Source organism: Macrobrachium nipponense, chromosome 5, assembly GCF_015104395.2.
Source record: "Macrobrachium nipponense isolate FS-2020 chromosome 5, ASM1510439v2, whole genome shotgun sequence".
Classification (NCBI taxonomy): Eukaryota; Metazoa; Arthropoda; class Malacostraca; order Decapoda; family Palaemonidae; genus Macrobrachium; species Macrobrachium nipponense.
Genome location: NC_061107.1, coordinates 85,134,959 through 85,207,047, shown reverse-complemented (window position 1 = coordinate 85,207,047; position 72,089 = coordinate 85,134,959). Strand labels below are relative to the sequence as shown.

At 37.5% G+C, this 72,089-nt stretch overlaps 2 protein-coding genes across 17 annotated transcripts in view; both read left to right on the top strand.

Moving 5' to 3' along the window:
* Positions 1–29,367, top strand: part of LOC135215479 (glutamate-gated chloride channel-like) — a 104,228-nt gene extending 74,861 nt beyond the window's left edge. For 6 of the 10 annotated variants that reach the window (XM_064250227.1, XM_064250231.1, XM_064250228.1 and 3 more), the window contains 7 exons: positions 966–1,035; positions 1,959–2,112; positions 6,546–6,628; positions 17,399–17,533; positions 18,059–18,288; positions 21,978–22,175; positions 27,036–29,367. In XM_064250227.1, coding sequence (XP_064106297.1) covers positions 966–1,035; positions 1,959–2,112; positions 6,546–6,628; positions 17,399–17,533; positions 18,059–18,288; positions 21,978–22,175; positions 27,036–27,275 — 1,110 coding nt within the window. In that variant the 3' untranslated portion in view covers positions 27,276–29,367. Of the gene's footprint in view, positions 1–965; positions 1,036–1,958; positions 2,113–6,545; positions 6,629–7,040; positions 7,124–17,398; positions 17,534–18,058; positions 18,289–21,977; positions 22,176–27,035 lie in introns of all 10 variants that reach the window. The other 4 variants (XM_064250230.1, XM_064250229.1, XM_064250233.1 and 1 more) reach the window with 2 other exon arrangements.
* A 13,685-nt stretch (positions 29,368–43,052) lies between these two features.
* On the top strand, positions 43,053–69,499 carry LOC135215477 (probable ATP-dependent RNA helicase DHX35). 7 transcript variants are annotated; one of them, XM_064250222.1, is made up of 15 exons: positions 43,053–43,151; positions 44,883–45,015; positions 45,995–46,127; positions 47,132–47,346; positions 47,543–47,779; positions 48,020–48,266; positions 48,452–48,613; positions 52,355–52,507; positions 61,646–61,787; positions 63,412–63,518; positions 63,852–64,031; positions 64,363–64,481; positions 65,351–65,534; positions 66,567–66,720; positions 69,342–69,499. In XM_064250222.1, the coding sequence occupies exons 3-15, from the start codon at positions 46,097–46,099 to the stop codon at positions 69,466–69,468; spliced, it is 2,058 nt and encodes a 685-aa protein (XP_064106292.1). In that variant the 5' UTR covers positions 43,053–43,151; positions 44,883–45,015; positions 45,995–46,096; the 3' UTR covers positions 69,469–69,499. The 7 variants fall into 7 exon arrangements, with proteins under 7 accessions (XP_064106292.1, XP_064106294.1, XP_064106290.1 ...); XM_064250220.1 differs by having other exon boundaries at positions 43,137–43,346; XM_064250225.1 differs by lacking the exon at positions 43,053–43,151 and adding an exon at positions 43,160–43,358 and having other exon boundaries at positions 52,361–52,507.
* Positions 69,500–72,089: the final 2,590 nt, after the last annotated feature.

Sequence of the window (72,089 nt, the reverse complement as noted above, 5' to 3'; positions counted from 1 at the left end):
AAGTGCAGGCTGATGTTTCTAGACCCTAGAGCTAGACCTTGCCTAGGCCTAGTTTTCAATTCCGTTTGAAAGCATTTTTCAGCTCATTGGTCATTCATTTTTACCCTTCTAGTAATGTCTGATCAGAGAAAAACAATACCCATCAGCTTAACTAATCTACTAAGGAGACGTACGTTCCTGTTTTAGGGCAGGATTTTGCCTTTCCCAGAGTTAAGAATGAAAATGGTCTTTCATGTAAGAGTGGCCAGCCCTCTATGACTTAGTCCGACCACAGGAACACCGCCCATCTCTCTACTCATGGTGTTATCTATTTGCTAATGCAATCTGTGACCACTCAGACTCGAATTTCTACTACTGGACATGCAAGAACCGCCATCTTTCTACCAAATTTGGCTCCTTTGTCAGCTCCCAAGAATCTGAGCCTTCTGTATTCTTGAGGGATCTTATCTGGTATACAGTTGTGTTCGTACCGGACGCTCTCAAAGCAGTTGGAGAGCTCACTTCTACCTCTCGTTCAGTGAAATGGTGTTGTATTCACTTACATACAATTTACTTACGAATACTCATTGTCGGTCTGCATTCCGAATACCGAAATACTATAATAGGCTTTAGTAAGGTAAGGGTTTGTATCTAGGAAACATAAAAGTTATTCCTCGGGGATCTTGACAGCTAGAATTTGAGTTGAATGTCAGTTAGTCACTTAGCTTAAACAACTTTGCAGTTAGCAGCTTCACTTGTATATTATATGAAGACTTATTTAGCTCTTCGTTATGTATACATACTACTCAGTCAGATTGCTACTTGTGCACCAGTTACCTGTTTCCATTTGAGACAGAAATTTCCTTTTAATGATTTGTCAACTTTTGAAGATACAGGGTCATGGAAAAGTGATCTTTAGAATGAAAGACAGAATTACACATTTTCATTTGGACTTGGTCTAACCTTTCACCCATCTCGTGTAACAGGAATACAGCGTCCAGCTAACTTTTCGCGAGGAGTGGGAAGATGAACGACTGGCCTTCGATGATCTTGGAGGTAAACATTCCTTCTTCTTCTTCTTCTTCCCATAATTCTCAGTCTTAACTCTAAACCAGACTTCCTGAATCTTGTGAACTTTCTTGTGATTTCCATAGATTCTGAAGTGACTACGTCTTATCTGTTTTAATATGTACCCTTTTTATTTTGTCAGTATAGAATTTATATTGATTCGTGGAATATTTAGAATGAGGAAGGTAAACAACTTATACCCGTTAGACCCATGACCATTTCGATGCCCGAAAAGCGCTTACTGATAATGCACCTTCCTCCAAGTCTGTCTTTGTTTACTTCCCGTTATTTGAAATTGTTTTCTAGTACAGTAAAATCTCTTATTGCAATTGAAAACAATGGGCTGTGCGATAAAAAAGCAAAGAAATATTAGTTCTTGGGCTTGAAATCAGCCCGATCGATGAACAACGTATTGGAAAATCGGTGCAAGCCATCAGTGAATGCCGACAGCCAATCGCGAATTGCAGTGATGAAATCATCACGAACCAGTCAAGGAAATAATCAGAGTTGATTCATTGTTTAATGAAGAGTAAAGCTACATTTTCACCCTCTTGATTATTGTCCAATCGTTGTAAGCAGTTCATGTGATTGTGATTTTATTCCTTTTTTCTTAGAAAGTAGACCTTGTTGTCACTGAAGTTTTCCTTGCATTTTGATAGTTTTCATATCACGTGACAGTTTGTTTTAGTCTCAGATGGCTGGGCTCTTTGTGTTATGGTTAAAAGAATAATAGAAGAAGGGATAAACATATCGTGGAAATATGATATCGCCTGTGTAATGCAGTTCTATCAGCCCATGTGCATTTTCACAACTACGCGCTACCTGTATGACTTAGACCTAAGCTAATCGATTTCTCCTCTGAAAGGAGAGAATTCGTTCATTCTCACTCCTCCCCCTCCTTCCTTTTTCAGGTCGGATAAAATATTTAACGTTGACGGAGACCAACAAAGTGTGGATGCCTGACCTGTTCTTCAAGAACGAGAAGTTGGGTCACTTCCACGACATCATCTTGCCAAACGTCTACCTCAGAATCTTCCCCAACGGAGACGTTCTCTATAGCATCAGGTAGTATACTCTCCTCGCAATGATACACCCACCTATATAGGAAGATGTGCAGAAAAAATGACTTAGTTTGAATAGATCTTTAAATGTCTGTGGAGGAATCACTTATACATATATATATATACTATATATATATATATATATATTATAATATATATATATATATATATATATATACATATATATACAATATATATATATATCATATATATATATATATATATATATATAACATATACATATATATATATATAATATGTATATAGAATATATGTATATATATATACAGATATATATATATATATATATATTTATATATATATATATATATATATATATATATAAAGGCTGCTGTTTTCACATTTTGTGTATTGAGTGACCAAATTCGTCTGAGAAAGTACAAGGGTTGTATAATTGCACATTTTTGGAGTCCTGGAAGAGTCTGGAATAGATGGTTTTAGTGAAAAGAAGCGACAAAGGCTGGCGAAAGAGTTTGGAAGTGTTGGTAAAAGAAGAAAATTGAAGAGTGGATGTGAGCCAGAGCAAGAATATGCGGGAAAGAGAGATAAGCAAGAGAGAGAGAGAGAGAGAGAGAGAGAGAGAGAGAGAGAGAGAGAGAGAGAGGAGAGAGAGGGCAGTAAGTGTTAGTATTAAATAGTTGATTCATGCAATCATTTGGGGAGGGATGATAAGTTCCAGAATTAGTAGAAGAATAAGTTTTAGGAAACCTGCAGTAAGTCTAGAAAAGAAGAGGTTATTGAATACAAATTCTTGGTTGCTTAGATGAATTGTTGAGCTATCTCTCCTGTATGGTAGTGTAGTGAGGATATTGAATGGGTGTGAGGGATGGAAGGTAGAAGCTGATAGAATGTCATTTTGTGTGCAGTAAGAATGGTTGATAGGAAGGTCTGATTGAAGGTTAGTGCAGTTCAAGAGATTTGTCAATGCTTTGGGGGGTGGTCTGGATACGGTGGGAGAATTGGGGACTATAAGAAATAAACAAGGAAAACAGTCATTCTGGAACGTTTTTTAATAAAACATAAAAATAACAATAGGTCCCGAAGATTAACAAAGTTCGAAGTTATAATTAATTGCTCAAAAGCGGCTCTCACTTCTATTCGACTGTATTGTTTAGATATGATATTGAATAAAAGAAGTGAGTGAGAAAATTTTTTTAATGATATCCCCCCGCCCCCCAATTTTTTTTATTATGTTTTCCGTTTTCTTTGCAGTATACAATGCAATGTTTGCCGTGTTCTTTGAAATGTACTTTGCAATGGTTTCCGTTTTCTTTGCGGTATACATTTCGGTGGCTTCCATATTCTTTGCAGTATACATTTCAGTGGTTTCCGTTTTCTTTGCAGTATACATTTCAATGTTTACCCCGTATTATTTGCGGTATACATGGCAATGTTTCCCGTTTTCTTTGCAATATACAAGACAATTTGCGATTTCTTTGCTATACAAATTACAGAATTTTTCATTATCTTTGCAAAAGTCCCGTTTTCTTTGCGATTCACCTTACAACGTTTTCCATTATCCTTGCAAAAGGTCCGTTTTCTTTGCAATTTACATTACAAAGTTTTCCGTTTATTGCAACGCATATTACGAAGTGTTCCGTTTCCTTTGCGATGCACATTGCAATTTTTGCGTGTGAAAATGACTGATGTGCTCTTAGAATCAGTTGGGCCATCCTAATTTTAGCTTCCAGCGGATATTGCCTCATTTACGTGTACAGGAAACCTTTCCACCACCACCACCAGTAATTCCTGCTTGCAGTTGCAATTGCTTCACCATTGATTCAAGGATTTTTTATACTTTGAAAAACAAAACCAAAAAATAAAAGTAAAGAAATTTGCATATGTTTTCCGAGCGAAAAATTTCCGATATCGAATTCTCTTTGATAATATAAAAGATTCTGTTTTCAGTAGAAATAACTTCACCCTTTGAAGTATTTTTTCTTTGCCAATCTTATTCTCAGTATTTTTTTTTTTTTTTTTTTTTTTTTTTTTTTTTTACGTTGGCCTTGATCAGGACTGTACAGATATTCAATGGACTAATTTAGGACATGCGATTCTTCACCCATTTAATTGTTCCAACCTTTGAACACATGAAAACAGACGGAATAGTAAAATTTACTTCTAATTATGCTATTACAGTTGTCATGTAGAAGTGTCAGATTATTTTATAATTTTGCTCTTTTCAGTTCCTATGAATACCATAAAGTTCTTAGGTTTTACAAGAAACTAAGAATTCTAAGATTAATTACTGTATATTTTTCAACATTATTTTTGAATATTTTGTGCTGAAGGTTGGATTTTTTATATTTAGCAAAAATATACGCCTATTTTTCAATATAAATGATTGCTTTCATGAAGCACCGCAATATATTAGGTATGGGGCAAAAAGCTCCCATTCTGAGATTCTTACTCCATCGATGGGGTAAAAGGCCCTTTTGTTCTTTTGTTTCAGGCCGTGTTATTACTATCCTAAATTGCTTACAGCTTCTCGTGATATGATCGTTGATACACTAATAACAATGCTTTCTAGAAATATCTCTATTAGGTCAATGGCTGCAATACTGTAGACACTACATATAGGCATTTCTCCTTAAGGGGGGCGTCTTACCCCATTCTCTCCCTATTAACTGTCACGCATTATTGAAAACGTAAATAGGCGTAAACAGACCCGATAAATGTCTTGGGTAGTTTGACTGTAAGGTGAAAATGTTAGGCAGACGCCGCCGGGAAAACATCACATTTCAAAGTAAGATGGAACCGAGAATTCGCAAGGGTACGTCCCGCTCGCTTTCTTGGGTCAGGTTTGAATGGTTAGTTGGCGAAGTCGAAAACGAAGTGTATCTGAGCGTCGGATGAATGATGAATGTTGCAAAGGACATGTTCGTCGCTGTGGGGGAAGGGGTGGCCCCAAGGAAATGGAAGACAGACGCAACAGAACTGCTTGATGAAACTTACTCGAGAGTAAAGGCGAAAGATCTTGCACTCCCAAGGTCCACCTTTTCTTGGCCTTATATATTCTGTTCATACTTTGTATCACGTTGTTTTATTCCCGTGATGTCTTTTTTATCTTATATAGATAAAATATACTGTTATTGTTTATTCTGGTCTGTGAATGGCAGCAGCGTGTTATGTAGGCTCTCATTAAAGAATTAAATTCAGTTTTGAAACCATTGTAGTTTCTATGAACACAGAAAGATTGTATGAGCGTTGTATTTAGCGCTCTCTTATTTATACTAGTTGCATTAACCTACGTGTGTTTTTTTTTTACTTACACTTGCAAATAATATGTGTGGAAATAAGGTATATTTAGATCATTCTGAAATTGAGTATATTTTGCTTACTTGTCCTTTGGTAAATATTTACAAAACAAATTTTGTTTAGGTAATGTATTATATTTATGTCCTAATCAAATTGTGATGATATATTTCTTTTACGCAGATTTGATGAACTACTCCCTGAAGCTTTTTATTCTTGACTAATAATAGCTTGTTTATTCTGTATGTGGGCAGTTGATCCTGTATAAAATATTCCACCCAAAGTACTTAATATAATTCTAACTCTAGTAATTCGTATGTCCTGAACATTTCTTTTACTCGTAGGAACAAGCGAACTTGTTTTTGTTGAATGTTCTCTCCCTGCAAATATTTGATTTTTATCTTATTTCTTTTTTATTTTTATTGTAGAAATGTCCCATCCAATGCATGACTTTCATGTTGAAAGTCCCTCCCCCCCACCCCCCTTCTATGATTGTCTTGTAGAAGTCTCGCATTCCATACGTGCCATGCATTCCCGTTTAGAGGATGCCCATTCCCATTTGTACCTTTTTTTTTTAAGTCCTTCCTTCCCTTCCGTGCCTTTTGAAGTCTTCCCTCGCCCATGTGTGTCTTCTAGAAGTCCTCCCTTATTATTTGCCTTTTTAAAGTCCCTCTTCCCCATTGATGAATTTTAAGGTCTTTCTCTTGAGGGGCCTTTTGTAGTGTCTGTATTTGAAAAGTTTCCTTCCCATGTGTGCTCTTTGTAGGTCTCCTTTAAATCCATTTATTTTTTAACCCCCCGCCACAACCAACTTCCCCACCTCAAGGAATGCTCGTTTTTTTAAATGGCCTCCTCCTCCTCCTAATGAGATTTTGAAATCCCCTTTTCCCCTCTGTATCTTTTTCAGCTCCATTTTTACCGTGCGTGCCCTCTTTAGAATTCCAAGTCTCGCCCGTGTTATTTGGAAGTCCCTCCGGGTAAATAAAAGTCCCCCTTCCCCCCCCCGCAAGCTGTGTGCCTTTTGAAAGAATCCCTCTCTCCCTCCATGTCTTTTTGAAGTCCCCCCCTCTCCCCCCCCCCCCCCCCCCCCCCCCCCACAACACGACCATCCCTTTCATGTCTTTATATGCTTTCAACTTGACTTTCAACTTTGCCTTCCAGAATTTCATTGACCCTATCCTGCCCAATGAACCTTCAACTCTATCCATTGGACCGACAAACATGCGAACTGCTTTTAGCTAGCTGTAAGTATCTCCTGGTTAGGCTAATCCAGAAGACCACCCTTCCTCAAGGTGGCCATTTCACGAAGGTTCATATTCCAAGGTTCTTCTGGTGGAAAATGAACCTTCCGTGGAAGAGATCAGTATAGACTGCCGGATCCTTTGGTTAGGTGCGGGTCGGGGTATTCTGTGGTACCCTCGGCCCTTTCAGAGGTTCCTGCTTGCAACTTTTTTTTTTTTGCGATGATGGTCAATATATCATGACGAAGACGAGCAGGAAATCACTCGTATTGTAAATTGCAGATCCGAAAAATCCTCAGAATACCCTGACAGCATCGTCCGCCCGAGGAAGTTCGTAGTGTCACGGCGTCTTCCTCCAATCGGACTCCTGTCTTTCTTAGAGTATTATTAATACCTTAACATCTTCTTTTTCCAGAATTTCATTAACGCTATCATGTCCCATGAACCTGCAACTCTATCCTCTAGACACACAGACTTGTGAGCTGCTGTTGGCAAGTTGTAAGTACCATCAATCGGCCTTCACGAAACCCAAAACTTAAAAACAAATATGTCGTGCCCGAGTATATGGCTGCCGCTGCTGTCTATCCTCCACCTGGCGGTGCGTTTCGGAAGCTTCTAACTCCCCTGACGTAAAACTGCCCCTCTTCGTGTTGCTTCGAAATGTTGAAGAGGTGTTTGAATGCAAGTGCAAGAGTAGGCTATGATTGCCTTGAGAGTTTCTTCGTCAGTGTGCAGATGTAGTTTACAGTTCGAAGGAGCCCATACCGTCACAACTTCATAGGTCTATGTGAAAAAAAGCAAAGCTTTGCAGATGTTGATGGAAACAATCATTAACGTAGCCCTTTGCACTCATTCAAACATTTGTGCCGTTTCGACGCAACATTTGGTACGTTTTCCGTTCGGCCTTGGAAACTGACTGAACGTAACCATGCTAAAATGAATGTTGGCACCCCCTGCTGTTGTCACCATATCACCAATTTTATGTTCTGCACCGTTTGTTACCCATAGTTAACCCACCCCCTCATTTCAACCGGTTCTCTATCCCCCAAACACCCCTCCCCCTCCCCTCACCACAACAACCAAACTCTTTCTATGAACAGATGAAATAACGTCCGAGTACAATGGAAGATTAAACTAAAATAAATAAATAAGTAAATAAATAAATAAATAAATAGCGCCTTGGTACTACACACAGTCTTTCTCTCACTTTCCTCATCCAGAATAGTCTCACCCTTCCTATTTGCCGTCTTCCCCCACTGACCTTACACCTCCAAAACAAACAAAAAGTTGGATTCTTTTCTTTTGAGGTCACCTCAATATCGGGTAAATTACGTTTGAGGTCATTTGAATGTTGGGTACCCGTCATTGGCGGTCATTTTGAAGTTGGGCAACTTAAGAGTAAGGTACTACTGTTCCGGTTGGGGGCTTTTAGAAATTTGTCAACTTGCGTCTTACGTAATTTTGACTCCGTAGGGCGGGTAGTGTTGTCAGTGCACCTCTCACATTATACCGTAGGCAATACGTAAGGTTCTTTGCAGCATCCCTTTGGCCCCTAACTGCAACCCCTTTCAGTCCTTTTATTGTACTTTCGTTTATATTCTCTTTCTTACATATTACTTCTTCCCTACCAATTGTTCAGCATCGAGGTTATTATTTTCAGCATCGAATGACCTCATATATCGCAGTGCTTGACCTTTGGCCTAAATTTTATGTACCAATACCTTCTTAGCTTCCATTTGCTGGTACTACAAGTGCAAGTCCATTTGTGGGCAAATCTTATTTTCATGTGATATGCTTGGTCTCGTATATTAATTGGTGTTCTTTAAGGTCCATTATTGATTGTTTAAGACGAGCAGCATCCCGTTCAATATCTTAACAACTGTTTATCTACTACACCTCATCTGCAATTGTTACTGCCTAAGGATCAGTATTTCATAAATGCATAAGGAAAGTCTGAAAAATGTCCATTCACATGAAGACTTTTGGTGTATGATATTGAATTATTCATTGTCGGTATTAACCACTTGGATTTTAGCTGGGAATATTTTAACAATGTTAAGTCCCTTCATTCATTCATCTCGCTGTACCCTGGAGATGTGTATATTAAGTACAAGAAAGCTCTGGGTACTTTTATTGTTTCCTTGTGGTTTTTGCAGTAGATATATATATAATATATATATATATATATATATATATATATATATATATATATATATATTATATATATATAGCTTAGTGCCAGGAGTCAGGAGTCAATCCGTATTAATAACCATCAATGAAGGGAAGAGGACACACACAGATGTACATGCTGTCTTTATTGCAACGTTTCGTAATATCAAGTTAATTACATCATCAGGCTGTTAAAATGAAAAATAAATTTCCTAGTAAAAATTGTAAAAACAAAACTAAGTATTAAAAAATTCAGAAATGCAAAAGTTAAAAAAGTTATTCTTACAAGTGTACAAAATATACACATTAAAATTAAGGAAGTTAAATTATTTAAAAGGACATACATTAAAATGAAAGATAAATGAACATAAAATAAGCAAAAATTGACAAAAGATTGAAAGCAGTTACAGAACAAAGAAGTTAAGGACCGACCTAGAGGAGTGACAGCGTTAAACTAAACGTAAACATAAAAACATAAATAAACAACACAAGTCAAGACAAATACAGAGGGGAGGAAGACGTATGGGTATTCAAACGACGGAACAAGTTGTTTAATTAAGAGCGATTCTAGAATAACAAGGTCGTGCGGGTTGGTGGTATGGCCTAAAATACTGAAGTCTTTATTATCGATATATGTTTTACATATTTTGGAGTGATTTCTAATATTGGAGTGTTCTGGGTTTGCAATCCTGCTGCCAGTACGGAAGCTTATGCCACGATGAGAATCGATACGCACCTTAAGGAGTCTGCTGGTGGATCCCACATAGGTCCCTGTTTGACATTCAGGGCAAGTATATTTATAAATAACACCAGAGGACATATAAGTGATAATCGCTCCTTCGAGGTAAAGAGGGAACCGATGGTGAAAGGGTTCTTAGGGATTAATTTTATGTTTATGGCATGAAAATGTTCCTGAATGATTTCTGTGAACTTTTTGTGAAATTTAATGTCATGACATTAAATTTCACAAAAAGTTCACAGAAATCATTCAGGAACATTTTCATGCCATAAACATAAAATTAATCCCTAAGAACCCTTTCACCATCGGTTTCCCTCTTTACCTCGAAGGAGCGATTATCACCTTATATGTCCTCTGGTGTTATTTATAAATATACTTGCCCATGAATGTCAAACAGGGACCTATGTCGGGACCACCAGCAGACTCCTTAAGGTGCGTATCGATTCTCATGTGGCATCACGAGCTTCCGTACTGGCAGCAGGATTGCAAACCCAGAACACTCCAATATTAGAAATCACTCCAAAATATGTAAAACATATATCGATAATAAAGACTTCAGTATTTTAGGCCATACCACCAACCCGCACGACCTTGTTATTCTAGAATCGCTCTAATTAAACAACTGTTGCCGTCGTTGAATACCCATACGTCTTCTCCCCTCTGTATTTGTCATTGAACTTTGTGTTGTTATTTATGTTTTTATGTTTACGTTTAGTTAACGCTGTTCACTCCTCTAGGTCGGTCCTTAACTTCTTTGTTCTGTAACTGCTTTCAATCTTTTGTCAATTTTGCTTATTTTATGTTTCATTTATCTTTCATTTTAATGTATGTCCTTTTAAATAATTTAACTTCCTTAATTTTAATGTGTATATTTTGTACACTTGTAAGAATAACTTTTTTTAACTTTTGCATTTCTGAATTTTTAATACTTAGTTTTGTTTTTACAATTTTACTAGGAAATTTATTTTTCATTTTAACAGCCTGATGATGTAATTAACTTGATAATTACGAAACGTTGCAATAAAGACAGCATGTACATCTGTGTGTGTCCTCTTCCCTTCATTGATGGTTATATATATATATATATAAACGTCAGTTGCTCCGTCGCATATTTGTCACGGGCGACCGGCGATTTTTTTTTTTTTTTTTTTTTTTTATTTTTTTTTTTTTTTTTTTTTTTATAGAGCGGGGTCACCTTTTGTCCCCCGAAAACCTCCTGAATTCTGACCCATCATCTTTTCGCCCTTGTCCTAACGCTCGACCAGCAATTTGTCTCTTTTCGTATTTTTTCCTTCGCGACTGTCGCCTGGTCTGTCCACAAAATGGACTTTGTTCTTCCCCGAGGGAAAAGTGGAGGTACGCCGTAATTGATAGTGTCATTCCCACATCCCAGAATGACTCTCTCTCTCTCTCTCTCTCTCTCTCTCTCTCTCTCTCTCTCTCTCTCTCTCTTTCATTCTTCGGGATATAAAGTGTAGCCAGACGGGACAATATGTTTTTTTTTTTTTTTTTTTTTTTTCTTTTTTTTTTGGCTGATGGACCTCTTACCTACGGTATTGAAAAATCCAACCAACTTCAAATGGAAATAGTCCTACAGTAACCATTTAATCGTTTTATTTCATCTCCGTTGTATCTTCCTTTCCCCAGACCTAAACTAGACTCCTAAACCATTGTTCTGTGTTAAACCAGACCCCTAAACCATTGTTTTCTGAGTTAAACCAGATGCCTAAACCGTTGTTCCTCTTGAGTTATCGTCTCCATTGTTATCGTAATCTAATGAGTGTTTTTTTTCTTTTTTAATTAAAAACACGCTCACACTCACGCCTTATTTACACTCCGATAGGGAAACCTTTTTTTTTTTATTATCATAATATTAGCCTCCCTATACTCTTACCCTACGATTCCTTAATGGCCCTCTCTCTAGCGGATATCCTACGCACAGTAGAGTAGCCCCGAAAGATGTTATGAAGGCAAGCCTCTTCCTCCTCCTCCTCCTCTCGTCCTCCTCCTCGTCTCCTCCTCCTCGTCCTCCTCCTCGTCCTCAGACGAAGGCGACTTCAGCGACGCTACGGATGTGACTGCTGCGTGTGTAAGGCGAAAGTCACATTGGATGTGTATATAGACTAGCCATGTTCGGAATCACAAGGAGTCAACGAAAATATGTATTTAAGAAGTGTTTTTCTTTTTCTTTTTCTTTTTTTTATTGACGTCCTCCAACGAGTGACGTCACTCCTGGTTTATATAGTCAGAAGTTCACCTATTTTCAGATGGACACTCGAGCCATGCCGTTTCGACAGCAGACACCTTCTTTTTTTTTTCTTCTCTTTTTTTTTTTTGTGGAGGCGGGTGTTGGGGCACAAACGTATTTTTAAGGCGTTTCAAAGTGTTATCACAGGGTCATGGATGCCAATAAAACAAACGAATAAAAAAGGCATAGACTTTATAAACAACGTCACTGCCCTGTTAACTAACTGTCAGGTTTTAAATGATCTCGTGTGATAATGACAAAATGAACAAAACTCTTATTGTAAAGTCAGTTTGGGATATTTATTGACAAATTGCACGTCGTCTGAACGTGACAAATTTTTCGATGGGTTTTCAGTTTCCCTGTGATCTCATAAATTTTTTTTTATATGTATATTTTGACCGGAATTCGACGTAGAATAAATCATTACCCACATTGGCAGTCGAGACCTTTAAAGGAATAACTGTTCTTTCTTTTAATATCTGAAATACAGTTTGGAAATATTCCATGAATTCTGTTGCTGTCGTGGTCATCGTTTTACTAAGTGCACACATGTTTAATTAATTCATTGGCTCATCGTCTCTTCGATTGTCTCATAAGCAGATGATTTATGTAATTACATCTTTTCCCTTATTTCTCAAATAGGAAAAAACTGGAATTACGTAGAGTTCAGTTTCTTCAATTTGTAATTTTTGTGAATTCATAGATGGTCATAGTGGACGCACATTTATCGTTGGAACAGAAACTAGTCTTGTCCATTTCCTGGACAAACTTCATTCAAACTTCATTTTCCGAGTTTAAGTTTCAGCAGCAATTATCGTGTTGATTGCTTCTAGATAAGACGGTTTTAATGAACTGCAAAATTACGCAAAAAATATTTTAAGTAAGGAAACCGATCTGACGGGTTTTAGATCATTCAGCATTGCGTTTTTGCTCGTGTTTACTCAATAAACTCAGCCGAGTAGTCCTGTCAAAAATTGTCCACCAACAGCAACACACACACACACACTTTGGTAACAGCAAAATCCCCGAATAATACTTTTTATTTTCCTTTACATTCTTATTACTTCTGTCAACATTCTGCCAACTGAACACATGCTGCCGTCAGAATATACATCTGATGTAACTTTTGCCTACCGAGTTGTGGTCGTGAGACGAACTGAAATGACCTGTCGTTTTTAAGCAAAGTGGCACTCGGTGGCACTCAGGAGTGCCGTGTCATGGGAAACTCAGTTGGAATAAGGAATTAAAGAAGCATTTTCCCCTTTTTTTCTCATCATAAGCACTTGAGGTAAGAAAGTACGAGACTCGCGAGACGCACCCCGATGCCACTTTGTTTCCGTAATTTAACGATGTCCTCCATTTCACGACACTCGTTCACAGCTCATGACCAAGCGGTAGATATATTAATTACATAAAATGTGTCCATTTTTCATATGATCATGGGTTTGTTTTTTAATCAAATTGCGAGCAAAATTCAATTTAAAAAAGTATCAAGATTCAAGTCACACCAAAATGAACGTGAGCCCAGGTCATATGATGAATTACGTACTTTTTTTATCTGAGTTAGGATCGTATTGGAATGAATGTTTACTGTCATGTAATTGTTTCTAACTGTATGGAGTAGTCTGGTATGTTGTCAGTTACTCTTTCTGCACTCTTTTTTTTTATTTTCTTTTTCATTTTGCTTTTAATTACTTGTTCCTCAATTTTTTTTAATTGCTTACCGTTAAGGCCTTGAAGAAGCTTTCTTGATGATGATGTGTATGATACGAGAAATGTTGACAAGAGAATGTGAAAGAACTGGGATGCAAAAGGAAGGTGAGCTCTGAAATGCGCAATTCACTTGTGGTGTTGAAGAACACGAAAAATATGATTTTGTTCTAATTTCATAGCATAAGTTGGATCAATGATACGAGATTTTGGCTTGCTTGCGCTCCTAAAGCTGCCCTTTTCTTTCCTTCTCTTTTTTTTCGAAGTTATGAAAACTTCGTGTCGCTTGCTGTTTCTTTTCTGCTTTCGACAATATAAAAAAAATAAATAAATAAATCTTGCTCCGTCACTTGAACGGCTTTCTGAAAGGTATCTTTATTGTGTGAAATCTTTTCGCGTATCATCTGTTCACCTTTCATCTTGACCTGTCTTTGATTTATATCACTGTCCCGGCTTCATTCTTTAAAGATTCGTCAATGAATTTTCTGTTTTCATTCTCAATTCTTTAATCTCCCCACTCTCATAACTCCTTATTTCTCGATTCTTGATTCTTCTTATTTGTTTTTCTTTCCCCCCTTTCGTATTTCATCCTCGTCATCTCCCATCTTCTATTTTGTCTCAGATTGCCTCATCTCTTATATTTCTCAATTCCATTTTCACTCACTCTCTCTCTCTCGCCCTCATGCACAAATTCGTTCTTGAATTGGTTACGTGCTGTCGATTCTTTTACAATATGTTTTTTTATGCATTGTTAATTTTTTTCCGTTGTTTGATGAACTTTGTTCGTAAATGTTCAATCATGCCTTAAGTTTTTGCCATTGTGTTAGAATTCAAGTTTTTATTTTATACTTCTTCCATTTACAGGGGAGGGCGTGATTTAAAGATATCAGATTTATAAAGGGAATAATTAACCCCTACCGCAATTCAGAGGACATTCGATTTCCTAAGTAACAACAAACCTTTTGAAGATATCAGCAAGAAAATTAAGTTTGCTTTTCAAACAAATCTACTTGGTTTTTCAAACAATTTTTTTCAAACAAATTTACTTTTTTCAAAAAAATTAACAGCTTTTCAAACTAATTTACTTTGTTTTTTTAATTAACTTGGTTTTCAAACAAAATTTACTTTTTTCAAAAACATTAACTTAGTTTTCAAAGAAATTTACGTTGGTGTTTTTTTTTTAAATAACTTTGTTCTTCAAACTAATTTACTTAGTTCTTCCAATAAATCTTCTTGATTTTTCAAACAAATTAACTTGGTGTTTTTTTTAAATTACCTGGCTTTTCAAACAAATTTGCAATAATCATTTAAACTATTATGCCACTATTATTATGTTTATTACAAATTTACCAAGTTTTTTCCAAAAACATTAACATGGTTTTTCAAACGAATTCACTGTTTTGTTCAAATTGACTGGGTTTTTCAGGAAAATTTACTTAGTTTTTCCAAAAAGTCCACTTGGTTTTCAAACAAATTAACTTGGACTTTCAAACAAATCTACCTGGTTTTTCTGACAAATTACATTGGTTTTTCAAACAAATTACACGGGTTTTTCAAACAAACTACATTTGTTTTTCAAACAAATTAACTCGGTTTTTTTTTTCAAACAAATTACATTGGTTTTCCAAAGAAATTTACTGACTTTTCAAACAAATCCACTTGGATTTTCCCACAAATTTACTGGTTTTCCAAACAAATTAAATTGGCTTTTCAAACAAATTAACTTAGTATTTCAAACAAACCTTTTCAAACAAATTAACTTAATTTTTTCAAACAAACTTACTTAATTTTTCAAAAATATTTTTTTAAATATCCATACACAGCTATAGGTTCATCTTCAAACTCACTTGATTTTTCAAAACAAATCTTATTGTTTTTTTTAAATATCCATACATAGACAGGTTCATCTTCGATGTATAAATGAATGGAGAAGATGAATGAGGCTATATGCCACCTGTTGCCTCGGCGCTTACTTTTGACTTTTCATTATTCAGTTTGATTTCTCTCCCCCCACCCCAAGGTTCGTGTGAAAACTTTGGGTTCAAGATACGTATAACTCAAGACATTTTGTGCATAAATGAAATATGCCTTTTTAAAAAGCTTTTGTTGTATTGCTGGGAATACGTTCATTTACATAATTTTCTCTAAAACTTTCATGGGGGGAAAGTTCCCGGGTCTTCATTTTCCCTTGTTTTATCGTTTTCCAGCCATCCACTTTTCAGTTCGACTCAGGACGTTATGTTTAACCAATAAAAATTCAGAACGTCATTCAAGAAAACAAAGTCCCTGTAACGAGAGAGAGAGAGAGAGAGAGAGAGAGAGAGAGAGAGAGTTGATGGACGCATCATCAAAGTACTCCACACATGATTTCATGACGCTTTGTTCTGCAACAACACTGGAGAGTCTCCTTTTGCATCTTACTAAACATGCATGTTGGATATTTACTTATTGCTCGTTGTATTACAACTTTGGTTTGCCGCTGTCTCCTTTCATCGAGAGAGAGAGAGTGAGAGTCGTTTACTTTTCAAGTCCTTGTTTAGAAGCTTCTGGTACCTACAGCAAGCAGAGATAATGACCCCTCTGCTCGTATTGCAATACGTGTCTCTTCCGCGTTGGAAATGTACTTATGATTACGTCATCAACATTGTCATCATCGTGACTCTTTCTATGAATATTAATTAGATGTCTTTGTTTGTCATATCATCTTCATCACTGTTGCTGTGATTATGAATATTTTCGTGATTTCTGTTAGATTTAATTTAGTTCGTCATCTTCATTGTCATCATTTCCGCTACCACTATGATTATTATAATTATAATGAATTGGATAAAGTCATTTTGACTCTGTCATGTTTGATATCAATACTGTATCACCATGTGCTTGTTTTGAGTGATTTTATAAGTCTTTGTCAGAATCAAAATCGGACTTTTTTTTCTCAATTTTTTTCCGTTCGATCCTGGTATTTATAAGTTAATGATTTTATTGGCTTTATTCTCTTCTCATTTCAACTTCCACATACTTTCGAGTCTAGAGTTTGGCTAACATTCATTACTCGTTTCCAAAATATCAAGCTACGTGAAAAGAAGCCTTCAGTTTACACTCTTGACAAATATTGCAATAAATACTTGACATACATTTTTTTTCAAACCACCTGGCTTGCCATCTTTTACACTTGCTAAGTTTATTTTGTCTTGGGATTCTTATCAAAAGAACAAAAACGGTTTAGGTAAAGCTTTCAGTGAGCTGATGACAGGTTCTTTGCAACGATCATAGAATGTAATTAAAGCTTTACATTATTAAAATGTTTAAAAGAATTTTTTAGTGTGTTGACATGCGTACACTTACATACACACTCACACTATATTTCTACAGGGGTCAGACTTCTGAATTCATCCCGCATTGTGAAGTTGAACAAGCTCTTCAACAAATTTCTTACGCTGAGATATTGCAACAATTTGCAGAGAAATTGGTACATGAACATGAACAATATTTATAGCAATTTTCAAATAAATTGGTTCATGAACATGAACAATATTTATAGCAGCAGTTTTCAAATTTAGGTTTCACATGAAGTGGAAAATCCCATTTTCTATTGTAATTTAGGTCTACAAAGAAGAGACTAGCCACTTGGATATCTTTCACCTTGAGACCTTTGGTTTTCATTTATTTTTCCTATTTCTGCCTCCAGCTTTAATTTGAATTCTCCAGTCCGTTTAAGCAAACATTTGCAGTATGTTTCCCAAGACCTGAACTAAACGAGGGTCAGACTTGACGCTTTCAGTTCCTCCTCTGTCAGTTGGCACGAGGCGAAGGAGCACTTTTTTCTGTGCGTAGACTGTGTAAGTAGGTGTGGTGACGACGTGCAGCCTTGCAGAAGCTAAAAAGGTGTGACGTTTCTCTCTTCTAGATGGCTGGACGACAGACGACCTTGTGTTCCTATGGCGCAAAGGAGATCCCGTCCAGGTGACTCAGAACCTTCACCTGCCGAGATTCACTCTCGAAAAGTTCTTCACAGATTATTGCAACAGCAAGACGAATACAGGTGAGAGAGGCTTCGTGAGCTGTCTGGGGAATTTCCCTAATATCTCTGCTTTCAGCATGCACTGCACGCACTTCAGAAGTTATCATATTGCATAGTAAAAACACTTGCAAAATATTTAGTCTTGTAGGGAAAGTTCTAAAACACTATCCTCCGAGATTTAATATAGCTAGTCAGTATGACTTCGGCGAGCGATATTATTATGTTTACATTAAGCCTTGGGTAATGTACAGTTTTAGACAGTTATTTGAAACCTCGATCGGTCCAAAATTAAAAGCTGTAAGTAACCTTATCTGCCAAGCAGTCGGATTGGTTGAAACGATTACAAGATCAAAGTGCTTTTAATTATAGTTGTTGAGTGGTCTTCGGTTTTAGTATAGCAATAGACATAATTTTCTCGCTGGAAGAACTTCTCGTTTAATTATTCAATACTAAATAAAAGAATAATACTATCGTGTGATTAATCCATATGCGTTAAATGTTCGTCATTCTTTGCATCCTTAACTAAAACCCTTCGTTCCTTTGCAGGTGCATATTCTTGCTTGAAAGTCGACCTCCTGTTCAAGCGGGAGTTCTCCTACTACCTGCTGACCATCTACATCCCCTGCTGCATGTTGGTCATCGTGTCCTGGGTGTCTTTTTGGCTGGATCAGAACGCCGTACCCGCCAGAGTGTCCTTAGGGGTCACCACCCTCTTGACGATGGCCACTCAGACGTCCGGCATCAACCAGTCCCTGCCGCCTGTTTCTTACACGAAGGTGAGGACGAACTGACGCATTATTAATGTCTCGCCGTTTCACGGGACGCAGACCTCACGTTGTTCTCCCACAGGGGATGGTGCTTTCAGTGCATTTCAAGAGAGGTAGGCCTCACGTTCTCCCACAGGGGTTGGTGCACTACAGGCATTACCAGATGGTGCCCGTAGTGTCTCTTTGGCCCCTAGCTGCACCCACGGCGTCTGCATCCACTTTTTAACCTTTTACGTTATCTCCATTCCCGCTTCCTTTTTTCAGTCTTGCTGTTCAACCTTTGTACGACTATGATAGTTGTAGTTAAGTATTCGATATGAATATATAACTATGATAATTATTTGTTCATCATTTATTGCTTATATTATGATATATTGTTAATTATGTAATGAATGGCTTGTTATATATCCTGTGGCTATTAAAAGTGAAGTCAAGCAAGGATGGTACAAGATGGTACAATGCACCTCTTGTTCTTGTTGTTGCTCTCCATTGAGTCCATTTTCAATTTATTGTGCAATTTATATAATGAAATGCTGTAAAGAAATGTGAAATTTATGTGGTAGTGAAGATTATGCGTTTCCTCAGAATTCAATTTAAACTCCTACCTGTTGCTAATAGCAGGTGTAGATAACAGCTGTAGTTGTTTATATGGTTTGTTACATGCATTAGCTCTGAGTCTTTGTCTACTCAATTTAATTACCTTCACCTCTTGGATTTTATTATATATATTTTATGAGAAAATTGTAAACTCCTGCCTTCCAACTAACATCCCTGCAAGGATACAGGACCGTCAGTGCACCTCACGTGGTGCACTGTAGGCATTGCTTATGGTTCTTTGCACCTTTCCTTTGGCCCCTAGCTGCGACCCCTTTTATTCCTTTTACTGTACCTCCGTTCATACTATCTTTCTTCCATCTTACTTTGCACACTCTACTAACACTTGTTTCACAGTGCAACTGTGAGGTTTCCTCCTGTTACACTTTCAAACCTTTTTTACTCTCGTATATATATTAACTCTCTATTTATTTATCTGTTAATTTATGTTTTTACTTCAATAAGTGACCCTCTATTACCTTCTGTTACCTCTGTCAAATGAACACCAGATTCTTGGAAGTTTGAATTTCCAGTCGGTGGCCCCTGTGGGAGGTTTGTTCCATATGGATAGGATTCCTCTTCAGACTAATAATAATAATAGTAATTTCACTTTCGACGCATAATGACCCTCATAGTAGGTCTCAGCACTGGGCCTTTGGCCTAAATTTTACATTCCATTCCGTTAGGGTTCCATTCCATGGGGTTCATTCCATTTCCTGGGGCCACTAAAGATGGGGTTCATCCTCTGATAAAGAATTAAAAACCATTCCATGGGGTTCATCCTCTGAATAAAGATTCCATTCCATGGGGTTCATCCTCTGAATAAAGATTCCATTCCATGGGGTTCATCCTCTGAATAAAGATTCCATTCCATGCGGGTTCTTCACTCTGAATACAAGATTCCATTCCATGGGGCATACTCTGAACTAAAGAAGATTCCATTCCATGGGGTTCATCCTCTAATAACGATTCTCAGTCCATGGGGTTCATCCTCTAATAAGATTCCAATTCTAAATGGGGTTCAACCTTCTTAATAAAGAATTCCATTAATGGGGGCATCCTATAATAAAGGATTCCATTCTATGGGGTTCACCTCTAATAAGAGTCCAATTCCCAATGGGTCATCCTCTGAATAAGATTCCATTCCATGAGGGGTTCATCCTTCTTAATAAAGAAAGGTCCATTCCATGGGGGTTCATCCTTCCGTAATTAAAGATTCCCATCCATGCGGTTCATCCTCTGAATAAATAATCCAAATGCCAGGGTTTCCATCACCTGAATAAAGGGGATTCCATTCCATGGGGTTCCATCATGAATAAAGATTCCATTCCATGGTTCATCCTCTGAATAAAGATTCCATTCCATGGGGTTCATCCTCTGAATAAAGATTCCATTCCATGGGGTTCATCCTCTGAATAAAGATTCCATTCCATGGGGTTCATCCTCTGAATAAAGATTCCATTCCATGGGGTTCATCCACTGAATAAAGATTCCATTCCATGGGGTTTCATGGGGTCCATCTGAATAAAGATTGGGGTTCCATTTCCATGGGGTTCATCCACTGAATAAGATTCATTCCAATGGGGTTCATACCTCTGAAATAAAGATTCCATTCCATGGGGTTCATCCACTGAATAAAGATTCCATTCCATGGGGTATCCTCTGAATAAAGATTTCCATTCCCATGGGGTTCATCCACTGATAAAAGAATTCCATTCCATGGGGGTTCATCTGAATAAAGATTCCATTCCATGGGGTTCATCCTCTGAATAAAGATTCCATTCCATGGGGTTCATCCACTGAATAAAGATTCCATTCCACGGGGTTCGTCCTCTGAATAAAGACTCCATTCCATGAGGTTCATCCTCTGAATAAAGATTCAATTCCATGGGGTTCATCCTCTGAATAAAGATTCCATTCCATGGGGTTTATCCTCTTAATAAAGATTCCATTCCATGGGGTTCATCCTGTAAATAAAGATTCCATTCCATGGGGTTCATCCTGTGAATAAAGATTCCATTCCATGGGGTTCATCCTCTGATTAAAGATTCCATTCCATGGGGTTCATTCATTCCATGGGGTTTATCCTCTGAATAAAGATTCCATTCCATGGGGTTCATCCTCTGAATAAAGATTCCATTCCGTGAGGTTCATCCTCTGAATAAAGATTCCATTCCATGGGGTACATCCTCTGAATAAAGATTCCATTCAATGGGGTTCATCCATTCCATGGGGTTCATCCTCTGAATAAAGATTCATTCCATGGGGTTCATCCTCTGAATAAAGATTCCATTCCATGGGGTTCATCCTCTGAATTAAAGATGCCATTCCATGGGGTTCATCACCGAATAAGATTCATTCCATGGGGTTCATCCATGCCATGGGGGGTTCATCCTCTGAATATAAAGGGATTCATTCAATGGGGTCAATCCTCGAATAAAGTTATTCCATTCATCCTCCATCATCTAATAAAGATTCATTATGGGATCCATTCCTCCTGAATAAAGATTCCATTCCATGTCATCCTCTGAAAAAGATTCCATTCCATGGGGGTCACCTCTTAATAAAGATTCCATTCCACAGGGTTCATCATCTTAATAAAGATTCCATTCCATGGGGTTCATCCTCTTTATAAAGACTCCATTCCATGGGGTTCATCCATTCCATGAGGTTCATCCTTTGAATAAAGATTCCATTCCATGGGGTTCATCCTCTGAATAAAGATTCCATTCCATGGGGTTCATCCTCTTAATAAAGATTCCATTCCACAGGGTTCATCATCTTAATAAAGATTCCATTCCATGGGGTTCATCCTCTGAATAAAGACTCCATTCCATGAGGTTCATCCTGTGAATAAAAATTCCATTCCATGGGGTTCATCCTCTGAATAAAGATTCCATTCCACGGGGTTCATCCTCTGAATAAAGATTCCATTCCGTGAGGTTCATCCTCTGAATAAAGATTCCATTCCATGGGGTTCGTCCTCTGAATAAAGATTCCATTCCATGGGATTCATCCTATAAATAAAGATTCCATTCCATGGGGTTCATCCTCTGAATAATAATTCCATTCCATTCCAACTGACGCCCACGGGTACCTTGCAGGCCATTGACGTCTGGACGGGCGTATGTCTGACCTTCGTCTTCGGCGCCCTGCTGGAGTTCGCCTTGGTCAACTATGCCTCCAGATCGGACATCCATCGGGAGCAGATGAAGAAGCAGCGACGCCAGTGGGAGTTCGAGCATCAGGCAGCACTGGAGGCTGATCACCTGGAAGCGGATGGGGCCGCTACGTTTGCCATGGTAAGGAGGACCCCCCCCCCCCTTCCTGCCTCCCAGTTCATCTTTCCTTTCCTTTCCTTTTACCCCCTTTAGGGCCTGTCCACACTAGCGGGCATGCTCGTCGGGCATTTCCAGCTGTTTTTATTTTCTCTCACTTCTGAAGCAGTGTTACCTGACAATCTCATCGTTCTGGCTCCATACTCTGCCATTCAGTTCAGTGAAATGGGTTATGGGAACAGCGTTTGCCCGTCGGGCAGTGCCCGGTAGTGCGGACAGGGCCTTAGCCTCGTCCTTGTGCCCCAACATTACAGAGTCTCTTGTTTATTCACTTCTCCAAAATCTTTTTTATATATGCTATAGTTTTCTTAGGGGCAGTTTTTTTCACTTTAAATTATTTGGAAATTATATATATATGTATATATATATATATATATATATATATATATATATATATATATATATATATATACAAAATAACTCTGCGAAAGATGCTTCCTCAGTATTTCACAGCCTTGAATAATTCTACCATAAGGAGAGAGTAAGGACCTTCGAGTTACTAATCGATAAGCAATTTGTACTCACCTAATAATTTGAGACTGTTGCTCCTCCTTGACCGAACAAATGAGAATTTGAGTATAATTCAACTTAGAATTTCATACTCCGTACTGTTCCTAAGTGAGACTCACCCTTTCCTATTCCTCCTCAAATATTTGGTTAAGTAATAAGGTTGGTAAGAATATAATACTTTGAATATTAGATGTTTTAGTTTAAAAATAACTTTTAGACGCCAGTAAAGAGAGTTTTTTGTATGTTTAACCTAAGTCAAGTTTGCTTCTGTTCCAACAAAAATATAATTCACTAAGTGAGTTGAGTTTATTTAAATAAACGTATTAATTTTTTTCATTTTCAATGTAACTTCCATTTCAATTGAAGATCAGACGTCTTAGTACATGCGCCAGACTTCTGCGTGTATGCAAGAGTATTTTTCAAAGACTTGTTACTGTTTACACGGTCTCCATTTGCATTTCCATTACGACTTTCTGTGCGGTGACGGAAAACCTTTAATGTTCTGCTTTGCTTCCTTTCAAAGTAATATTTAATGAAAATTTTAAGATTACATTTAACCACAGACTTAAAAGGTGAAGGCAGTGTGTCCGTGTCAGATAGATTAGATGCTCCGTTACGAGTTCCCAAACAAATTCTCAATCAGTATATACTTCATCTTGTCAAGAACTGTATCTTTACGTAAATCAACGACTGTGAGGAATATTTTTGTTGAGAAAGAAGTTCACATTGTACTTTTTTTTAAAGATGCAGATCAGGTTAAATTTGATATTATTCTAAACGTATCTTCCTTTTATGCTGTTTTGATGTTCTTTTATCTTGATCTTGGTGTACATGAGTTGTGTCTGCACTGTTGGTATGCTTTCTTTTCTTTTTCCCATGCCTTAAATCATATCTTTTTTATTTTTTTATTTTTTCGTACGAGAGTCAAATTTGCATGATGTCCAGCTTCTTTGTGTGGCTAAGAATGGCTTCTTTTCCGATTACTAAAGAAATAAAAGAATGTTTGGTAGTAATTAAAATCTTGTGTCCTTTTTCTTACGTTCGTGTAAACAGCTGGGGTTCGCCAGGGTTGGTATCCCACTCAACTGGTTTTCCCTCATTGTCAAGAGCCCGGGGTTATGACTATCCGTTATGGCTAACTCTTAACATTTTATATTAAAAGTGTAATCATATTAAATCATACGATGTGAAATCTTCTGATCTCCAAATATTGAAGCGAGGAGCCAGTTCATTCCTGCTCTGTGCTGAAATCTCCTGAAATTCATGTTTATCAGTTTTGCTCTCTCTCTCTCTCTCTCTCTCTCTCTCTCTCTCTCTCTCTCTCTCTCTCTCTCTGCTGGCTGATTTCCCTTTGGAGCCCTCAGCTGAAAATTTAAATAAAGAAAGAAGAAATTTACTCATAGGTGCGTTCTTACCGGACACCAAATTGCTATCCAATGCATGCGGTATATATTCGTTATTAAAAGTGAAAAAAGTGGGGTGGGGAAAGAGAGCGTCCTTGAATTACGATTTTAAATGTCACTTGCCAACTTGCACCCACTGCCTGGCTGTAGTGAATTCATTTCAGTTCATTTTCCAGTAAAAAAAAAAAAAATTAGCTGTTTACACGAAAGAATCCTTTGTACTTGAATGAGTGAGCATTCCGTATTGTTCCTGTTTTTGTTTTTATTTATCAATTTTTTAATACACTTACATTCACTATTTTTATTTATTTCTATATCGTTCTTGTTAGATAAGCAAAATATTTTTTTATGTATTGGCCAAAAAAAAATCATATTTTTTCAAATTATTAGCATAATCCTTTGTTATTATTATTATTATTATTATTATTATTATTATTATTATTATTATTATTATTATTATTATTACTACGTTACTCTTAATAATTTTTATTATAATATGTTCTCAAATATGTTTTGTTAAAGAAGATGGCAGCATCAGTGTAATTGATTTTATATATGGTCTTTTCAATTCTTCTTATTTTTCTCTTCTCATCGGGGCTGATATTTGCTAATAGCTGGCCGATGGTAATACTCTGGTTAAGGAAATGTCTTATAAAAATATGATTTATTGATAAGCTAAACGTGGCGTATGGTTACCGTAGAGTTTTCCCATCTAAGGGCTTAACGCCCTTAGATTTGTATACTCTACGGCGACCGTACGCCACTTGTAGTTATCTTAGCAATAAATATTTTTATAAGCGATTTCCTTAACCAGAGTATGAACATCGGCCAGCTATTAGCAAATATCAGCCCTGATGAGAAGAGAATAATAAGACGAATTGAAAAGACCATATATAAAATCAATTCCACTGATGCTGCCATCCTCTTTAACAAAACATATTATTATTATTATTATTATTATTATTATTATTATTATTATTATTATTATTATTATTATTAGTGTTGTTGTTTTTGTTGTTGTTGTTGTTGTTGTTGTTACGTTGCTCAGAATATTTCTCATTATCACTTTTACTTAATATGTTCTATGTTTGCCTTTTGACAAATCCAATACCTCTCTCTCTCTCTCTCTCTCTCTCTCTCTCTCTCTCTCTCTCTCTCTCTCTCAGTATCTTTTTATTTAAATCGTTGTTGTGAGAAGTGTGTTGTTCCTGAATGATAGCATTTCATTTCCAGTGTTACTGCAGAATCGATAAACTTGTTAATGGATAGTTTTTCTGTCTTAAGTTTGGCTGACAACAATTGCTTATTTCCCCAAGTTTAAACACTTAATAAAAAAAAACAAGTCTCCATTGATGAGGTTCCATGAGGAAGTATATATTTTAAGAGGGTCTCCTGACACCGAAGCAAGAAACTCATCGGCCTAGAGTTAGAGTATAGATTTTTCCAGAGCTCAGAATTGCTTAGCCTCTTGTCAAAGAGGAGTTGCTGGCAGATTGGTGGTCCGTCTGTTGTGGCAAATTAGCGACGACGGCCAAGATGCTTTGTTCAGAAGCATGATTATGATTACGTCGACGTCGATACTGAAGACGCTTTATTCAGAAACGTGAGTAAAATTGCGTCGACGTCGATGCTGAAGACTCTTTGTTCAGAAATACGATTAAAACTAGCTCGACGCCTAAGTAGTGCTTTGTTCAGAAATACGATTAGAATTATTGCTTCGATGCTGAAGTTGCTTTGTTTAGAAATCCGATTAACACTACCCTCGACGTCGAAGCTGAAGATGCATTGTTCAGAAATACGATTAGAATTATAGCGTCGATGTTGAAGATGCTTTGTTTAGAAATGCGATGAAAACTACCCTCGACGTCGAAGCTGAAGATGCTTTGTTCAGAAATACGATTAGAACTACCGTCGACGTCGAGGCTGAAGATGCTTGATTCAGAAACACGATTAAAACTATTGCTCGACGCCTAAGTAGTGCTTTGTTCAGAGACACGATTAGAATTATAGCTTCGATGCTGAAGATGCTTTGTTAAGAAATGCGATTAAAACTAGCTCGACACCTCAGTAGTACTTTGTTCAGAAATACGATTAGAATTATAGCATCGATGCTGAAGATGCTTTGTTCAGAAATGCGACTAAAACTAGCGTCGATGTCGAGGCTGAGGATGCTTTGTCTAGATACGTGATTAAAACTAGCTCGAAGCTGAAGATGCTTTGCTCAGAAATACGATTAAAATTAAAGCGTCGATGCCGAAGATGTTTTGTTGAGAAATGCGATTAAAACTGCTGTCGACCCCGAAGATGCTTTGTTCAGAGATTTAATTAAAACTAGCTTCGAATTCGACACTGAAGATGCTTTGTTATGAAATACGAGTAGAAGCTGAAAACTATTAGTATAGAAACACGATTAGAATTATGTCGACGTGAAGATGCTTTGCTGGAAATGCGATTAAAACCAGCTCAACGCTTATGCTTTGTTCAAAAATAAATTAAAATTATGTCGGCGCTGAAGATGCTGTGTACAAATACGATTAAAACAAGCTTTGACATGCTTTATTTATAAAAACGATGAGAACTAGCTTCGGCGATTCAAACTAGCTTCGACATGCTTTGTTTATAAGTACTTAAAACTAGCTTCGACATACCTTATGAATACGATTAAAACTAGCTTCGACGTCGCCGCTGAAGATGCTTTGTTCAGAAACGCGATTAAAACTAGCTTTCAAGATTATCGGATCAACCTTAGAAAGTATTTTAAAAGGAAAAAAATCCTTAATATCACGCAGGCCTCGGCTTTCGATGCGTATTAGGCAGTTTTCCGTTTCCCGAATGAGTCTCTTGCTCCGGTGGTCTCTTTGGGGGGTCCCGTTAGTGTTAGGCTTGACCGTACTGATGCTGGTCTTAACAGAAGCCCCTGATGAGGACCCACGGTGATGGTCTCTCCCTGGATAAGGCTCGGCAGTGCGAGATCCACATGCAGCCCCCTCCGCCGAGACGTTGCTGCGGGTCCTGGCTCTCCAAGTTCCCCAGCAGGAGTAAAAGGATTGACGTCATCTCGAGGATCACCTTCCCGCTGGTCTTCGCGCTCTTCAACGTGGTCTACTGGAGCACCTACTTGTTCCGCGAGGAGGAGGAGGACATCCCGTAGACGGAGAGAGAGAGAGAGATATAGAGAGGTTGGGGAGAGCGAAGAGAAAAAAGACAGACAGACAGACACACACATCCGGCAGTGTCATTCATGTAGATATATAACTCATCAAGAGGTGGATTACCTTATAAGGAACTCGTTTCGCCAAGAAGTCTCACGTCTTCGCTTCTTCTTCCTATTTTTTTTCTCGAAACGAAAATCTTCTTTGGAAAAAGAAACAGAACAATTTATATTGTGCCACGAAACCCACGAATACCGAAAGTTTCCCTGGACGAAACGAGGATTTTTACGTACGTAGTAGTTTCATAACTATGTTTTGAATTACAAGTAGCTATATTTGTATATCGTTGACTCCATTTGCAGACGATAACAGACAACACTTGCGCATCTCTCACGTTAGTGACTCAGACGAAGATAATAATGATGCCTTGCCAACAAAGAGGTTTATTTCGAGGAAAATTCACTTTGTCCACAGTTCTCTTGAAATAGTGGAGGCTAAATGGTTCAAGAGGTATGAAGGAGAACGCAGAGCGTGTCTCCATTGTGAAGTGTTTAACTAAAGGCTGCTTGATCTGGTGGAAGGGAATCAGAAAACAGTGTTTGCAGTATTTCGTATGTATGATTAGCATTCCAGTTAATTACTCTTATGAAATATGGTACGTGGTTTAGTAACGCGATTTGCCCTTCAGTTACCAAATGTGCTGTATATGTATCATATGGATAAGTTTTATATCGCTGCATCGCAGGCTACGTACTTATATGTTCTGTGTATACGAATGCATACATACATGGATGCATCTAATGGCATACATGTATGTATGTACAGAAAGACTGTATTTCAGTTGTAGAATATATATGTTGTTTTTTGTGATTTGGCATAATAATCGATTAAAAATAACAGGTGTTTGTGAAAGAATAGCGTCTTAGGTTTACTTTTGAGGAACAAGTTTTCTGTGTCGACGGTTGTGAGGAGATGAGAGGATTGGTAATGGCTGTCCACAAGTCAACTTGGATTGTCTTCACTTAAACGCTGTAGCCTACCTTTTCCTTCCTTTGGTGATTAACATCACTCTTTTTCAGCAAAAGCCTTTCACATAATGAATCTTGTCAAGGCAGTTTGTATTTCCAGAACATGATTAACGAAGACAAAGGAGTTCGCTGGGACTTCTTCCTCTTCAATCTGTTTGTTTTCCAAGTACAAAAATGTCAGACTTTGAGTTGAGCTCCTTATCCCGGTGACGAATCAGTTGTTAGCAGCAATACAAAGTCTTTAAAATGTAAGATTGCATGCTGTCATCATGCACAAGCTTTATGGAACGACGACTAAAGCATTGTCACCTGACAATAACAGATATCAGATGGTTCACGAAACACTCTCAGCGTTAGGAAAGTTTACTTTCGTTTCTGTAATGACTTGAAGTGGCCTGAGCAGTAAAGGATTATTATTGTATTCATTGCTCACTTAGGATATACGATACAAGCCCGTTGTGTTTTTCCAGATCTGGATATGGTCTTTCTCAGAGTGTTCTTTTTTTGACATGATGGGTCGCTAAAACTTGTAGAAAGGAACGCATTAAAAAAAATAAAAACCAATACATTTCATCCGTAAGAATATGTATACAAAAAATAAACGTGTCTGTGTTGTTTTAGTATTACTGATTATGTAAGTGTAAGACAAACATGATAATTTTCATATGAAGGTGCGTTGACTTGTAAAAATCTCATGTGTAGGGCTTTATGACCATAATGCTTCAATGTGATAAGTTTCTTTGTTCGAGCATAGCGTTAAGACTTGATTTGATTCAAACTAGAAAGAGATGGTTTAGTAATGAACGGGATGACTAAGAGGAAGTTTGAGGCATTCAGGCTCCCCCAGTTTCAGATCATCAGCAGAGACAGTCTAGGTCGAGCCTTCTTTTATCCTTCTTCTCCTGGATTGAGATGATAATGATGATATTGACGAGGCACCTTTAGTGAATAAACCTATCAAGTGATAATTGTCCATAAAAGATAATGATGAAAGTCCATACATATGTCTATATATGTAATTAGATATATATATATATATATATATATATATATATATATATAGATATATGATATATATATACTATAGGATATATTTATTGGCGTGTATGTATGTATGTATGTATGTAGGTATTTTTGTGTGAATATATAAAATATATATATATATACATTCCAATGATTATATATACATACATATATATGCTAACATTTATGTGTGTGATAAAATAGATGTTATTTTCATTGCTACAATTGTATATACCTGTACCAAAGCCAACTGTAAAACATGGAAGATGCATAACTTTCATAAAACATGAGACACACACACACACACACTCACTCACGTATTATATTTTCCCCAAAACTGAGCTTCTAACTAACAGGGATATTTAATGTAAGAACCTATGTTAGTGGGTTCCATGAGATTTGCATTTACTCAGAGAGAGCCTCTCCTTCCTGTCTTTCAAGGAAGCGTCTACCGATTCCTAGTGAATCGTCAGAGATTATGTAAAAAGAACAAAAATAATAATAATATATCATCTTAGCTCCATCCCTACTTACTACTTCACAGCGATGGCTCCGAATCGCGCAATGTATAGAACTAATCTTTTTAACTATCTATCATTGTACAGATACCGAAGTAACGATTTAGATCTTCATATGCATTGATCTCATCCTTTGACTTCCTCCTCCACTCCACCTCCTCCCCCTACCCCTCCCTTCCACCCTGCCAACCCTTACCAACCCCACCCCTCACCCCCCACCCCAATCTACCTTCAGCTTGGCCTTCTCTTAGCGAATTTTATATCGAGCATGTAGCCAGCATACACGAAGCTCACATAGAACTTTTATTCATATGTGCATTATACATTTGCATGGTCGATCATTTGTCACATCCGAGCCTTTTCCAGAAGTGTGTTCGTAAGTACGTGCATGTGACGTGAAGCCAAGGCGTCTATATTGCCTATATTGCCAGGCATCATTTGGATGACGTCTGCGCACATCATCGGGAATCCAAAGGGTTAATTAAATAAATTAAGTATTTTTATAAGCAAAAACTAAAATTTTCATCTTTGCTTGATGATGATAGAATAATGACACTCATAACTTGACTTGTGATCATATCTTTATTTCAAAATTTCACAGTTTTCAATGTAATCCAGATATTTCCAATTATAATTTTGGAAACAGTGTATGACCTCAGTGAAAGAATGTTCTTTCCTTTTTTTTCTATAATTTCTAGTTGTTGACTGATCCAGATGAAATATTTTCAATCGACCGCACTCATCTCACTGTCACCTCAAAAGGGGTCGAAACAGAGAAAAATAAATAAAGTCCTGTTGTTTCAACTCAAAAAGTGGAGATCAATCTTCTGTTGTCAGAGTTTTTATTCCTTAGATTGCAGTTACCATAGTTCGCCACGCTATGATTATCAATGAAGGCAAAGTGGATGTCTTGCGTTTCTCACATTCACGATATAGACACACTCGAGTCTCTCTCTCTCTCTCTCTCTCTCTCTCTCTCTCTCCTCTCTCTCTCTCTCTCTCAAACATCACAAAACCCAGCATAATGCTATGACGCTTAAAAAATCATTGCTATTCATGAACAGTATTGTATACAACTCTGGTTGCATCTCTGAATCAGCATTCACTCAGTATTCATATCATGTTCGTGACAGCAGGGACGTATTCACCTTGATTCGCTTTCGATAAGATTTTCCACTCATTTTCCAGTTTTAAAGGTGAGTGAAGATGTTCCTTATTCCAAGTGATGTGCTGTTCTCTAGACTTGCGCACATGATGCGTGAAGACTTCCTTTTGAGATACTGTCAAGTAACACTGGTCATTTCTTCTCATTTGAAAATGAAAAACCTCAGAATGGATTTGGTTACTAAATAATGACCAGTACAATTAATTGATTGTTGTTTTCTTTTCTGTCGCTATAAAGACAGAAGTTAACAGTAAAGATTCCTTCTCCTAACAGCTGTTCACGTGAACATTCTTTTTCACTGCATCATTTCCCGTGACTATTTGACCACGTATCACCCGGAATTTTGCATTCACTTGGTATGTGGTTATCACGACGAGAACCTTTTTTGTACGAGATTCAAATAAGATTTTGTGCTTTATTTTCCTATGTTCGTTTACTGTCGTCTACTGTGTTCGTCTTATTTTTTCAGTCCCACGTTTATTCTACTTTTTTAATCCTGTCCTGCTGCTCCATCACCTCATTCACATTCGTACTACAGCCTTTCAGGTAGGCCTACGTCTTCACACGCCCCGAAAACCGCGTAACAATAGTTTTCCTCGTCACGCTTGAGCGGCAGCAAAGGCTTGTTGGGCGCTTTCCTCCCTCATTTCGTGACGTCATAGGAAGGTCCCTCCGATCCCAGGATGGTGCCTCTCATCTGTAGATGCTCTCTCTCTCTGCCTGTCAGGAAATTTACGGCTAAGTCAGAGCAAACCAGAGATTAATATACTAGTGTTGATACTGGACTTGAGAATGTTTATATGTTTTCATATTTTTGTCAGTGATCTCTTGGGAATATATAAAGAAGACAATATACATAGTCTAGCAGTATTTAGTGCGTTGACTGTCGTTGTGTGCGTGAGAATGCGCGAGTGAACGGAATTTCGAATGGAAGGGAAAGACTTAATCTATCTTTAGTAATCAATAAATGTAGCGTATCTTGGCTGAATTTCTTTTGCTATACACCTGATCACTTTTCTACATCGCTTGGTCAGGCGCCTCGACTGCCTTTCTCGGATCAAGTTTGTTATTTTAAATACGACAAAACGAACTTTCCACAGTTTCGCAGAGTTTCTTCTTCTTCCTCCCCTTTCAAATAAGCTTCGTATCACGGTTGGCAAACGCTATCATCAAACATCCTTCCTTCCTTCCTTCCTTCCTTCCTTCCTTCCTCTTTCGTTGAAAGTAGACGCGTGAATGTTTATGGGAAAAAGTCGTCGTAGTCTTAGCCAATGCACACGTTTCGTTATCGATGTCATTTCGTTAATTTGATAGTCGAAGAACAAGAAAGGAAAAGAAGTCCTCCCGTCCCACCCCGTTCCGCTCTTGCATCCCTCCTCCTCCTCCTCCTCCTCCTCCTCCTCCTCCATCACCCCAGATGCAAGAGCGAAGTCTAGGCGAGGGAGGGGAAAGCGCTTATATAGTTTGTTTTCCTGCCAAGCAGTGTGTATATGCTACTAGTTGTATTTGAATATTTATAAAGTAATGAGAGTACCCCCTAAGATATTAGGTTTAAATATTTGTTGCATATTTACAGTGATCGTATTTGAACACCTACGAGACGTCTACAGAATGAAAAATAAGATAAAATACAAAAAATAAAAAAAAGCGGAATCCGTTGACATAATCAGTGTCGTCAGTTTTGAATTACGTACAAAAGCTAAAAAAAAGTTTTTACACGACATTTAATTTTTTGCTGCGTATAAATTCAACATTGTTTAACTACAGAAAAGTATTTCGTAGGTAAACTGAGATATATAGTACTTCAACCCACCTAATCTTACTTCTAGGTTCCGGTAAAATGCCCGGTAAAACATCCTATGAATGTCTTTACATTTCTTTTGAGTGGCTGTCCTTATATCTATCAATACTCGTTGAGAGACATTTTATCTTTATTTACATCCGTGTGATATTCTTGTGCAAGTTTAACTCGTCCCCATATTGTTTCAGAATATAGACCCTTCGTATATATCAACTTCATTATGAAACGTCTGGCAGTAACGTAAAGCTAAGAGACATTTCGGTACTCCCTTCCCTCACAGCACACGATGTTTTCCAAGTGTTTCAATATTTTCCAAATGCCACCTGGTAAGTACTATATATCCGCGTTAAGTTAAATTGAAATGAATTGCCTGAAAACACCGAACTTGTACTACTGACGATTGAATCAGCCAGAGGAACGCGACGCGGTTGTTGGTCCCTGCGAGTTTTTGTGATCAGCGCAGTGTCATTTCCAGTAGAGTCTTTGTACGGTGGTAGAGTGTTACTTCTTGTGGTCCTGCAAAAAAGGCACCTGAGCCCAGGGACTAGCCCGGACTTGAATTCCATTAGTGACACCGTCTTGGTTGCGAAGGCGCACATGGTTAGCCAGTCATTTCACTTCTATCGGGAGCACCTGCAATCAGTCGCAGTTGACACACTTTTAGCATTTACTTTAGTTTCTTCTTCTTATGTTTTTAGGCAGTTACTACTCAAACAGTCTGTGCCTCGTGATGTGTGGTATACACAAAGCTAAACAAGTAAGAGAATGTTTGCTTGTATGTGTGCTGACATCCACCATTGATTAGTTTCATTGGCGTTTCTTTCCTGACCACATTTCAACTGTTGCTTTCATGACATGAGTAACTTCAACAGTTTTTTGTATTTTTTCCTCTGGTAGTTTTCCTACAAAACATGACTCAAAGGGTCTCAGGGACTTCCGCAAAACACACAAAAACCCAACGGGTCTCAAGTACACTACACTACACATGCAGTGATTCACTGGTTCAACTTTCGTTTCATCACAGACTATCCCATTTTCCTCCCCCACACCCACACCCACACCCACACCCCCAAGTTGTACATACATCACACTACTTCAAGGGTCTCCTCAGGTATGTTACACCGTGTAGCACATCCCCCTGATGAAGTCTAGCGTGCACTGTGCAATATACTACATCCCCCCCTTCCGATACATTTCCCCCTCCCCACAAAAAAAAAAAAAAAAAGAAGACCTTAGGTGCGTGCCCTCTACTGTAACACACACAAAAATAAATATAAAAAATAAAAACCATTGGTGCCCATCCAGCCGAGATTCCCGTGGCACTGGTCTTAGTCCGCGCACTGCCCTGGCCTGGCCTGTGTTGATCAGGAGCAAACAAGTTCAAAAATTCGGGTCGCTATTTCATGCACTTTCGCTTGAGAGCCCCTTGAATCCCCAAGTGCGTGGCTTTATGTTCCCTCGAGAGTAGTCGTCGCGGACGTGGCGATGTTTTCATTACATTCTGCTGAATTTTTCCCTTTGCTGCATGAAATTAACCCGTTTTTTGTGTTGTGTAGTTTGCCTCTATTCCCATTCATTTCCTTCCCCCTACATTATCTAAGGTGCATGTTCGACAATATGACATTTCCTCGTTTTTAGTTAACGTAGGTCCAGTTTAGGATTTTTCGAAGACGTAGTCTAGATTTGTCACATTATTAGAACTTTTGCCCCCTCCCTTTGTACCGCTTCTCCTTCGTCGTCCTTTTTCTTGCATTCGGAGAAAAGACAACAACAACAAAAAAAGGGTCAACATCATTTGGATGTGTTCCTCCAAGCTTTTTGGTATGTGTAGAATTTTCTTCAGTTTTCAGTTGAAAGAAAAATAGACAAGCAAGATAACGAAAAAAAAATATATATTTTTTTTTAGGTTCCATTGCTTCTTTCCTCTCCTGCATCATCCTTGGCTTCCATGTGCTTCAAAATCCTTGCTACCCTTATCTTTACATCACCTGATAACTTGACACGACATTATGAATCCAGTAGTAGACCCCCCCAGTTGATGTCACATTGCATTGCCATTCGGAAATCGCAAAAAAAAACAAAAAACAAAAGACGAATTTCCGGTGTGCCCCAAGGAGTGAGCTCGATGTACCGAGCGATTCTTTTGTAGCTCTCTCTGAATCATGGCAAGAATGCTCTGTGGCATCAACTGACACGGGTCTAATGTTCGCAAAATGAAATCGTGCAACTTGTTCGAGCTGAGACTTCGGTCGTTTCTGAAAGAGTTTTTTTTCATTGGATTTTTAGTGGGTGTCAAGTCTACTGTTTTCGCCATATAGTATATAGTAATACACGTAAAAGCATGCTGAGGTTCCCGCCTGAGAAAGCAATAATTGATTATTCAGTGATGCTTCAAGGACGAATGACAGTTTTGAATAGGGTATAAGATACGTTTTTTCTATTGCATTTTGAATAAAGAATAACTATCTTTTTCGTGCAAGTTGGCTGAGGTCAACTTCACCAGAATCTGTGTGATATTTTGTGAATACATTCATGAAGTGGCTAATCACGAAAGTTAACCGCAATTGATGAACAGTGGTGCATTTTGATGTCGAGGAATTATATTTGACTCTCGACATTCTCCCGAGAATAGAATTTAGATCTGAACCGACCGCAAATTCGTTTCAAATTTAAAAAAGGTAGAAGGTTTATTATAGGACTTTTCCTTTTTCATTGACGTCTGGTTGCATTAAGGAACAACTTTGATTTCCTCCACGCCCGAATTGGTCGAAAATATATATAATTATTGATTAAGTGCTTGAGCATGGTAAGGCGTCTTGGATAATGCGTGCAAGGCAGTTTTCCCTGTGCATCATAGTCACCTCATTCTTTTCACTACGGTTATGAGTCATTATGAGTAATATATCGTATATAGGCCTTTCAGATGTTGCCATTACCCCCTCGGAGTTCATCACGGCCACCACGGAAATGACTGATTCATATCCCTTCTATAGAGTACATTGTAGTTAAGTCCTCCCTTGGAAGAAAAATAAAGAGTAATGGTCGTATTTATTTATTACTTAGAATCACTCATTCAATGCTTTTTATTTTCCACCAACTTGTGTCTGAAAATGTTATCCAGATCACCATATCAAGGATCGCGAGTGTCAAAGCTCTCTCTCTCTCTCTCTCTCTCTCTCTCTCTCTTCTCTCTCTCTCTCTCTCTCGCCTCTCTCTCTCTCAAAAACTTAAAGAACTCAGTAGGGAAAGGAAACTCTCTCTCTCTCTCTCTCTCTCTCTCTCTCTCTATCTCTCTCTACTCTCTCTCTCTCAAAACTTAAAGAACTCCAGTAGAGGGAAACCTCTCTCTCTCTCTCTCTCTCTCTCTCTCTCTCTCTCTCTCTCTCTCTCTCTCTCTCTCTCTCTCTCTCTCTCTACTTTTGACGTCCACCCGTCTCACATAGGACCTCCATCCTATGGCCTTCCGAGGAATATCCTATAGGAGATGCTTACTAAACGTTAAGGTGACAGCCCCGACATTCGGCGTCTTTTATATGGTGATCCTCTGTGTGTGTGTCTACAGCCCGCTCTGAGCCTCTTTGTAAATGCACGTAGTACAGAGAATTTTATAAGCATAATATATAAAAAGAGAACGCCATTATCATTTGAACGATAAACATATATATGAATATATATACATATATATTCACTGTGCAGAGGAGTCTTATACGGAGTATGTACTGTGAAAATTCATGTAGTCTTAGGGTGATTGTTGTCTGTATCTGAATGGAACACAACCGCTCCTCTGTGCAGGCTTTGTACATACGAGATAAAAAAAAAAAATTTCATTACAGTACATTGGTTTGAGTGGAGTCTTATTATCCTTTCCCTGTGGGTAAAAGAGCCGTCAGTTAAAAGGGTCAATGCCACTATAAAAAACTGCCAAATTTCAGAGAAGTTAATGCTGTCAAGAGAGAGAGAAAGCACCTTTACATCTGATCTGACAAGCTGTTGTTTACATTATTCACATCAATTTTTTTTATTGTGTGAGAAGGCCAACAGGATGGGCAACCCAATAGGCAAATCTAACCCAGGCCTGTGACAGCAAGGACTTTTTTTTTTTCAAGTTATCAGAGCTTGTCAAATTGAAATGCCATGCCATTCAGTGGGTAATTTATAAAGGTGTGCCGCCCATGTCTTGTACTAGCTGTTGGAAACAGTCTTGTAGAGATGTGTCCAGAAAGTGGCTTAATTGCAAGGTATACGTGATGTCCAAAGAAAAATGATGACGAAAAAATAGTAATAAGAGAGCTTATCGATTGGTGCAAGGATGGAGATATGTATGTATATCTATTCGCTATCTGAAGCTGTAAATAGATACGAATTTCCACGGAAGTGGAATGGTAAAATTTGTTGCTACAAGTTTCATGAGAACTAGTGAGTTTCTTAAGAAAGTAATGAAAAGAAAATGTAGAGAGAAAGTTGATACAAATTAAGCAATGGTAAGTCACAAAAATAAAGGTGATGCATGATGGGTATGCAAAGTTTGAAGATGGCTGAGAACGTAGCCTAGCCATGGAAGGACCGTCCCCCAGAAATTTTTTTAATTAGAAGCAATTGGGTGACAAAAACCTTGAATGTAAAGAGGTGTATCAGGCACCTGATAAGCTGCAGTCCTGGGAAGGCTACAAAAGTAATAAATAAGAAAAGAAGTATAGCATTTTGTCAACTACCAGAGACCACAATGCCCACCTGATCTACCTGATGCACATGCAGGTATATGATATGTCCAAGATATTCCAACGTGCAACTCTGGACCCAAATTGTGACCTTGCCGTGGTCCACAGGGTCTTGGTATGAAAAACTTTAAATCCACACAACTTGAAGGTGATTGCATATTAATGTGACAAACTCTAGCCCCTTTTTTGTCTTTCAAAAGTGATTTTAACGATTTCCTCATATATACTCCTCCTCCCCCTGTGGCTCCATCTTGGCACCTGGGTCATTGTTTATACAAACATTAATATTTGTACAAACTTTAATCTATGCTGTGGATTAGAAACTTCCACCTTTAAGTCTTATCATCTATTGCCCTGTGGTTCTAGAGGAGATTTTTAAATGAACACATTTGCCTTTAAACTGCTTCTTAATTATATTCCCTTGGAATGTTGCCTCCGTTTGAACGAAGCTGAATCCCCTTGACATAAGGATGCTTTGAACCAAGTTTGGTTGAAACTCGTGCTATGGTTCTGAAACTGAAGTCGAAAACTAGAAGTTTACTCACTCCTTACACATATGCAAACCTAATGACATACGCAAAAATTATATAGTACCAATGGTAATCAAAAGTAAAATAGGAATTACTGGAAAGTCTGGTACAAAATGAAAAGACAAATAGTACATGATCATAGGAAAACATGAGTCGTTATCCAAGACACTTACAGAAACAACCCTTATACCAAACGATATCCAAACCTTTGTATTATATAAAATAAATAACCCAAATATTTAATTGAATGTATGGAAAATCAAAGAGGAATAATATATATATATATATATATATATATATATTATATATATATATATATATATCTATATATATATCTTATATAGATAGCTATATATATATTATATATATATCATTGAAAATGAGCTGCGTCTGGTGTAATAAACATTACCTATTGTTCAAAGAGCGACTGTGTGCTTGAATAAGAGCATAAACACATGAAATATCTAGGTATTAGAATTGGAAAGGTTGCTCCAGAGATCAAAGCATAACAGATGGATAATATGGCTAATCCAGTCATAAGTAAAAAGTGTGGCAGGTTGATGATAGACAAGCTGTACCAGAAGGGGCTAGTGTATCAACAAGGCATCTTACAAAAAGAGAGAGAGAAAAATAAATGAGTTTCAAAGAATATAAAGTTTTTCGAGCGATGGTGGGAGTACCACGGTATACAGCATGCTGGGCTTTGCAATTTGAGTGTATTCATTCACGGACTCAACCGACATAAAGAACAAATTTCACTTTCTTGAAGCTTACTCTCAACAGAAGAGCACTGTTACCAAAAGAAGAAAAGGAAAACATTAGAATGCGCAAATTAAAGAATACATAATGATTTTAGACGTAAAGTCTAAGCAAATCTAAGAGGAACTAAAGAAATGGTAAACAACAGGAACAAAACAAGCGAACATGGAAAAAAGATGCTGATGAGAATGAAAGCATGATAATTTATTAAAAATTTAGGAAGAGCATAAGAAGAATGTGTAAAGAATAGAAAAGACAAAGAACACGATAGACCTTAAAAACAGTAAAAGATTAAAGGGGTAGAAACAATGTTTACATTGAGAATAATTGGAAATCTAAACTTTATTACCAAACGCACAATAATAGTAAGAGCAAGTTTAGTTCGTGCTGGTGTCACAAGAAGATAATATGGACTAAGAACTAACATCTTGATATATGGGTTTTCATACAGATGAATTGAGAAGACGGAAGAGTTTATTAAAAGCATATGGTGCAAGCGCCTCAGTGGCGTGTTTGGTATGGTTTTTGCTTCCCACCTCCGTGGTCGCGAGTTCGATTCTCGGCCATTCCATTGAGTGAGAGATGTGTATTTCTGGTGATAGAAGTTCACTCTCGACGTGGGTCGGAAGTCACGTAAAGCCGTTGGTCCCGTTGCTGAATAACCACTGGTTCCATGCAACGCAAAAACACCATACACACAAACAAACATATGGTATGATATAGAAAGTGGACAGCAACAAAAACAAAGTTAAAGAGGAGCTCTTCCCTAGCTAAGATCCAAGTATAACTACTACTACATCCGTAGGCTCTTCAATTTAGAAAAAAAAAAGTAGTTTGCAAAAGATAGATAAATGGATAGATGGTAGAAGCAATTTTGTAAATAGAGAAAGTGAAAAGATAGTGAGCAAGACAGAAGATACATCAAGAAATCTTGAAATAAAGCTTATAAACACCCAAGGACTGACAAAAGCAAAAATAATCGAGCTAGTGGAGATAACAAAAGAAAACACAATTATGTGCATCACAGAAACACACCTTAAACAGCAAAAATTACTATTTCCAACAAGCATCAGAGTGGTAGACTCAATGAGAGATGATGACACCAAAGGAGGAGGTTTACTAATAATTTATAGAACCAAAGGAGAGATCCAGGTGGAAAAAGAAAAGTCGGAACACAAGGACATTCTAATAGTAAAGGTTAATTATAGAACAGCAATATTTAACATAATTCTGGTCTACATGTCAACTAGTGATAAAGAAAGAAATAAACGAATAATAAGCGCCTTACATGTAGCAATAGAGAAAGCCACAGACCTGCCTGTGATTGTCCTTGGGGATTTCAATGGGCATTTAGGCTTCATAGGGACACAAGAACTTGACCAAAATGGAAAATATGTTATGGACCTAATGGAAAAATATGACCTAACGCTATGAAATGGAGATCCCAGCTGCAAAGGAGAGATAACCTTGAGTAGAGGAGATCAAAACAGCGCTATAGACTTTGCCCTAGTCAACCAAAATATGTATAAAAACTATGAATGTATGGAGATAGATGAGGGAAAATATGAATATGACCTGTCAGACCATCACCTCATAAAGATCCAATTCAGAATGAACACTAAAGTAATGAAAACATTCAGAAATGAAACAAAAGAAATCAAATATTTGAAAGTTACAGAAGAGTCTACCAGGAATTACCTTGAAATATATAGAGTATAAAGTAAGCCAACAAGACAGAAAAGGAGATCTAACCCAGTTGGAAGAAACAATGAGTGAAGCAAAAACAAATAACCTAGAGAAGATAATCAAAAGAAGGTTAAAGACAGGAAAGCAAGAAGAAATAGAACCAGTATGGGTCACCAAAGAAATAAAGAAAGAAATAAGCCAAAGAAGGATATATAACAAATTAAAAAGGAAAGCCACTAGAATAGAAGAAAAAAGAATACTATGAAGAAGCATATCTTAAACAAAAATTAAAAGTACAGATAATAATAAAGAAAGCATATGAAGAACAGGTTAGAAATGAGATAATGAATGATAAAAACAGACAGGAAAATCTGGGAATATATAGACATGCTGAGAGGAAAGACCACATCAGAAAAAGAGTGGATAAGAATATTCGATGAAAATAAGTAAGAGATGAAGGACGAAACCCTAGGGAAAGAGCTGGTAAAATTCAAGGGAAACAATATACCAAAAAGAAGAAAACAAAATAGGAGAGATATGGAATGAAAGCAAGAAAGAACAGTACAAACATGACATGGAAGAAATAGTGGAAAGATTAGGACAGCAGATGAAATGCCATATATCTTTAAGGGAACATATGCATGGATTGTATGACTTAACAGAGACAGAGATTAGACCCATGGAAGAAATCAACATAACAGAAGAAGATATAAAAAATCAACTTGAGAAAATGAAGGCAAATAAAGCACCAGGGCCAGATGGAATGAAGCCAGTTCTGTTCAAACTACTCTTACAAAGTAACAACCTTCAAAAGGAATTGGCAGAATGTTTAAACAGCATACTGAAGGGCAGGAAAACGCAGAGAAGCTGGTTTAAGTCAAAAAACAACACTTACGCCAAAAAACAAAACCCAACAGTCAAAGATCTAAGGCCAATTGCTCTAACAAATGCATCATATAAAATTTTCATGGGGATCCTGAAAACCAAAATAGAAAAACATATTAGAAATACTATAGAAAAAATGAATGAACTACGATCAGGCTTTACCGCACAAAGGAGAGGAATCGATAATTTATATATCTTACAATACTGCATGCAAGAAACGTACAGAAGAAAGGACCCATTATTTGTAGTATCAATAGACTTCCAAAAAGCCTTTGACTCAGTTAATAGAAAAAAGCTCATTGAGGTCATGATAAAATATAGGCTGCATGCAGAAGTAATAAATGCAGTTGCAAAGATATATACAAATGATGTAACAAGCCTATGCCTTAACAATATAGAACATAAAGAGCTAAATGTAACTAATGGAATAAGACAGGGATGCAATGGCTCAACCATATTCTTTCTACTAATAACGTACCTGATATTAGAAAAATTAGAAAATACAACAGAAGGTTTTAGAAATGAAGTAATAAGGATAGTGGCACTATTATATGCAGACGACGGATTAATACTAGAACACACACTAGAAGAAATAACAAAATCAATAAAAACCCTTATGGAAATCGCAAGTGAATGTGGCCTAAACATAAACAAGGACAAGAGTAATATACTAATATACAACAACTGGTACAGTATCGATGATGTGGAGAATATGGAGCACATAGAAGGAATAAAAATAGTTAAGTATATTAAATACCTAGGAGAAACAATCAACAACATGAAAGACTGCTTCAGAGAGCAGATAAAAAGGGCCCAAATTAAAGCAAAGCAGATGGCAAATATGGCTAATGCAGTCATCAATAAAAGCTGTAGCAGAGTAAAAATAGGAAAATTGTACTGGAAAGGACTAGCGATGCCATCATTCATGTATGCAACGGAAGTCATGAAACTTGACAAGAAAACTGTAAATGAATTTCAGAAGATAGATAATAAAGTATATAGAGCAATTTTGAAAACGCCAAGTTACACAGCAAGTTGTGCGTTAAGATCTGAAATAGGGGCCTCTTCCTGCCACTCAAGAGATATTCTACCTGAAATACACACTGAAGAGTGGTGGAAATAGGCTCCTATATGAGATAACCATTGATCAGTGTGAAAAAAAACGGATAATGCAAGTAAAAGAGTATATGAAAGAACTAAACATAAACTTAAGTAAAATTGAAGCAGTTAAAAACAAACAGTTAAGAGAAATAATAAACAATTGGGACAGAAAAACATGTCAGAAAGAAATGAATGAAAAGTCAACGTTAAGAATCTACAGAAAATATAAAGAAAATAAGAGAAGAAATCTGGTATGACAACACTGAAAAAACAATGCTGATCAGTAGGGCCAGACTAGGTATACTAGGATTAAATGATAGAAATAGGATAAAAGAAGATACAAAATGTTTATACTGTGAGGAACAAAATGAAGATTTAGAACATTTCTTACTTTACTGTTCAGCATACAATGAGATTAGAAATAGATATAGCTTTATGCAGCAACCATATCAAGAAAATAAAGAGGAATTAGTGGCAAATATACTCTTATTGATAGTTCTAATGAGGGAGGAAGTGTAGAATAGGAAAGATTTTATAAAAGAAATGTGGTATTTCAGAGAGAAAAAACTCAAACAAAGGAGGAATAAAAGAAGCAAGGGAGCCGTTTCAAAGGAATATCCCTACTACTACTACTACTATTAGAAATCTTGCCTACGTTCAGGTAAGTTGGAGAAATGTTAGGCTAATTACTGGGTGTATAAACAGTGCCTAGGAAATTTTTCGTTTTTAAAAAGCATATAATAGCCCAAAAGGACAAATGCAGCTCTCGCAAATAGCCCTAATGAAGCACAACCTACGATAGGCAGAGCTCCAGCCAGGTGGCCTGTATCCTAGGCTAACAGAGTTGTCAAAAATGGTGAATAGCTAGGTATAGATATATTTTATGATAGGTTTTATTGGCAATTATTATGTTCATTTTGAATATAGGCCAACAGGACCAGATAGGGTACACGACCGAGCGGTGACATAGCCGCCACCTCTCCCGGAATGCGGCCACCTTCTCGAAAAAGTATACTTGAACTCACTGCCATTAGCATCAGTCAGGAGTTGTGTCCCATCCAGGCAGCACACCGAGATCTTTACGCTCCTTTTGAAGTAAGTGTTTTCTCCAAAATTACGATATAGGCTAATGGCATAATTCAAGCGCTTTATCAGGAAGTGGCTGTGTTCCAAGAGAGTTGGCTGCTATGTAGCCTAACACCTTGGTCATTCACCCTAAAACATACTAAATACTTGCCTATTGTTGCTATTTTATAATGAGGCTTTGATAATGTTGTTGCCTAACCTATACTCTGTTTTTTTCCATCTGTCCATCCATCTGTGGTGTTTGTGCATGGTAACACTGCTTCTTGGGCTTTAAATAACATCCTATTTCGAATACTAATGGTGTAATTCGCATACAATAAATTATTAAAACACTTTTCAGTTGCAAAGGTACACCCAGATATCCTTTTATTTTCCTAAAACTTACACAAAGCGTAACTATTTAAAGCCCCGAACGCAGAGTTACCATGCGAAAACACCACAGGCTGATGGACAGATGGAAAAAAACAGTATAATTAAGCAAACTGCAAGTATTCTTCTAAGCCAAGTCCACTTGAACCTAACCTAACCCAAACAATTATGCTGGTCACACCTGGCCATGGGGCTACCTCACCTAGTGTAGGATATCACACAGCTTGAAGAATCATTAGTGGGTTTGGATTTTGTAGACATTTCGGTTATTTGCTCGTTATTGGTTAACTGCTTACCCAAAAATAAAACTACAATAACTTGATGGACATCTTATTGTTATTTATTACAAGATTGTCCTTGCATAAGATTTTTTACAAGAATGTGTCAAGTTTATCAGAAATTGCATCCTAAGCTTTCAGAGAATACAATTTCACATCTAAAGTGCCTCTTTATAAATAATTCTCTTTTCCAGAACCTGCTTAAGTCCATATGAGATATTTTTCTCCTTAATATATGTACTATTTTTGACAGGACATTTGAGAGGTCAGGTAGAGTATGATTAAAACATTGCAACATTTATAAACACTCTTTTAAAAGAAAGTTACTGGTAATACACCAGAGAGCGCTACCACACAGACCAAGATGCAGCTAAAGACCTCAATTGAGTCATGATGTGCCGAAATCTAACACCAATTGGTGACATATCACAGCATTGGAGAACAACTCAAAATATGGCGGCAGATGACATTCCAAAATAAGAAACACTAAAAAAATCAAATAAAAATGGCCAAGTCTTGTAGACTAGTAGTAAGCATTTGTAACAAATTTCTTAATGACTCAATTTTTTCTATATATTGATATAAGTTATGAGGAAACTAATTCCATTTTTAAGTATATCCAGGGAATGTGATAGATTTCATTTTTGGTCTGATCCCAGGATCACCACAGTCTGCATCTTCCTGAATGCCTATCTTTCCTGAGGAGTAGTTGGAATTTTGCAATCTCAAATCTTAGAAAATCAGCAGCAGTCTCCTCTCCAACATACAGCATACACTAGCTGCACTTCGAAGGTAAGAGCAGAGATCTTTTTCCAAGCATGAACCCTTTTGTGGATAACTGACTTGAGAGAACATTTTCTTAGAATTGTGACAGTGTGTCCATGCCTTCATTTAATGACTACAATATTTACAAGTTTGGTTGGCCAACCAAGAATTTCTATTATTAGATGTAGACCTCTTATTCATCATGTCAGTAACATTCACAAACATATAGCAGAGCAGACTTCTCACAACATTTTTCTTGTATTTGTCATGGAGTAAATCACATCTACAAAGAATGTATATGGTAGGTAAAAAAAAACTGTGTTGATTGTCTTCAAGTGACTGTAGTCTTTACAAAATATATAAGTTGGAAACATTTCACCTGCTAGGGTTTTTTTTAAGCAACAGTATGGTAATCAGAAGTAATGGGACCCATTACCATTCAAGCCAGATACAAACCATTTCTTTAGAAATTGGTCTGCACCTCAGCAACAGGTTTATCTTATACCTATCACCCGGATCAGCAGGGATGACTTTTAATTATAGAAAAAAAGGAAAAACAATATTCCAAATGTGCTGCTGTATTTGGATGCTTCAACTATCAAGTCGGGAGCCTGTGTAGAAGTCATGAGAGCCTTAAGCAAGTGGATGCAAAAGGAATTACTAAAGCTCCACTTCAGCAAGCAGACTGTCCTTAGCCATTAGGCTAGCTATTGATGGTTTATTAATTGACAGGCAGGTATTTGTCTTGTCAGCCATAAAGATTGGAATTTTCATGGTACCCTCAAAGTAATTCTTTACATCTTTTTTCAATAAGAAACAAGCAAGAATTTGGTCACATGAAATATTGCATATGATTTATAATAGTCTTACTTTTCCACTTTCAACAGAATAAGATTCAGTGTTTTAAAGGTTGTATACACCAGTTGAAGTGACAGTAGTGATTTAGTTTTTATTTGATATACATATATATGCATCATTACAAATTTTCATGCAACATTTCTTACAGGTTGCAGGTTGCTTAACTGTAACCCAGAATGTAAGCTTGGTAATTAACCTGGGAATTAAGGTTGATGCTGTGGATTGAAGTAGTATCTTGACAACAAAAGATATGGCAAGGAAGCTCCAATTTTTAAAACCAGGTAGTATTAACAGGTGATTTGTATTGTTTACTCTAATTCATCATTATTTTAGTTTCTGTATATTTTTTATTTTCATAGTTTTTTTTTTGGTTATTAAGTGAATTTCGAAGTCTGTAACTTAATGTTTTATGATTTTGGTAAACTATTATTCATTAGGTGTTAATTTGACTCTAAGCTTCGAGAAACAAACCTTTCAATTTACTGTTTAACATCATTTGGAAGAGTTAAATTTGCCAGTTACAGGACATACTTCATTAACATGGTAGCAGGAGGTCACATTTACAAGTTCCCTAGTTAGGGGGCAGCCTATAACATATTCCTTGGCTCTCCTAACTAATATGTTATCCTGAGGTATTAGGTGTTATGCCTTGTTGTAGGGTAAATGTTACTTTTATATCAATCCAGCTTAGGGATTGCAACCAATAGCTCACTCCCAAAGTTCCAGCCGAGTTCATGGCCTCATATTAGTCCTTAATACTTTTAGGTACAATATATTAATTCATATTTTAGAAGGACCAACAGGTCCAGGGTTATCTATTATGTATAGTAAAAGTGACTAAAACTTTACCAACTAGGTACGTATACTGTAACTACTCAAGCTAAAGTTAAAAGTAATTGGTTTATAGTGAATCCATAATTACTTTTCGAAAAAGAAATCATGTTTATCAAAACAAACCCATTATAACTAAGGGATTTCCCCCCGATTGAGACCATATAACAAGTGATGAAGATTGCCGCCGGTGGATCTGTTGTTCCTGGATATATATATATACTCAGCCAGATGGAACCGGAGGTTTCGTTTGTGTAGTAGCTGGGAACTGGTTGAGAGCATGAAAGACTGATATAAAGTAATGAGTTTTGATTTTCAGACATTATTACCAGATTTAATTCAGTAGTCTATCAAAGAAAATTTTGTGTGCAAGCTGTCTTTTTTAGTGGTGTCAGAATTAATTTCTTAGATACATAAGAAATTCTTGAGAATTTTCTATTTATTTTATTTTCAGTTGATGATACCTATACTGAAGATAGAAGTGATGTTGACCAAAATTCTGGGACTTCTTTTATATATAATCCCTACAGAAACTTGTCAATAGAAAAACAAAGACAACGACTACCAGTTTTCACTGCTCGGAACCACATATTGTACTTAATTGAGAACTATCAGACCACAATTGTTGTTGGGGAAACTGGGTCAGGAAAAAGTACCCAAATACCACAGGTAAGCAATTGCGTTTTTATGGATCTTGGCATAAACTGGTGAAAATGTAACATTATCTCTGAGAAATTTCTGTACTAATGCCATAGTTCTTCTTAAATGAAGTACTGCATTCAGATAGACTTGGACATCTGTGGCATAGATATGTAAAATAAAAAAAGGTTTCATTTATCACTCAAAGCTAATCTCATCATTTCAGTACCTGAGGGAAGCAGGATGGGTAGTGGATGGTATTATTGGTATAGCTCAGCCTCGTCGTGTTGCTTGCACAACTTTGGCAGAAAGAGTAGCTGAGGAATGCAATGTTATTTTGGGGAAAGAAGTTGGCTACTCTATACGTTTTGATGAATGCTCAACACCAGGTGTCACCGAAATCAAATATATGACAGAAGGAATATTGGTGCGAGAGATGATGGCAGATCCCTTATTACGACAGGTAAATATGGTATTATATACATGTGTGAACTTGATACTTAAGTGTATTATTATCACTTGAACTTCATTATTCTTACCTATGGAAATTAATTTAAAGAGATTAAATTAATTAAGCTTTGTTATGTAATTCAGATTGGTTCTGCTGGTATTTTATTGATAAAAAAAAAAGATAGCTAGCCCATGTACCACTGTAATTATAAAGAAATAACTGGAGTACCCTTTTTCTGTATCCTGTTTCCAGTACTGTGCTATTCTTCTAGATGAAGTCCATGAGAGAACACTGTACACAGACATTGTTTTGGGACTAATGAAAAAAATCCTCCGTAAACGCAAAGACCTGCGGCTAATTATTTGTTCAGCTACTGTTGATGCTGACCATCTCTTCAACTTTTTCAACACCAACTTGTCAAAAGATAAAAGCAAAGACTCCATTGCTGTAATTTCTGTGGAAGGGAGAACATACCCTGTTGATATTTTTTACATACAAGGTAGGTCTTTAACTGCTTTCTGCATATTATTTTCTGTGAATTTGTGATTTTGCATTTGTCACTCTTGAATCTTAAAGGTAATGCATAGTATTAGAATGGTATTGAAAGTAACTCAATGGTTTTATGAATTATGTTTACACTGTAGTATTGTAATCACTGATTCAAAATCCACACTTCATATTTAGAGCCGGTAGCCGATTATATCAAAGGCTGCGCAGACACGGTAATGAAGATTCACCGTAAAGAGGGGCCCGGAGATGTTCTGGTTTTCCTTACAGGTGCTGAAGAAGTAGATACTTGCGCCAGTCTGCTGAGAGAGTTTTCAGAATCTTTAACCAAAAAAGAAGGTTAGTAAAATTTCTTAGTACAAAAGCCTAGGATTTCTAGCATTCTATTATTTCCATCATCATCAATAACATTTTGTACATCACCTTATCCCCTTAGGGATTAGGTATGAGATGAGTTTTGTCCACTCCTATCTCCCTGAAGGGAATACTTTTCACATATTGTTTGGCCCCAGCTTCATTGTCATCTGACTTTTACTTTTAGAAATGCAAATTCCTGAGTTTTATGAGGCATCAGTGTTTATCTGTTGTTCTAGCACAATTTGAATGATTTGTGATTGTATTAAAATGAGACTCATCTCTTTCAAGTAACTTATAACATTAACCTCTTCCCGCTCAACCCCGTGTATTCTCGGGTTTAAGATAACTGTCATATTTCAGTAAGCCCGAGTATACTCAAAATTTTGCTATCTCTTTCCTAGCAACTCCCAGTAAACTCGGCTGTTGTTTATATTAGTCTTCCACTATAGAAAGCTGTTTTCTATGGATATAAGTGCCTTTTTTTTTTAGAAAATTGTAGCTACACTGGCGCCAGTTGGCCATTGGAGACGCATCCTTTCATCAGGCAGGATTTCCATTGTTTTTCGTGGATTTTCTTTTATTATAACTATATAACTATCTTGAGTAGTGAGAGTGACAGTAATGCAGAGTATTATGATGGAATGGACGATTCAGGGAGCAAAAGTGATGGTGATATGACGTCAGAATACTCTGATACTTCAGATGAAGATGATGACGATAATGTTCCTGATAACCAAGGCTGGCAAAGAATAACAATTACAGATGATATACCACCCTCTCCTCCACAGCCTGCATTTCCCTTTATTGGTGATAATATAATTCATCATGTATATAATACTGAAGATGATGAAGAAAATACATATACATATTCAGTATTTTGAGTCATTTCTTGATGACAATATGTTAGACATTATTGTTACAGAAACGAACAGGAATGCTGAACAAAAGTTGAGTGGAAAATCAGAAACAGAGAAAAAGAAATGGCATCCATCATATCGGGAAGAAATGAGGATTTTCCTGTGTTATTATGCTACAGGGGATTGTAAAGAAACCTGAAGAAAGCCAATACTGGTCTAAGATGCCTTTGTTACATACACCAATTTTTGCTAAAATTATGCCACACCGCAGATTTTGTAAAATAAAGCAGTATTTCCATTTGTCAAATAATGAGGATTTTGACCCTGCCACTCATCCTTGCCCAAAGCTCAACAAAACCTGGAAGTTTTATAATAGCATTGTTGGCAAATTCAAAAGTATGTACACGCCTGCACAAAATGTAGCTATAGATGAAAGCCTTTTACTTTATAAAGGACATCTTGGTTGGGTACAATATTTGTCACTAAAAAGAGCTAGATTTGGGATAAAATATTTCATGTTGTGTGAATCAGAATCAGGATACGTTTGGAATTTTGTCATTTATACAGGTCAAGGAACAATGTTTGATAATGATTATGAAGACCTTCCCGTGTCTTCAAAAATTGTTATGACACTGATGAAGCCATTACTGAAAAAAGGCTATTGCCTTACAGTGGATAACTATTATAACTCTCCCCAATTAGCAGATTTACTGACAGAAAATGAAACAGACGTATATGGCACTGTCCGTGTTAGTAGAAAGGAAATGCCCTCTGGATTGAAACAAGAAAAACTGCAGAAAGGTGGAAATGGCGGTTTACAAAAGAAGAAAAGTAACAGCAATAAAATGGAAGGATAAGAAAGATGTTGTGTTACTTTCCACAGTGCATAACACAGAAATGGTAGAAACAGAAAAAAGAGGAAAATTGGTGAAGAAGCCTAAACTAGTTATGGACTACAATAACACAATGGGAGGGGGTTGATAAAGTAGATCAATGTCTCCAGGATTATCCTCTTACAAGAAAAAGGAGAAAGAGGTATTACAAGAAAATATTCTTTCATATTGTCGGCTTCGCATTGTGGAATTCCTACCTTTTGTAACTCAAATCGGGAGGAGAAGCTACAGCTCTAAAGTACCGTCTTCAAGTGATAGACGAAACAATAAAAAAGTACCATACACCTATGATGTCATCAAAAGTAGGACGACCAAGTAGTGTACCTCACCCTCTTCGTCTTACAGAAAGGCATTTCCCAGATGTTATGCCACCTACAGAATAGAAAAGTAACTCCACAAGACAATGTGTAGTTTGTAGCAGAAAGCGAGATGCAAGTGGAAAAAAGCTAAGGAAAGAAAGCAGATACTGCTGTTTGGTGTGTGATGTAGCACTGTGTATAACTCCTTGCTTTAGGATATATCACACGAAGGATAAGTTTTAGGAAAAGATGAAAGAACTTATTTATTTTATGTTCTGTACAGGAGTAAATACATTTATTTTCAAAATATAAAGCTGAAATAGGTAATACAGAAAGAAAAGTATCATTCATTATGATGAAGGTAAAACCTTTCATTTCAATTTGTCCTTTTTTATTACTTTTTCATAAAGGCAAGAATCTTTCTCTTTTTGTGATAATGAAACCTTTTACATTTTCTGTTGAAAGTATTATATTTTTGTCATCATATTTTTTTCTTCTATGTTAGTCACCAGGCTTTACATCATCATATTGCATTTTTTCATAAATGCAAGATTTTTTTTTTTGGCTACTTTTATTTTCTTTTGAAGATCAGTTATGTTATAAAGTTTTACATTTATCATGTGTAATTATTTTTTTTTAATATTGAAGAATTATGAAAGAATAAGAATATGGATGAAAATGCAATAAATATATTCTTTATTTGTTATTTTCCTTGTTTTTTATAATTTCCAAGAAAACTCGGCCTTGAGAAGTTATGTAATAGTTGAAGACTATCTTGACAATTTTTTTTTTTAAGAAATATTTGAGGTGATTATCACTCTAGCATATACTCTAGATATAAAAAATAAAAAAATATGCTTCATAAAGACTGGAAGTTGGGATAAAAAATGTGAGAGGGAAGGGGTTAATCCTCTTTCTTCTGTCTATTGTTACCAAAGCACACCATCCATAAATCTAAGCAATTTTTGTGCCTCCATTTTCTTTGTTGATACCATTTTCTTTGCTATAGTATTTGCTAGAAAACCTCAAACCTTATAGACATTAAAATTTTGGTCTTTGTCAATGGGGCTATTCCTAGCATTTCATGAAACTCACTTGAATTATTGTCTATTAATATTTTAGTTTTTAATTCCCTCTCAGTAACAGCTTCACAGTCCAGTGTGTCCACTTGATAAATGAAGTTTCTACCACTTCTATGGATTCTCCTTTTCATCATTACATTGTCTTTCTCCACTGTCTCATCCTTATTAGTTTTCTAATAATTTCCAGACATTGAAAATTCTTTACTCCATTTATATTTTTTAATCTTGCTGCACTAACTGTCGAATATGAAACATATTGAGTATACTTTTATTCAGTACTACCTCTCCCATGGCACCAACATGGCTATTATCCAGCTCTACTTTTTCTTTTACCATAAACTGTTGACTTACAGTGATTGTCAGTCCTCTCCTCTCCATATTTTCTAGTCTCTCCTTATGTTATACCACATTCTACCTGCTGAAGAGCAGGACCCAGTAAGAAAATAGAGAAGCCTTTTGTACAAGATAAATGTTGCCAAAACTGCTATCATTTTCATCACAACCACTCTCTATCTAAAGTACTAAAGGTTTTTCTGTGAAACACATAGATAGCTTTAAGAGTTTATTGTTTAAAATTGGTTTTATTGTTAAGTTTCAGGTGCTTTAGTGGTGTTACCAATGCATGGCTCTTTAACAAACAGTGATCAGCTTCGAGCATTTCAGTCATCACCCCCTGGTGTTCGTAAAGTTGTGGTGGCCACCAACATAGCAGAAACTTCTGTTACCATACCTGGTATTGTTTATGGTTAGTAACTTAAATTTTCACACTGTTTTTAGGCAAAAAATTATCAGAAATCAACAGGGAAGCAGTTGACTTATGCAAATTATCCTGAGGAAGTAGGAACAATACATGTACCATATACAATCATTCCTTATTAGATCTGTTGAACTCAGGACTGTTTTCGTGTTCAACAGTATTTTATTTAGATATGGAGAAAAAATGAATATGTGGAAGTCATATACCTGGGCATTCTGTTTCCAAGTATAATACAAGCTGATTGCCATACAACTGTTTGCCAAAAGAGAGTTAAGCAGTGCGACCAGCTCTGAATTGCATGCATTCCTTCTCTTTTGACATTCTCACTCTCTTGACTTCATGTTGAGTGATATCCAACTGCTTTTATTTTAAGCTTTTACTATGCTAAAAGTTGAAATGGTACTCTAACTGTCAATTACTGTCAATATAAGGACATGAAGAACTGGTTAGGAAATTGTCACATGTATATATTGTATTTGGAATTACTGCGCACAGAAAAAAGACAAATTTTCTTTTACCAAAAATATGTCCACTAACCAATGCATTTCATTCTTACGCCAATCCCCATCTGGAAGCATAAGGGAAAGGTAGGAGGGTGCTAAAGATTATGATTACAGTGGTCCCCCAGTATTCGAGGTGGACGATGCATACCAGACACACACACACACACCCGTGAATAGTTAGAACCCACAAATAGTTGGAACCCCTATAAAAACGCTGAAAACAGCCTATTTTGTTAGTTAAAACTCAAGAAAAACCCACTAAAAATGTCTATACTTGGTTTTTTTAATAGTTGTATCAGAAAAAGTGCATTTTATGATGAAATTGATTTTTAAAAAAACCAGGAATTTGTGGATATTTCTCATAGAAAAAGGCCGCAAATTTCCCGCGAACGATGCAGGGAAACGTGAGAAATCCGCAAATGTGAGAGTCCGCGAATCTGGAGAACACGAATACAGGGGCGTCCACTATACTGCAATGATGTTTTATTAAAAACTAATTTCACATAAGTGACTTGCCAAACAATTACATTAGCTGTACTCTTTCTTACCTGGCAGTCGAAAATTCAAATTCCTGGCGGCGGTAGCAGCGCTGCCATTGTTTGTGTAGGTGATACAGATCCCGCCCACTTTCGGGAATACCTGGTACTGCTGAGCTTTAGACTTCAATTAGTTTTCTGCCGGCCACAGGGTAACACCGGTGGTTTGTTGTTGCAGTCGACTTTCGTCGCCATTGTGGATTTTTTCTTTATGGTGATGTACAATTTCTTGGTTGGCTTTTTTGCTTCATCAGTTAGCTGCCTAGTTATTAACAAGTTATTACGAAGATGTCTGATGCTAGTTCTTCTTCAGTTAGGTTTTGCAGCAGTGGCTGCAAAACTAGATTAGCTAAACTATGTTACGATCCGCACTCCAAATGTGTTAAATGTAGGGGTCAGTGCTGTAGCAAGGAATTAACTTGTGATGAGTGCCATAGTTTAGATGAACAAGGTTGGAAGACTTTTCAAGCTCATTTGGATAAGATGGACAAAGATAGGAAAAGGAAAGCAGCTCTTAGAGCGGGTAGTAAAACTAGAGTAGAGACAACTCCCGTGCCTTTAGAGGCAAACAAACCATCACTATCTTCTCCACTTTTATCGAATATTTCACCTATTGATAGTCCTCCAACTTCAGTACCAATTACTCCAGACCAGGTATCCCATGTTTTCGATCCCAACACCATTTCCTTGTTAAAGTCCAAGATGGACAAGAAATTTGAGTTCTTGGCAAAATCTGTTGTGGATTTGGGTATGTCGTTTCGTGCGTTCGTAGAGAAGTCAAGTGAAAAGGCCAGTGTTAGGCTAAGTGTCAGTGTCGTGTCCGAGGAGCCGGCTGTCCGTTCCCCCTGTTCTCCTAGAGGAAGGTCCCTGTCCCGCTCCCCAGCTCCCGAGAGAAGACATACTGGAGGTCGAAGGGAGACTGGGGGAGTTTGCCCACGGTCAGTCGCCGACTTCGTCGACATAGTCGACTTGCGAGTGCTCAGGAAATGCCGCTGGAAAGGCGTAGATATCAGTGACGTGCAGTTGTCGTCCGACTTGGAAGTGCAGTCGCCTGTGTCGAGGCAAAAAGTGTGGATTGATTTAGTGTCACGTCCTTTGAAGAGACATACCCAGCGTACGAGAGGGATGTCGCCGCCTGTTAAGAAATCCAAGGTGGTCCACAACCTCCCTGCAGTTTCGCACCGGACCAGTTTTTCGGGAAAATCATCAGTCCTCTTCGAATAGCGTAACTTTGGATGGAGTCAGACGCTCACGTGCGTTACAGCGCTCACGCGCTTGCAAGACTGACTCGCCTCGTTGTGTATCAGTAGGAGTTTCTACTTGTTTGCCTCATTCGTCTCGAGCTGTTTCAACTCGTTCGCCTCATTTGCCTCGAGCTGCTTCGACTCGTTCGCCTCATACGTCTTGTGTTGTTTCAACTCCCAGTCGTTCGTTTTCGAAGAAGAGCCGTACGACAGCCACGACTTTGTCTTTACCTAAGGATGATGCGAAGGCCAAACCCTTGCTAGAGGATTCTGCTTTGGGTCCCTTTAAACATCAACTTCAAGAATTGATGGTCTTTTTGAAGAAGACAACAAGCCAGATGGAAGAGGAAGACAGGGTATCAGCCGTCCTGTCGGAAGAGGAAACTCAAGACCAGGATCCGAAGCCCTCTTCTGCTTATTCGTCTGTTAAGGTTTCTTTTACAGACTTATCTGGATTTTTTTGAACCAGCTTCGCCTTCTTCACCTCCGTCGATGTTTGTGAAGGATAGGAGATCAGCGCCTTCGGGGTTACCGAAACCATTTCTTTCTCAGTCCTCGAAGAAAGCACTGAAGGAAGTAGAAGAGTGGCTTGCTAAGAAGAGGGAGTCAGGCAAGGCTTCGTTCGCCTTTCCTCCGTCAAAGTTGCAAAATAAAACCTACAGGTTTTATGCGACAGGAGAAGTTCCTTCTTTGGGAGTTTCTACCTCCTCCCGAGGAGACTTCTCTGGTCTTGTGGACTCTCACAGAAGAGCAGCGTTCTTGGCTGCGAAAGTGTTGTTCTCTTCACCTGAGTTGGATCACCTGGTGAAGAACTTATACAACTTGATCGAAGCCTTCAGTTTTCTGGATTGGACTATTGCAGCGTTAGCCAGGAAAATTGAAGATTGCCAGTCTCTAGATGAGGATTTTTCTGCTGACTGGCTCAATGTGTTGTCCTGTGTGGACAGGGCAGTGAGAGATGGTTCAGGGGAATTGGCTGCCCTATTCACTATGGGAGTACTAAAGAAAGAGAACGGTGGTGCTCCTTCACATCTCGAGGAGTAACCACGAACCAAAAATTGGCTTTGTTGTTCTCCCCCCAGAGTAAATCTCACCTGTTTCCAGAAGAAACCATTAAGCATGTGCTGTCGGACCTCGAGAAAAAGTCCACCAATGATCTTCTCTTTCAGTCAGCGAGAAGACCTAAGGAACCTCCAGCGACAGGAGCCAAAGCTTCTCCTCTACAAAAACATCCCTTTCAAGGAGGTAAGTCGAGGTGGCAGCAGAGACCAAGAACTAATCTACGAACCACCTCCAAGTCTACCAAGAAACCTTCCTTTAAGACAGAGAAATGATCGGAAGGTCCTTCACACACCCGTGGGGGCAAGACTCCACGACTACTGGGAGGAATGGAGTCGAAGAGGAGCAGAACAGTGGTTAATTCAGGTGCTTCGAGAGGGATATGTGATCCTTTTACACAGGATCCACCACTGTACAATACACCTGCCTGTTTGACAGCATACTCGACAGGATCAACAAGAGCTTTGGCTCTAGCCAAAGAAGTAGAAGAGCTCATCAACAAAGAGGCCATAGAGGAAGTAACATACACTAACTCCCCAGGGTTTTACAACAGGCTCTTCCTAGTCCCCAAGGCATCAGGGGGATGGAGACCTGTATTGGATGTAAGCGCTCTGAACCTCTTTGTCCGGAAGACGAAATTCCGGATGGAAACCAGTCGATCAGTAATGTCAGCCATCCAACCGGGTGACTGGATGGTGTCTCTCGACATGAAGGATGCATACTTCCATGTCCCCATCCATCAGAACTCCAGGTAGTTCCTGAGATTCGTCTTCAAGAAGAGAGTCTTCCAGTTCAGAGCCCTCTGCTTCGGTCTGTCAACCACCCCTCAAGTATTTACTCGGATTCTCGCTTCTCTGGGAAAGTGGCTGCATTTGATGGGGATCAACACAGCTTTTTACTTAGACGACTGGCTCCTGAGAGCCAGATCCAGGCGTCAGTGTGTGAAGGACTTGGAGAAGACACTTACTTTGACACAACAATTGGGTATCATAGTAAACTCGGAGAAGTCCCAATTGATTCCAACTCAGAGGATTCTCTGTTTAGGGATGATACTAGACTCTCTAGCTTTTCTGGTTTTTCTCTTCCCGAAGAGGATAGAGTCATGCCTGTCGACAGTCCAGCAATTTCTGGTTCGCCCATCCTGCTCAGCGCTTGAATGGATGAGCCTACTCGGGACCCTGGCTTCAGTGAAGAGTTTTGTCATGTTAGGACGCCTACACGAGGCCGCTTCAGTTCTTCCTGAAAGCAAATTGGTCTCGGAAGACACAGTCGGACTCACTAGTTTTCCCCCTGACGGAAGAGATAAAGATGGATCTTTGTTGGTGGCATTCGAGGGAAAGATTACAAGAAGGAATCTCCCTAGTCATGTCGAACCCCGACCTGCAGTTCTTCTCAGACACCTCAGACAGCGGATGGGGAGCCCTCCTAGGAGACAAGAGAGTGTTAGGTCTGTGGACAGAACGAGAAAAGACCTTGCACATCAATGGGAAGGAATTGAAGGCCATCCTCTTAGGGCTATAAGCGTTCGACCACTTAGTCACCGGAAGAAATGTAGCGGTCTACTCGGACACCACAGCCTTGTCATATGTACGGAAGCAGGGAGTGACCCACTCGTTCTCTCTCAACAAGATAGCCAAAGATCTCCTCACCTGGACGAACGAGAAGAGGATCACCCTTTTTCCAAGATTCGTGCAAGGGAGAATGAACGTAATTGCAGACGAACTGAGTCGGGTAAATCAGGTGTTACCAACAGAATGGACTCTGAACGAGAGAGTGTGTCAAGACCTCTGGAAGCTTTGGGGAAGACCATCGATAGATCTGTTCGCCACATCGAGGAACAATCGTCTTCCCATTTTCTGTTCTCCAATTCCAGAACCACTAGCGTGGAGAACAGATGCGATGCTGCTAGATTGGACAGGACTGGACGTTTACGCTTTCCCTCCCTTCGGGATGATAAGAGAGGTCTTAAACAAGCTTCAATCACACCAGAATGTGACAATGACTCTAGTAGCGCCATTCTGGCCCAGGAAAGAGCGGTTCCCAGACCTTCTCAATCTGCTGGTGGATTTTCCCAGACTACTTCCACAAAATCCATCGCTTCTCAGACAAGCCCATTTCAACCGATATCACCAAGGGTTGTCCGGTCTGGCCCTGACAGGATTCAGACTGTCAGGAACCTGGTCAGAGCAAAAGGGTTTTCGCGAAGGGCATCAGAGGCTATTGCTAGCTGCAGAAGAAGCTCTTATGCCAAGCTCTACCAGTCCAAGTGGAGAGTTTTTAGGTCATGGTGCAGACGACATAGCATCTCTTCTTCTGAGACATCTATAACAGAAATTGCAGAATTTTTGTTATTTCTGAGGGTCACCAAGAAGTTGGCCACTTCAACTATTAAAGGATATGGGGCCATGCTTTCATCGGTTTTCAAGCATAGAGGCCTCGACATTTCATCAAATCAGGACATCAGTGACCTGATCAGATCCTTTAGTTCTTCAAGATTTTCAAGCCTGAAGAAGAGGAATGGAACTTGGATGTAGTTTTAAGGTGGCTCAACGGCCCCCAATTCGAACCGTTGAATTCTGCAACCTTGAGGGATGTAACTAGGAAGACACTATTCCTAGTCGCCTTAGCCACAGCGGGAAGAGTAAGCGAGTTGCAGGCGATGAGTAAGGAAGTGGGTTTCACCCAGGGCAATGCAGTTTGCTCTTATGTAACAGACTTTCTTGCTAAAAATGAGGATCCTTCGAATCCTTGGCCCCGTTCTTTCAAGATAAAGAACCTAACGGACTTAGTCGGGTCGGAAGATGAGGAACGTACATTATGTCCAGTCAGAGCCATCAGACACTACCTGACTAGAACAGAATCTGTGAGAGGAGAGGAGAGCCGACTCTGGTGCTCGGTGAAAGACCCGTCTCGGCCTCTTTCAAAGAATGCAATGTCCTTTTTCCTGAGGAGTTTGATCCAAGAAGCGCATGCCCAAACTCAGGAACATGCTCTTAGGGTGCTGAAAGCGAAGACGCATGAGATTCGTGCAGTAGCAACGTCATTGGCTATTAGACAGAATATGTCTCTATCCTCCATTATGCAAACTATGTTCTGGAGGTCGACATCGGTGTTTGCATCGCACTATTTGAAGGAGGTAGAAACTACTTACAAAAACTGCTTTAGATTGGGACCGTTGTCAGTAGCGGGAATGGTGTTGGGAGAGGAAGCATAGGGGGACTCGGTTTTTTCCCTCTACTATCTCCTCGCCTTGAATTTGAGGTTTTTTGAGTTTGTGGGAAGCCTAGGGGTACATGTACCTGAAGTACCCACCAGTTCTTATATCTGGTTAAGGGTACCATATGGTTTTTAGTGTAGGTGATGGTTTTGTGTGGTTTTTTATCTGGTCTTTTCTCCCAGGGCAAGGGCAAATTATTGTTGTTTTTGTCAATCATCGGTGAACTTCCGTGATTGCAAAAATCCCACCATTAGTAGGGACGACCCTGGCCTTTACTGCCACGTCTCCTACATGTGATGAGAGCGCCGACCAAAGACAGTATCTATGTACCTGTAGCTGCTCTCTCACAAGGTAAGGTACTGCAAACATTATATATAATGTGAGCACATAACTGTTGTTTTTGTTCATAAAGCTGTCCACATACCCACCTTCCGGGTAATGTGGAGTCAGCTAATGTAATAGTTTGGTAAGTCACTTACGTGCAAATGATATTTTAATGATAAAATAAGGTTTCACATATACTTACCAAACAATTACATAATCAGAGCCCTCCCTCCTCCCCACAGATGGACGTTGCGGCTCAACGAATTGAAGTCTAAAGCTCAGCAGTACCAGGTATTCCCGAAAGTGGGCGGGATCTGTATCACCTGCACAAACAATGGCAGCGCTGCTACCGCCGCCGGGAATTTGAATTTTCGACTGCCAGGTAAGAAAGCGTACAGCTAATGTAATTGTTTGGTAAGTACGTATATGTGAAACCTTATTTTATCATTAAAATATCATTTTTATTGTAAATATATTCTTTGCTTTACAAAATACATGCATTAATTAGCAGGAATTCCAATTAATAAGGGAGGACAAAACAGAGAAGCCTCCAAAGAGAATACTATAGGACTTAGATGCTAGATGTCCAAATCCTTAACGATGGACAGTGGAGCCAATGACAATCTCAGAATCTAGGCAACTTCCTTAGGTAGTGACTGTAACCAAAGATGTAACCCTGGATAGTACATGTACAAAGCACCTAAGGTAGGGTGTAAAAGACAGGTACCACATCAAAAATGCAACTCCATATGTTCTAAAGGAATGAAAGATGAAGTCATAAAAGAGGAAGATTAATGATGTGAACCCACTGCAGTGATCATACTCAACAAGAAACTCTGTAGTTATTGCCTTACAGGCATGCAAACGAAGCTCGCCATGGTCAAAAGACTAGTGTAAGGATAGTGGAGAGCCCTAGTAAAGTTAAACAGAAGACAAGAGGAAGACATTGATGTGTAGTTGTTAAAGGGCTTCCTTAGAAACTTTCCAAGCTAACACAAAAGATAGGGTTTAAGAAAGTCCAAGTTTAGCAACTAGACAAAAGACAAACAAGATCAAGAGTGCTAGGAAGGCACATACTGTTGGAGGCATAACTTGAGAACCCCCATAGGGCAGAAAATTGTGATGCAAAGCAGCAAAAGCCAGGAGGTCTAAGAATGAAACTCTACTAGAAGGAGATTCTCAGCAACAAGGACAAAATGAAAGTTTCCCACAGAGACCAACAGGAACGCAGGAAGAATATACCTGACTTTAGCCCAAAAAGTTACACCTGAGGCCTTCATACCCACTGTCAAGAAGCAACTTGCAGACTTAAAGTCCTTCGAAATGTAGGATTCAAAGTGCAAAAAACTTTCCCAATTGGCCTGGGATCCTTCCATCCCAGCATGTAAAAACCCACTGTGGCTCCAAAACCCTTGCAACCTTGGACGTCCCCCCTAACCTTATCCAACCTTCTGCTAGAGGGATTGATTACCATAGCTGAAGAGTCCCTTCAGCCTTTACTGGTGTGGGAAGTGTCATCAACCCATAAAGCAACTACTCAAAGAGCAACTGCCCACCTACTCATGGGCTATTTGAGTGATAGGTTCAAATGGAAAAACAAAAATTTGTAATAACAGTTGTTTTTAAAGCACAATATACTTTTTTGTGATACTGTACCTCCTTTACTACCCTTCAAATACTGTTATGTTATAGAGTTCACTGAGTACATAATTTAGCGTAGGCTAGGCTTCTTTGCAGTTCCATGTTGGATTCCAGCATGGAACTGCAAAGAAGCCTAGCCTACGCTAAATTATCCTTTTATCCTCTTAGCATTAGCTGTAGCTACTGTAGATCATTGAGAAATTAAGATTAGTGAGATTTATATTGTTTACCTTCTTAATGTTAGGTGTAGCTACTGTAAGTCTTTCAGAAATTAAGATCAGTGAGATTTATATTGATTAAACATCAAAGTTATCTTGTTAGGATAAAAGCATTATGAACCACATGATGTAATTTAACCAGTGCTATAGAAAGTTTGCAGCTGTTTATCATCTTATTTATACCAGGGATTTTAGTTTACCAAGAAGGCATTGCCGGTTCCAGATTCTGTCTAGAATATTAGGTAATTGAGATTAGTAAGAGAGATTTCTTTTGGGTTTTATGCAATTCTCAGTATTTTCTCTATTAGGGTAGGTAGTACCAGTTATCAAGGAGGGCTTAATATGAAATTTATCCACGCTCATCATACTGTATCTTTCTAACAGTTGTCGACAGTGGCTTCATGAAACTAAGATGGTATAATGTTGGGAGTCATACTGACTCTCTTGTTATTGTTCCCACTTCACAAGCTTCAGCAATCCAAAGAGCAGGCCGCGCAGGACGTACCCGTTCAGGAAAAGTTTATCGGTATGTTTGATTTTTTTAAGACGCAATGTCATCTGGTGGTAGAAACTTTATCATGTAAAATCTCTTCCTGGCCATTTTCCTTGGTAATATGTTTGGTGTTACATATTCTAAGAATCTTAGTTTAAAGAGTAGGGGCTTTTTTGTTTTGACTTGAAATTTAGTTTCATCAGTCACCTACATTTTTTTTTATATGGAAATACATTTTAACAAAAAGCATTTAGGAAAAATGCAGCAAAATTTTTCTTTCATCAGCTATTAATCTTTTGATAGTTTTAACATGGAAGTCTGTGCTCCGTTTCTCATACTGAATGACCATAGTTTTTTTTGGAAAACTTAACAGAAACAGTATTGCTTTTTGTTGCATTTGACATATAATTATTATTATTATTATTGTTATTATTGATTCAGAAGATGAACCGTATTCAAATGGAACAAGCCCTCAGGGGCCATTGACTTGGAATTCATGATTATTGCGTTCACTAGGAAGTAAGAGAAGGTAAAAGGAAATACAGAAAGAAGAGATCTCACTCATAAAAAAAACACTAAAAATGCTTATAGCTGGTTTTTTTAATAGTTTTATCACAAAAAAGTGCATTTAATCATGAAATTGATATGAAAATTCAATAATTTGTGGGTATTTCTCAGAAAAACACCGCAAATAATGAGTATATAAGGTCCTTAGCGAAATCCACGAATCCGAAGTCCACAAATAGCAGTGGTCGACTATACTGTAATTAAGGAAAAACATGTCTTCTTGAAACAAAGTATTTTTGTATCAATGCATTACTTACAGTAGTCCTAGTTTTACCAGGAAATTTTAATGAATAAATAAGTCCTTTTACTGTATCATATAGTTGATATAGAAAGTAACTTAGGAGTTAGGAAAAGAATTATAGGAATACAATTAAGTTTCATCTCGGAGATTTCCATTGAAATTGTCTTGTGAATTTAGGAAGGCTAGTCAGTGAAATGACATATGAAAATATGTTATAAAACTATAATGATGAATTAATTTGTATCATTTGGAGTTACAACAGCAAAGCAGTACTCATTCTGCTATTAACGAAGTTGTGAAATGGGTAGCAATAGGTATTTATAGCAGACTTTAGGTAATGACTTCGTATGTATATGGTATTGAGCAAACCCTGTAAGGGGAAGTGCTCTCAGTTCACCTCACATGCTGCACTGTTGGCATTACTTGAGGTTCTTTGCAGCACTCCTTTGGCCCCTAGCTGTAACCCCTTTCATTCTTTTTATTATATCTCTGTTCATATTCTTTCTTCCATCTTACTTTCCACCATCTAACAATTTTTCAACATTATTTTCAATGCTAGATGACCTCATGAGCAACAAAAATAGAGGGTTTCCTTTACTGTCACTCTAGTGATGTTCACCAAAAATAATGTTTTTTCATTTAAAAAATTAGGCTCTGATATCAGTCAACTTTTAAATTCATACATGATACTCAGCCTGTGATACATGTACATCAGCATTTCTTTATAGTATTAAATCCTTAAACACCCTGTTTATAGATGGTATAGTATTAGGAGAATTGTTTGTAAATGTTTTATGTCTTTTGCTAATTCAGTGTATTACTAATAAAATGAAATTTCATTTGTTGCAGTTTATATTCCGAAGCTGAATATGACAAGCTCAGTAAGGTTACACCTCCAGAAATGGTCCGCACAAACCTGTCATCAGCTGTACTTAATTTGATGGCCCTTGGAATTGGTATTCATATTTGATTTGTAGAAATTTAATTATTTTTTTTTTAGATTTGAAGATAGTAATTAAATTTAAATGTTCCTGCATTATTCACTGATATGTAGTAAAATATATATTTTGTATTAGAAATTTGAGACATATTGACATCATGGACACCTAAATCTCAGTTGGTTTTTGTAATTAGCAGCCTCTCTTTCCATGTTTTTGTAGGAGACTCCTATGTCTCTTAACTTCAAATATTTTATATAAATACCATGTTTTCTGTTGCATGTGTATATTTGTAGTTCTGCCTTTTCTTTACAATGGTACTCTATTGCTTTTTTTTTCTTTTTTTTTCAGAAAATATGCTGAGGTTTGATTTTCCATCACCACCACCTGCTCGTCACTTAATCTCAGCACTAGATGAGCTGTTTGCATTGGGTGCATTAACTGAAGAGGGATCATTAACTCAGCCTCTTGGCAAGCAAATGGCTGAACTCCCTATCTCACCACAGTTAGCCAAAATGTTACTCGTTTCAGGTGAGTTAGTTTTGGAATACAGGTACATTTACAAGTGCTCTCATTAGCACACATTAGAGATTTCTGATTGAATATGAGATGTCCCAAAAGAGGATTGACCACTGACTCACTCAGTGCAACTCATTCATCATCTCTTGTTATTAGTGAAGGAATACTTGAAGTAATGCTGATTTAAGAGAGTAATTTGCTTCTTGTTTGGATATCATGTCATCAGTAAAAAAAAAAATATCAGAGAAGCAATATGTAAGATTAGTACACTTATTCAAACAGTATTTGGCAAGGCCCTCTGTTCACTGTTACTACTAATATGTGACTTTCACCTATTTTTCAGGTGAATTTGGATGTTCCCAGGAAATTTTATCCATAGTGGCCATGTTGCAAGTCCAAAATATCTTCATTAAAAAAAAGGGTCAAGGTCATGCAGCAAAGGTTGTCCACAGAAAATTTGAGGTATATATGAATGGTGTGTCATTTGTATTTTTCAAACTCCATTGCATGGGTTACACCACAGGGTCACCTCAAATCCTCTTATATTTGAAGTTTTTGATGAATTTGTAGTTTATTTTCATCTCTGGGCAAAAGATGTTTTTATTGTTAGTAAAGGACATAACAGTGTACACAGTGATATTTGTGCTATAACATTACCATTTTCTTCTTACATCATTTTACTGCTGAGAAAAATTGCAATGACTGTGCAACAGTTTCTTTTCAAGCTACTTTTCTTTGATCATATTTATCAGGAAATTTGGTGTAATGCCTTGATCAAAGCTTTATAACCCTAGTAGGCACGAACTGCCGTTCATATTTTTGTCGTACATGAATTATTACGTAATACCTTAGTAGGTTGTGATTACTATCTTTTCACCATAATTATTGTGATGTTTGCCTTGGAATATGAATCAAGTTGCAACAGTTGATTTTTTGTTGCATGTAACATTTTAATGAGATTTAGTATTTCAAGATCAGTCAGCCATGGACACATGGACTCTCTCCAACAGTTTCCATGTCTCCTTTCCCCATTTCTTTTGTTCTCATCCCATTCTGGCTTTCCTTGCATTTATTCCCTGGGTCCTAGAACGTGAGTTCTCCCCCATCTCATTTTTAAAGCAGTGATTCTATTGCTAATTTTGATTGTCATGGTTTTTATTGTATGTGCAGCAAATATTAATTTTTCATATCATTTACTTTCCTGTGCATCAAAGCAATTGCTGATGGATGCAAAAATATTTTCATGTACAATTTATTGAACATTTATTTGTAGTTCTAATATTGCATTTCATGTCTATATTTATTTATTCTTGTCTTTGTACATTTCCAAGGTTAATGAAGGCGATTTGATCACTCTCCTGAATGTATTTACTGGGTACATTAAAAAGGGAGAAAGCAAGCATTGGTGTACAGAACATTTTCTTAACCACCGTGCTCTGAAGAGGGCAAGTGAAATACGTAAGAGAATGGAAAAACTTGTAACGAAGTTTGAGGTCCCCTTAGTCTCCAGTGAAGGTAAAGTTTTAAAGTATCTTCTTTGTTAAATGTCTTTGGTGTAGATCCAGGTTGGAAAATGAGAAACTTCACTACATTTCTTGCTGTGTAGAATGATTCAGTCAATGCCAGTTGATAAAGGTAGCTCTGTAATTTGTTGTTTACAAATGTTGATCATCGTGTTCAAATAAAAACAGTTTTAGACATGACTTTCTTGATGGTTTTGTCATTATTATTACAATGAGCCCTCATTTAATCACACTAAAAAGTCCAAGGGAGCAGCAAATGTGGATTAGTGAATAGCCTAAGCTGTGCTTTGGCTACTCCCAAAATCTTCGCCTAAACCTGTTTAGCTTAAGGAAACTTACACTTATGTTAAAATAATCCAATGAAATAATAGATATTAATCATTGCAGTATACTGTGAGTGCAATTCATATTGGCTTCATATTACTCACCAGTCCCTGATATGTATTAATTTAAAGGGTGCACGTGCACTTTAAGGCCTTTATTCCAAGTTAGGCAACACCTTTACACCTTTTGTAATCTTGAGGTATGGCTGCAAACTCAGTGGGAATTAAAAGGAACACATTATGTGGATGATGTTTCTTTTATGGTGGTATACTGAAAAGAATTAGCTAATACTACAGTTAGCTGAATGTGGTTGTCTCATTTTATAAAATAAATGAAATTGAGAGTCCCAAAAGCATGAATTTATCCCATTTTTTTTTATTTACAAGGAGCTCAGCAGATGTAGAAAGTGATACATATGGCACAAATATAACAAAGATAATAGTACAGTATCTGAGTGACAGTTATCTAGTTGAGGGAAAGGATTATTTAGTCAAGACTTACCAGCCACAGCACTGAAAATACTTGACTAATGCAGACAATGATGTAAAGGTTTTTAATGTTTAGTAAAAATAAGCATTCACAGAATTAAGGACAGGGGGTTTTGTTACCCAACAATTCATTGTTAATATTGAACTATTTTTTCAGACTTTACAAGATAAATCTCCTTGTATGAAATGTTGTTTGTTTTTTTTATTTTCAGGTGGTGTAGATGCTGTATGTAAGTGTATTACGGCAGGTATGTTCCCTAATGCTGCATACTTACATCATTCAGGAAGTTACCGCACTGTTAGAGGAAATCAGGATCTTCACATTCATCCTTCATCGGTTTTGTACACACAAAAACAGCCCCAGTGGTGTGTATTGAACTATTTTTTTAGATTGTGTGAATATTGACTAGGATATTTTATTTCAATTTGCTTATTCCAAATTTACCTTTCTACACCACGTTTACCTTGCATGGGTGTGTGCAATGAAGCATCCATATCAAATTCAACATACAAATTAAAGTGAAGTGAGAGAGAGTACTATAATGTGGAAGTTTTTCATTTGTTATCTAAGAAATTAACCACTAATAATGGGTTTCTTTCTTCGAAACTTAGCTTTCTTTTGGGTGTAATAACTAACACCTTTGACTCCATGTGGCACAAGGTGTCTCTGTTAGATCTCTCCAACCATTGCAGTCTCTCTTTTTCTCAGGCAAATCATTCCAGCTATTCCTTCATTATCTTACAGTCCTTGTAGGCTGTAAGTAGAGAACTCATACCAGCCAGTGCTGCTGATCAGTCATTAATCTTTCATGTATTTAGTGAACATTTGTGGTCTTTACATTTAATGCCAAGTCTTCTCTGCAAGGCTTTAATGTCAAAATACTAAAATGCTCAGAAATTGTTTAATTACGTGGATCATAACGAGATTCCTTGCCATAAACTAAACTGATCTTATTAATAAGTAATAAAGATAAGTTTGTATACATTGTAAATCAGTCTAAGTATGCTCATAGTCTGTCATTCCAAGAGATCCATCATTCTAGTGACTATGCCAAGATACTCAAATATGTCAATATCATTGATTTGTTAACCTCTCTGTGTTATACCCTTGACCCATCATTTCTGCTTAGCAGCCTCTGATTTAGCAACCCTAATTTTAAGACTGTTACCGTTTACCATTTGTTCTTGAGTCTGTAACTACAGCTTGCAAATCTCATACACTTCTGCTTAGCAATACTACAAATTGCATTATCAAGATTTGACAAATACCCACAATCAATCCATTCAGTTTCCATAGCATGTCACCAACTTTTGAGCACAAAACAAAATCTGTAAGTGTTGCAAAAAGAAGCTAAGACACTATATTTCCTGCACCACTATTGATATTAAATTCAGAGGACTGTCAGTCATTGACATACACACAACACAACTGATTTTTCAAGGTTATCATTATATGAAGGCCGTAACTTCTCAAAATCTTCCAAAACATTTAATGTTAACACTGTCAAAAGATTTTTCAAAATCTATAGAATGAAAGCTATAACACTACATCTGAATCCTGCCTGATTTCATCTTGCAGACTTTAGTTAAAAGCATTTTTTGTTTCAGTAAAGTGATTTCTTGAGATTTGTTAAAATACTTCTTTGCTACTTTGCATTTTATTTTAGCGTTCAGTATTCTTTCATCACTCATTTGTTTTCACGGTGAAAAAATCAAAGCTTTGCTTTTCTTTCAATATTAAATTATCACCAACCTTTCTTATGCCATCATAACAATAATACATTTCCTCTGTCCATTCCTCCCCCTCTTGTTTCATTCAGCACCATTAAGTCAACCTGATGGTTACTGTCACCTCCTCTGTTGATGTGGGGTGCTGCCATAATTTTGGGCACAAAATTATCAAACCAATTCAGCTCTGATCTTGGTGGTTATACTTTATTTTATTTATATACTGTGTAGGTCTTATCCATTTTTTGCAAATATATGTACATTAGTACTTTGTTCACCTAGGACACCTTTGGATCAGAGACCAAACAAGTTGGCAATCATATAGATTCTAATAATTTTTGTACCAGACCCATTCACGTAAGATGACTACGTTATGTGAAAGTAATGCTTTTTTTAAGATATTAAGGGTTCAGGAAATGATAGGGCTGAAATGTCATCAAATGAAGAAGAAAATGTCAGATTCCATGGGTTTAAAGAAGTAACTTGTGAAATTTCACACCTATTTGCTTCATCATTGTCAAACACTCTTATTGGCTTCATCTTACTCACCAGTCCCTGATATCAGTTTAAAGGATGCATGTGGACTTTTCAGACCTTTATTCCCATTTAGGTAACACCTTTATGCCTTTGATAATCTTGAGGTGTGGCTGCAAATTCAGTAGGAAATGGAGGAACACACTATATGGATGATGTTCTTTTATGGCGGGATACTGAAAGGGATTAGCTGCCACTAAGATCAGAGTGGAATGGCTTTGATAATTGTTTTTATTTAATTTTGATACTGAAGGTGAGAATTTTATTATACAGTACTTTATTGAAATGTATGTGGTTGATTATATTAATGATTTGATAGTTATGAAGACCAACATAAACTAAGGAGAAAAAGTAGTGCTGCAAAAAAAAAAAATGCATCTAGCAAAAAGGATACAATTAAAGTTTCCTTGGAGTTTGTCATCCTTAGGATTGTAATGAAAAAGCTAGGTAAGCAACTCATGATGAGTACCCATGCCATATCCCCTTTAGTTTATTTCACATTAGTTTTTGCAAAAACATGAGGTGGTTACTGTACCTGAAAACTGCCTTATGTCTGAGAGACAGAAGTTCAATGAACCAGGAAACATTAAGGCACAAATACAGGCTTATGTATATATGATTAAAGGAATGGTATGAAAAATTTTTTCTATGGTACTGTTTTGGTACAGTTAAGATTCTCAGCTCGTAGTCATCTGTAAGAGCTCTATATGATTTTTGTTTTTCAGGGTCCTGTTCCACGAAGTTCTTCACACATCGAGAGTCTTAATGCGTGACTTGACAACGATAGACCCTGCATGGTTGTTAGAACTTGCCCCCCACTTTTATGAAAAGACTAGCCTGAGAAGTGAATAAAGAATTTTTGCACAATGAGTTTGTAATTCCTACATCAATTTAATAAAGTTATGCTGCAGTATACCATATATATACACCAAATATATAAACCTTATTTACACCAATATGGTAATTTTTCTTAGGAATGTCTGCTTATGATGAACTGTTTCAGTCATTTAATTTATCCGATATGTAGCATAATTGAAGATGTTGATCATAAGCAATTACTAGTCAATTTATAAATGGAAGCTACTTTTGGGATATTATTATCACAACATGCTGGTGTTAGCATTTTATATTATAAAAGCAGCACGGGTATCAATAATTTGCCATGAAAATCTATACTTGGCATTATGTTATTGTAAATCTATCGCTAAATATTTGACTAATAGCTGAAATAGACCCATATTACCATGGCAATGTGGAGTTAGTTTTGATGAATATAAAAGAATAATATAAACACTGACAATCATGTCCTGAACTTGAGAATATATTCTTGTGAGAGAATAAACTAAATGTCAAGTTATTTTACCCCTTACTGGCAAACGTTTAGGTTAATGCCCTATTATATCTCTTAGCATATATTAAATTTTCTTTGTTGTAGCCCATACCAATGCAAATTCTCTCTCTCTCTCTCTCTCTCTCTCTCTCTCTCTCTCTCTCTCTCTCTCTCTCTCTCTCTCTCTCTCTCTCTCTCTCTCTCTGTGTTAATTTGAAATTTGCTCAGTTTAATCATTATTTTACTGACCTGTATGTGACATATTCATCGTGTGCCATGTCTTTGTCAATATGCCTAACAAAAAGGAAATAGGATGGTTTTAAAGAAAAAATTATGTTCCATTGTGTCTTAATAAATATTTTCTTTCAACTTTATTAGTCCCACTATAGCAAGGTCAGCTACTCAAGACAACTTTCTCCTATTTCTATTCTTTGCATCATCTTCCCCCAGTGCCACCTCACTTATAAAACTGACCAATCCATCCATCTGATACGCTGATGCTCCACACACCCCCGCCCCATCCCTATCACTGGCATGTTCTTAGCTCTCTTGTTTGGTTCTACCTCATCTCTTCCTATTACTTACATGGCCATAGTATCTCAGATAAGTTTCCCTAATCTTCTCCTTTATATTACATATACATAACGCACATTCTTTTTATATCTTGACTCCCTCCCGTCCAGTAGTGATACTTCAGCAATCCGTCTCGCCATCCTCATCTTGGTTTATTCCAACAGCCCCTCCTCTTTCCCCTTAAGTGTCCAAATTTCTGCTTCATGTAATAGTACGGGCCTGAAAATTTACTTATAAATCTCCATTTCGAGCCTTAATGGCATTTCCTTGTTTAAAGTAACTCCAGCTATTACTCTCCATTTTTACCATGCTTCTTTCACTCTGTCTCACTGCTTTCTCAGTACCTCCCTCCTTTGTTATTATTGACCCCAAGTAGTTAAACTCATCGCTCTTTTTTAACATAGTGCCATCTTCCACTTGAATGTTTACTTCTAAATGTCCTTTTTTACTACTAATCATTATCTCTGTCTTTCAAATGTTCACTTTCAATCCTTTTCTTTCTAGGGCTCCTTTCCATGCTATAAAATTCTTTCAATTCTACTTCTGTGCCTCCTATAATGACTGAATCAATCGCAAACATCAGTTCCCACAGTTCTTCGTTTTTCCTTAATTTTGATGTCAAAGTGTCTATAACTACGAGAAACAAGAATGTACTCGGAGCTGATCCCTGATGGAGGCCAACCTCCACTGGGAATGCCTGTCTCCCCATATTTTGTCTGTACAGTGGTTCTTGCCCCCTCATACATTATGTTCACTAGCCTTACCAACTTCTCTGGTACTCCTCCCTTCATCAAACACCAAAAGACTACTACTCTTGGTACCCTGTCATACCCTTTTTCAAGATCCACAAAACAAGAAAACTTTTATGTTTCTTTCTAGATACGTCTCTGGGACTTGTCTTACCATAAAAATAGCATCCACTGCTCTTTCCTTTCTTAGACCCAAACTACTGCTCATGTATATGTACGTATCAGTTCTCTCAACCTTCCTTCTACTATTCTCTCTAATATATCTTGAATACTTGCTCCAAAAGCTTTATTCCTCTGTAATTCCCACAGTTTGACGTGTTTCCTTTTTGATTATACATTTTAATAATCCAACTATCATTCCAGTCCCTAAGTTTCCCAATGCATTAATAATTTCTATTGTTTATACCTCTGACTTTCCTGCAGCTTTATTTACTGTATATATATATATATATATATATATATATATATATATATATATATATATAGGGTATAAAATTAAATTATTTGCATTTTCAATCTATCCTCAACTTTCAATAGCAAATCCCTCTTTCTAATTTATCAGACACAACGGAACATCAGTCTCTCTCTCTCTCTCTCTCTCTCTCTCTCTCTCTCTCTCTCTCTCTCTCTCTCTCTCGTCTCTCTCTCTATCTCTCTATCTCTCTCTTTTACAACATATGGTACACAGACGAATATGTCACATACAGGTAAGTAAACTAATTATCAAACCGAACAAACCTTCAAATTAACCGAGAGGTAAAAGTTTTGAACAATTTCAGGGGAGAGAGAGAAATTTGCATTGGTTCAGGCTGAAAGCTTTT

Excerpts from the sequence above, each read along its gene's own strand:
- LOC135215477 (XM_064250222.1), top strand. The coding sequence starts at position 46,097 with ATGGCAAGGAAGCTCCAATTTTTAAAACCAG. Across the intron at positions 48,267-48,451 it reads TGATATTTTTTACATACAAG|AGCCGGTAGCCGATTATATC; the intron begins GTAGGTCTTTAA and ends CTTCATATTTAG. Across the intron at positions 64,482-65,350 it reads TTGTCCACAGAAAATTTGAG|GTTAATGAAGGCGATTTGAT; the intron begins GTATATATGAAT and ends TACATTTCCAAG.